The sequence below is a fragment of the Brachyistius frenatus genome, unplaced genomic scaffold, assembly GCF_029030835.1.
Source record: "Brachyistius frenatus isolate BFR_SWC_R1_liver_20210118 unplaced genomic scaffold, ASM2903083v1 Contig_75, whole genome shotgun sequence".
Classification (NCBI taxonomy): Eukaryota; Metazoa; Chordata; class Actinopteri; family Embiotocidae; genus Brachyistius; species Brachyistius frenatus.
Window position 1 is genome coordinate 906,589 of NW_027210674.1, and position 70,920 is coordinate 977,508.

At 43.6% G+C, this 70,920-nt stretch overlaps 4 protein-coding genes across 13 annotated transcripts in view; 3 read left to right on the forward strand and 1 right to left on the reverse strand.

Annotated features, from left to right (window-relative positions):
• Positions 1-2,365: 2,365 nt before the first annotated feature.
• On the forward strand, positions 2,366-13,999 carry nsfl1c (NSFL1 (p97) cofactor (p47)). 3 transcript variants are annotated; one of them, XM_069708380.1, is made up of 10 exons: positions 2,366-2,408; positions 3,060-3,197; positions 4,616-4,716; positions 5,948-6,022; positions 8,401-8,566; positions 8,689-8,784; positions 9,366-9,475; positions 9,587-9,724; positions 11,465-11,653; positions 12,884-13,999. In XM_069708380.1, the coding sequence occupies exons 2-10, from the start codon at positions 3,096-3,098 to the stop codon at positions 13,044-13,046; spliced, it is 1,140 nt and encodes a 379-aa protein (XP_069564481.1). In that variant the 5' UTR covers positions 2,366-2,408; positions 3,060-3,095; the 3' UTR covers positions 13,047-13,999. The 3 variants fall into 3 exon arrangements, with proteins under 3 accessions (XP_069564481.1, XP_069564483.1, XP_069564482.1); XM_069708382.1 differs by lacking the exon at positions 2,366-2,408 and having other exon boundaries at positions 3,069-3,197; positions 11,483-11,653; XM_069708381.1 differs by lacking the exon at positions 2,366-2,408 and having other exon boundaries at positions 3,070-3,197; positions 5,945-6,022; positions 11,483-11,653.
• Positions 14,000-18,616: 4,617 nt separating this feature from the next.
• Positions 18,617-31,315, forward strand: fkbp1ab (FKBP prolyl isomerase 1Ab). The gene is made up of 5 exons (XM_069708415.1): positions 18,617-18,760; positions 18,899-18,946; positions 23,709-23,821; positions 27,611-27,776; positions 29,967-31,315. The coding sequence occupies exons 1-4, from the start codon at positions 18,724-18,726 to the stop codon at positions 27,737-27,739; spliced, it is 327 nt and encodes a 108-aa protein (XP_069564516.1). The 5' UTR covers positions 18,617-18,723; the 3' UTR covers positions 27,740-27,776; positions 29,967-31,315.
• Positions 31,316-33,408: 2,093 nt separating this feature from the next.
• sdcbp2 (syndecan binding protein (syntenin) 2) lies at positions 33,409-48,837 on the forward strand. Of its 2 annotated transcripts, none has more exons than XM_069708383.1 (9): positions 33,409-33,569; positions 37,718-37,769; positions 38,293-38,389; positions 41,243-41,343; positions 42,001-42,165; positions 42,988-43,163; positions 44,471-44,642; positions 46,203-46,294; positions 47,332-48,837. In XM_069708383.1, the coding sequence occupies exons 2-9, from the start codon at positions 37,719-37,721 to the stop codon at positions 47,384-47,386; spliced, it is 909 nt and encodes a 302-aa protein (XP_069564484.1). In that variant the 5' UTR covers positions 33,409-33,569; position 37,718; the 3' UTR covers positions 47,387-48,837. The 2 variants fall into 2 exon arrangements, with proteins under 2 accessions (XP_069564484.1, XP_069564485.1); XM_069708384.1 differs by lacking the exon at positions 33,409-33,569 and adding an exon at positions 33,926-33,948.
• Positions 48,838-55,657: 6,820 nt separating this feature from the next.
• The window catches only part of snphb (syntaphilin b), a 26,638-nt gene continuing 11,375 nt past the window's right edge, over positions 55,658-70,920 (reverse strand). For 2 of the 7 annotated variants that reach the window (XM_069708397.1, XM_069708399.1), the window contains 7 exons: positions 67,668-67,806; positions 64,946-65,098; positions 60,880-61,059; positions 60,222-60,359; positions 58,313-58,462; positions 57,521-58,203; positions 55,658-57,485 (listed from right to left, as the gene is read on the reverse strand). In XM_069708397.1, the coding sequence (XP_069564498.1) occupies positions 56,101-57,485; positions 57,521-58,203; positions 58,313-58,462; positions 60,222-60,359; positions 60,880-61,059; positions 64,946-65,098; positions 67,668-67,717 (2,739 nt within the window). In that variant the 5' untranslated portion in view covers positions 67,718-67,806 and the 3' untranslated portion in view covers positions 55,658-56,100. Of the gene's footprint in view, positions 57,486-57,520; positions 58,204-58,312; positions 58,463-60,221; positions 60,360-60,879; positions 61,060-64,930; positions 66,944-67,667; positions 67,807-70,920 lie in introns of those variants that run through there. The other 5 variants (XM_069708400.1, XM_069708396.1, XM_069708395.1 and 2 more) reach the window with 5 other exon arrangements.

The window sequence follows — 70,920 nt, forward strand, 5'->3', positions numbered from 1 at the left end:
CAAGTTTGTTATTGTTCACAAGAAGCTTATTCAGCTGGTTTGGGTGGAGCTCAGCTATGTGAATAAATGTTGCTAACCAGGAGACCCGTGTGTTAAAGTATTGTGGCTGTATGCAAACATTTTAGCCATCTCAACGAGCAGACTGAAGATCGACCAAAAAAAATTAATCTGAAAACATCTTCAGCAGTTACGTTCACTCACATTCACACGCTTATATTTCATGATCTCCGTTCTCCGTGTTGTCTTTTCTCTCTGTGGGATGTTTTTTTTTTGACAGCTCTCGATTCCTCCGACGTTTAAATCGACCTCCTCCGGCACGTCGCCGCCCACCGTCGACCTCCGACCTGCTGCAACCGTACAAGGAGGTGACGTTACACTTCAACAACAGCAGCCTCAAATCTCAGAGGAAGATAAACACACATGTATGTACACACACACACACACACACACACACACACACACACACACACACACACACACACACACACACACACACACACACACACACACACACACACACACGCCTAGGGACGTCCTGAGGCAACTTTCACTGATGTCAAGCTGTCACATGTTCTGACTGACTCTTACAGACAGATTTCTGTGTTCGGTCCTTTCTGCTAATATCACCAGTCCCTCCCGGCGATACGTTACACTTGTGTGAATCGGAGCTGAAAGTATGAACGACATTAAGTTAAGTCTTTTCAAACAAAACTCACTTCATTAACACAAATAACTCCTCATTCACAATCAGCACGGTTCTCCTCCTCTCACCTCATCACCAAAACAAACTGTTCACTGGAGGAAACCTGAACAAGAGGAGAAACAGGAAGTGATGGGGTTTGTGGGAAATGTGTTCTTCACATTAAAATGATGTGATTAAATGTTTGTGATCAAAGGAAGTGATTCCATATTACTGGATGTTAAATGAGTTTTGTCCACACGTCCAGTTGTCAGAGACGTCTCTTTGTTGGTTTCATCCAGCAGGTCTATGTGTTGAATGAACATGAATTAAACAGCATCTAAAGCTCTTATTTTGACAGCTGATGTCGTCCTTGTTTCTATATTCCAGTCACAGACGGTCTGTTCTGGAAACATACGCAGCTTCTAGGACCTTTTAGGAGCTTTTACCTCCACGGTCCTCTAAGTTCAATAAATAAATTAAAAAAAGATCAGAGCTAAAATATTTCTGTGATGTGCAGCAGGATTATTATCACATGAAGTGATTACATATTTATTCCTTTATCAGGTGGCACTTTTAAAAAAAGAAAAAAATTACTATGTAACTTGTAATTTTTTTCGAATTCCTTCAATTTTACGCAAAAAACTGCAAATGACATCACAATTTTTTAAAGAAAATCTGCCGCAAAATCAAACATTTTTGATCTCAACAATCACAAAAAACTACACCAAATCCTGGAGGGACGGATCATTAATAACAGATTCCAGTGGAGTTGTTCTTATATCAGCCAGCTGATTTTATCGGCTAATATAGTATAATAACATTGGACTGTCACAGATATATTGGGATCAGCGGATAAGTTGGCCAATATGAAAACTTTTCTTCACAAACCAATAATGCAAAAATAAGATGTTTGGAGTCTTTGTATTTTTTCATTTGTTATATTATTAATTATTGTTGTTAACTTCTCAGTAAAGCTGACTGTTTCTTTGCTCTGACATCAGCGTAAACTGTAAAATATCGGGCCTCAAAGTGTCAAAGTTGTTTAATAACCACAGTTGATGGATCATTTAAAAAATGTGATTTTATATTGTGTATACGGTATATTTATAAAGAATATATTGATATTGATATCAGTATCGGCCTCTAAAATGTCCAGTTTCCAGTCTCCAGATACACAATAACTGCAGCACACCTCGTTCTGGTTTTCTTCCTCCGTTTCTGCCGCTGTGAATGTTTGCAGGTCGACACATCTTTTCTCTCTTGCCCTGTTTCTGAGTGCTGTTGCCTCATCACAGACCCCGAAGCTAAAAACATCCGAAGGGGGAACTATATGATCACCGCACACTTGAACCCCCTCTGTGTGTAAAGCGGTGTTTTTCTGCGGCTCCTCGTGTGTCTGAGGAGGGGGAGGAGGGGGAGGGGGATGAGGAGGGGGAGGGGGATGAGGAGGGGGAGGTTTGTGTCTCACGATGTGAGGTGACAACATTGGTTTTCACACATTGCTACAGATTAATTAGCCTTGAAGATCAAACAACCCCATCAACCCTTTTTCCCTCCAGAAACAATTACGATGCTCCCGATCCGTCTGGTACTTATTGCGTGATGCCATCTGACCGTCGGACACCTTATCGGGGGTACAAAGGTGTCTCCCGTGGGGTAACTCTCACCGTCTGCTTATTGTGCTGAAATCAGAGGCGCGTGTTTACCGGGGCAGTTTCAGTCGGAGGTGAGGATGTCCCACTTCAATCAGCATCTGTTTGACGGTGGACTCCTACAAGAACGTCAACGAGAGATCAGGAGCTGAAAAAGTGTGATGAAATGCAGATTAAATATCTGATGGCTGTATTTTGAAGCTTTCACACCGATGTGTCGTATCTTGATGAAATGGGATGAAATCTGATTAATGAGACACGATGAGATGAAAACATGAATAATGTCTAAAGGCAAATACTCTACTAATAAAAGCAGGCGCTAAACCGAGGAATAATGTTTGTGATTAAAAAGCTATGAACTGACGCTTCACCTAACACGGAAATGTCTGAGGCAGGCATGTGCACACTTTGCGTGTTTTCTTTTTGATCGTGGAGTCAATACTTTAAGGCCTTTGTTCCAAAGTGACTGCTCTGCGTCATCTGTGGATACGTCGCCACCTACTGGTCAAAACAATGTCAGCAGCGCAGAAAACTGGTTCTAAAAAAAGACACCGTATGAGCTATTCAAATTAAAAGAGTGATCATATACTTTAAAAACAAAAAGGAGCATGTTTTGAGCCACGCGTCAGCCAACTTGTTTCATTTTAAATGTTTAATTTAAGTCTTGTTGTGGTCCCTCGTTTGAAACCACGTAGGAACCATCCATCTGTTGCTTGTTTCCTCAGGTGGAAGCGGACGAGTCTTCGAAGGAGCAAATCAAAATGGCGAGCCAAGAGGAGTCAGTGAGGGAGTTCGTCGCTGTTACTGATGTGGACGAGGAGAGGGCCCGGTTCTTCCTGGAGTCCGCTGGCTGGAATTTACAGGTACGGTACTTTGGTGCTTTTTCACGGAGTCGCGGCGGACCGTCCGGTGGACGTTTTCAAAGGGAAACGCGGTTCTGTGACCGGTGTCAGACGAGTAGCTCGCCGGCTAACGTGTTAGCCCGTGTTGCCGGTTTAATTTGTGCAAGTCACCCTTTGACAATTGAACCCGGGGCGCTTCTTCCTCTCTCCACCGACACGACTGTAACACAGCCGGGGAGCGGACACCGTCCCGGCTGGTAGAACCGCTGCCGGCTCATGTCGGAGGAGGCTGGCCGGTCCGCCGTGAGTCCAGTGACCCGTGCTAAGCTACCGTTAGCCCGTAACGCTAGATTAACGTTAGAAAGTGAAGCAGCTGTGATGTCGGATGTCCCGGTGAACACCGACGCTGTGTCCGTGGACACGGACATGGAGCCGGGACGCGTACCGGCCACCGCGATTAAAGGAAAAGGGAGCTTTAAATCTGAGAAAAATGAAAGTGAAGAATGGGATATGGTTGGATTTTTATTACACAGTCCTGGCGTCGTCAGTATGACGTCAGAGAAACGGAATATACGTCACTCATCACTGTTGTTTGACGCGAAATCACGCAGGAACCTCAACGTAGATGGAGTGAAGTTATCGAGCTCCTGGCTGAGGTGTTGGTTTCATCCAGCAGGTCTATGTGTTGAATGAACATGAATTAAACAGCATCTAAAGCTCTTATTTTGAAAGGCTGATGTAGTCCTTGTTTCTATATTCCAGTCACAGACGTCTGTTCTGGAAACATACGCAGCTTCTAGGACCTTTTAGGACCTTTTTATCTCCACGGTCCTCTAAGTGTAATAAATACATAAATAAAAGATGAGACCGAGAATATTTCTGTGATGTGCAGCAGGATTATCACAGGAAGTGATTACATATTTATTCCTTTATCAGTGAGTGCTTTAAAAAAGTCAACTTTGACTTAACTTGCAATTTTTTTAGAATTACTGCAATTTTATGCAAAAAAAAACTCACTGAAAACTGCAAATTACGTCATAATTTTTTTTTTTAAAGAAAATCCACCGCAAAATCAAACATATTTGATCTCAACAATCACAAAAAAACTCTGTGAAATCCTGGAGGGACGGATCATTGGTAGCAGAGTCCAGTGGAGTTGTTCTTATATCAGCCAGCTGATTATATCAGACAGCTGATTTTATCAGCCAGCTATTGGACTATCACCGATATATTGGAATCCACGGATAAATTGGCCATCATGAAAACTTTTCTTCACCAAAAAATAATGCAAAAATAAGATTCATTTTAATAAATCCAATAATTATTGATTTCTTAACCTGCACTGTAACTCTTGTTTTCATTTCTGTCTTAGTGCTTTGTTTTAAAACCATGTTTTGTATTGCCGTTACATTTTGTCTGAATGCCTCTCCTTCCCTCAGCTTGCACTCGCCAGTTTCTTCGAGGATGGAGCCGATGACGACATAGTGACGCTTCCTCAACCCGAGGGAGGCTCCTCGGTGTCCCGGTCCGCAGGGCCCAGGTAAAATATGCAGCACCTTGTTCACTGATAAACACTAACTTTTAAAAGTGGGTATTTTCTTCTCAGCACTGAAAATATGGTTGTTTTATTTTATTCACCGTACATTTTGAGAAATTAATACTGTATGAATGAATCAATGTACACATTCATTTGTGTTGTTGATGAGTAACTCCCAACTTTTCTCCTCAAAGTCAAATAACTCAGTTCTCTTCGCCTTCATAAACAGAAATCACATCACTGCTTTTTGGTCATGACCCCACAGACTGGATATAAAAGAGTTCGTAGCTTCAGGTCTGTAAAATGGTTCTGATCCAGAAGTGTCTTCAGCTGCAATACCAGCGAGTGCCACTAGAGGTCGGCTCCAAAAAGCCTCCGGCTCCATAGACTCCCATTCAACTTCTCTCATCAAATCCAAAGTGAATAAAATGTGTCCATCAGTTATCTCGGTGTTGTTAGCTAAAGTCACTCCTTCTTCTTAGTTTTCTGGAGGTCCATCTGAAAATAATCCCTCATTCATTAGAAAAGAAGATTCAAGAAGACCTGGTTTTGGGGGCGTGTCTGTTTGATTGACAGGCCTGTGGTGCAGTCAGGTTACAGCTATCGGTGGGCGGGACGTAGTATCGTCAGGTTTCCGATCAGATCGGTCAGATCCACCGCTGGCTCCTCCCCCAGCTCGTCCAAATATGGTCACTTCCTGCTCCAAACCGCTCTGAACTAGCAAAGATGGTGACAGACAGAATCTGAACTGGAGGATTCATAACGTTCACAAACCAACGATCACATCACTTGGTCACAACTCTGCACTGCAATGTTCACACAGCGGTACTGCTCACTTCATACTCTGGTCAGATGTCACACACACACACACACACACACACACACACACACACACACACACACACACACACACACACACACACACACACACACACACGAGTGTTGGGCGCCCTCCCGACTCACCGTTGTTGTTTTGTGTCCATTCAGCTCAGGTTCTGTAGAAAAAGCACTTTGGCCTACGTGTTACAATGTAAGGGAAAAATCCTGAAATCGTTGTCAATGGCAACCGTTATTGCCGAGCCCGGCTTTGTTCTGATCCAAATCCAGTCATATTTACGAGTGCAAAGTCCAACAGTACCCCATGTAACATATTTATTCTGTTTCTACTGTTTCTTTTACCACCACTATGATTTTGTAACGTATGAAAACGTTTCCTCGTCCTCCTCTGCAGCAGTCAGCCCAGAGTGACCTCCTTCAGAGATCTGATGCACGAGGCAGAGGATGAGAGCGATGAGGAAGAAGGCCAAAGGTAAGTTCAGTTCCCAGCGTCCACTTTTTATTTGTCTTTAGTGAAAATGTCAAAAATATATAAATAAACAGATTTAAAAAAACAAAAGACCATACAAGAGATATTTGTCTGTTTGTTGCTCCATCTGGAGCTTTCAAGGCCCTTTCAGGGATTCGTTGTCATATTTAAAGACACTTCAGAGGGTCGGAGGGAATAAAACTGATAACACTGATAAAAAACGAGGCTGTCTAGTTCATTTTTGTGTTGCAGTCGTCCTTGGAGGACGATCTCACTCTCCTGAATGTGTTCTGACTGTCGTTGGAGGCTGCCGATGTTGTCCGTCTTGTCCTCAGAGTGCCTGGACGGTAGGACGTCACAGCGAGCGGCTGGTTCCAGAATGCACCAAACTATTTTTGGTTCCACCTCGTTCACTGCGAGCCGGTCGCTCGTTCTGCAGCGTCGGCAGATCCTGCTGCCGGGGCGGTGCAGCGGTCCGTGTGGGCTGCTCGTGGCCTTTTAGTGCTTTTACTGAACTGAAGAACACAAACCGTTTCATCCACAGTCAATTGAAGGAGCACACATCATTTACATTCCTTCTAGCTCAGCCTTGCAGTGAACGATGACTTTTGATATTTACTGGGTTTTGAAAGTTTTGCTGTCTCACCTGGTTTTATGGGGGAAACTTGGCTTTTGTCCAGTGTGCTATGAATGTCGGATTGAGGCATCTTTTTCTTTGGTTGTTTTAGTTCCCATATTGTCAGTAACATAATGCAGCTACATGGATTTTGTAGCTCAGGTCATTTTCACGTGTTTCCTTAATGTCTATGACAGTTCGGACACACCTCCTACTCAAAACTGAGGACATCAAAACTATGAAATTACACATTTGGATTTGTGTCGATAGCAACAACAAAAAGTTTAAAATTTTAGATTCTTCTTCCACCGTTGGTTTCAATAACAGCTTTCTGTTATCAACCAGCCTGATGAGGTCGTCACCCGCAGCTTTTCCAGCTGTCCTGAAGGAGTTTCCCTCGTACGCTGACCATCTGTTGGCTGCTTCTCCGTCTCAGCGGGGTTTAGCTGGGTGATTGTGGAGGCCAGATTCATGTGATGCAGCACTTCCATCAGTTTACCTCTTTGTCCAACAGACAAACACAGACGCTAAGCTCAAACCAGATGGGTCGGTGTGTTGCTGTGGTAAACATGCTGGTTCAGCGTCGTCTTGAATTCACCAGTAAAGACCACCTTTCCTTCCTCTCCTGGAGCGCAGTCCTCACGTGGGACACAAGTGTTTGTTTTGCTTGTTTGTCGCAGACATTTTCTAAATGGAGAACTGTTGCTGTCTTTACATAGTTGAGCGGTTCTTGCCATAACATGGATTACTACTGAACATAAATGGGGCTATTCAATGTGTATGTCAACATTATCTCAACACAACACAACTGATGGTCTCAAAAACATGAAGAAGTCAAGAAAGTCCACCGGTTAACTTTTGACGAGGCTCATGTGTTTATTGAGAACCGTTCCAGGTACGACTTCTTTAAGCTGGTTAACATGTCGCCTCTATTGAGTGTTGCTAAAGATGGATTTCTAGTCAACGCAACGGGTTGACTGTAGTTTAGTCTATAATCCACTGTTGGATTTCTCCCTCTGCAGCACTAAATGGATGTGTGATGTCATCAGGCTTTATTCGACTTTATACAACAAGTGGTTCCGACCCAGAGATCTGATTGGTCAACTGAACATTTGGAACGTCCTCAAATCATCATGACATTACACGAAATATCACTCCTCCTTCTCGGTGTAATATATAATTGGAGTTAAGTTTCATATAATATGAAATGACCCATTTGGTGAAGTCGGGTCTCTTTTGGTCCTTTTTGGTCGCTCCGAGCACCCGTACCGTAACACCACGGATAGTCACACACTTAAGGGCCCGACCACTTCCTGGAGTAGTAAATATTGCATACGTTACATAAGAGTCTACTGATGCGACTGATTGTTTTCCAGTTCTTGGTCATACCCCATGTGTTGCCATGGAAACGGAGATCGCACTCACAAAAGGTTTTATAATTTGAGAGTGAAGTGGCCCACAATATGAACACATTTAGATGACTTGTTTTATGTGGGAGGTGGTACCGACTTCACCGCTGGTCCCTTTACACTTTATAATCGTGGTTTCTTGGTGAAAGTTGACCGATGTGAGAGAACCATGGTCAAATCTTTGGTAGAAGAATCGGATCATACTGAGAGACGAGTTTCAGGGATCAAAGGTCCCAACAGCTCACAGATTGGTTAAATGCAGAGGCCAAAGTCTTGTGTGTTTCTTTGTGTTAAAAAACAACAACCAACATACAGGCAATTAGTGTGAAATAAAACCTTTTTTGTCTGCCTGTCAGGTTTTTCGCGGGCGGATCGGAGCGCAGCGGGCAGCAGATCGTTGGGCCTCCCAAGAAGAAGAGCTCCAACGAAGTGGTGGAGGATCTGTTCAAAGGGGCCCGGGAGCACGGCGCTGTGCCTTTGGACCGGAGCGGGAGGGGACCAGGAGAGCCCAGTAGAGCTAAGGTGAAGTGATTCTCCTAAGGTGTATGTGTACGTAAAAAACAAAAGAAAAGAAAGACGAGACGAGACGATCACTCGGGAGGAAGTAGAATTACAAACACAGCGTAATTTATTCATGTTCCCAGGCCTTCGTTGGTGGAGGTTACAGACTCGGGGCAGCTCCTGAGGAGGAGTCCGCCTACGTGGCCGGAGAGAGACGAGGTGGCAACAGCCAGCAGGATGTGAGTACACATCCGGCTTCCTCTTTTTACATTCACATTTCCTGGCAGTAAGTCACCCTTTAGGGTCGATGCCTCAGGCACTGTTACATTTTCAGTGATAAAACAACACCAATTAACAGATTTGATTAAACAAAATTCCAGGAGACCTACGAATCATTAATCCAAATCTGAAAGCCATGAGCTGAGTCTTGTAACGTTTTGTAGGTTTATACCTGCGGTCATGTTCACAAAACATCCCAAAGCTGCAAGCATGTTACTCCTGATTTAGCTCTAAAAGTAGCTGCTGAGCCTCAGAGCAGATGGGGTCAAATCCTGACAACACTAAACCTGTAACATCTCAGACATCTTTTATGTTTTATATAGATCAATCATTCAGTGACGAGATCAACTGCTGCACACTAAAAGAAAAAGTCCTGTTTGAAATCATGCTGCTGCAGTTTGCTACTCAAGACTGTTGGTTTATATGCAGTACATGATGTGGTGTGTGTGTGTGTGTGTGTGTGTGTGTGTGTGTGTGTGTGTGTGTGTGTGTGTGTGTGTGTGTGTGTGTGTGTGTGTGTGTGTGTGTGTGTGTGTGTTAGGTACATGTGGTGCTGAAGCTGTGGAAGACAGGTTTCAGTCTGGATAACGGAGACCTCAGAAACTACAGCGATCCTGGAAACGCCAACTTCCTCGAGGCGATCAGAAGAGGGTGAGAGCGACCGAACTCACTCTATGTTCCACAGATCTATAGAAATATGTATGCAGGCACTGAGCTCTTTCTTAGCGAGTCACCTCCCTGATCGATGTGATCAACCTGCAGGGAGATTCCTCTGGAGCTGAGGCAGCGGTCTCGGGGCGGCCAGGTCAACCTGGACATGGAGGACCACCGGGACGAGGACTTCGCCAAACCCAAGACGGCCTTCAGAGCCTTCGGAGGTGAAGGACAGAAGCTGGGAAGGTGAGGCTGATGAGCAGTTCTGCTTTTCATCTGATAAGATGACGCCTGTATTGTTTCTGTACCGGATCAGAGAGCAGCAGTAAACCGGTCGTACTTGTTCTACGTGGACATGAATGATCTTTAGGTGTCGGCCCATTCCAGATACACGGCTGGTTTCTAATAAGTCATGTGACTGATGTTGGTATTACATGAACTGCATATTTACATCTTATGATCGTAAAATAATGGCATGTTAATAGCGCAAAATTACACATGTAGTGTAAATTATACTTTGTATTGCTGATTCATTTTATGAAAAAAAAAAATATTTGGAATAAATACAATCTTTGTTAAAAAGCAAAGAAAAGTTACAGTAAGTCACAGATATCAATGTTAATCCAGCAAAGTAGAAGATTCATTTTTAAGAGCAGCTCCTGATGAATCACATGCAGGCAGAAATTAAGGATAGAGGTATAAAACACTTTGAATTCTGTTTTATAAAGAAAAGACAAATACAGTAATGTATTAAAATATCTTTTCTTAATATCTTAATTTTAATTAGAATATTAACATATTTAATACAATTTTGATATTTTCCCATGCCTGCTGTAGACATGATATTTTTTGTATGTCATTGTGAGACGTCATTCTTAAAGTGAAAGAATATGTGCAAGTCAAATTCACATTTTTCTGTCGCATGATTTTCTATATGGTTATTGAGCAGCTGGTCACATGATGCACCTGTAAAATAACAAGGAAGTGCAGCGTGTCATAATGGACAAATGCTGATTGGAGTATAAAATGATCTTTTTCAGTTGGTTGATCTATTTTCTGCTACTTTCCATGTAATTTATTTATCTTCAGGAATCAGTGTATTTGCTATTTACTGTTGAGAAGTACTGAAAATAAATGAGGGTTTAATTATGGTCTTTAAATTCTTGAATGTAACTCTATGAAGCCTGAATAAACAGGAATAACCAATCAGAGACGAGGATTTACATCAAACCCAAATAAAACAATTTACAATTTGCCCAGGCACACATTATTCTGATTCAGCCACTGTCCAGAAAAATCTATGAATATCCAAAGTTGGGTTTTTTTTTTCAGATAAATTGAAAGAATTCTCTTTTTTTTTAATAATAAATCATAATAAGTTGAATAAAAGTACATGTATACTTGACAGGTGATGGTGCTGCAACAGGAGCCGTCTCACAACTTATCGATCCACCTTCGTACATCACTTTCAAAACAAAGTAAATCCTCTGAGCTCTCGATACGTGAACGGCTCAGTTTTACTTGTTACCTGACATGAAGCTACAAGTTGGAAGTAACTACACATTTACCAAATATTAGAAGTCTCCTGCTTCAGGTAATTTGAGGAGTTGGCTGCATTATTATTTCTCTAAAGATTGTACAAAGTCGCAGAGCTGAAAACTGGGTTGTTTTTTTGTAGCTCACAGAATCACAGGACAGCAGAAGTTTGACACTGAATCGTTTAAAAAAGGCTATTTTGCATGAAATCTTTCAGTATCTCAATAGAAATAAAGTTAATAGCAGTCAACAATAGACAGTATATTTGATAAATAGATTGAAAATGGGGTTGAAATAGTAAAAGAGAAAACCAAACTGTGGCAGGAAACAGCTGTGCTGCTGCTGAAAGAGGACTGAAGATAAATCAAGTAATGTGTTGGTGTAACATCCCATCAAATGTGTCGCAGCTCACGTATTATTCACCATGGCAACAGTTTAACACAAAAACAGTCTGCCTCCTCCCTCTAGTGCCACTCCAGACCTGGTTTCAGCTCCGGACACCTCCCAGCAGGACGAGGCTGCCAGCCAGGCCCAAGCCACCACGTCCGTGAACCTCGACCCCTCCCAGCCCGTCACCAACATTCAGATCCGGCTGGCCGACGGCGGCAAGCTGGTGCAGAAGTTCAACCACACTCACAGGTGAGGCATCTGTGGAAATGTTGACACACAAAATGCATCACAGATCTGCCTCTGGTGGAAGGTTTAAAACGTTAAAACAAAGATATGGTACGATTGCAGAGGCAGAGAAGTTGAACTAAGTCTTACCACTCAGCTGTTTACTGAACACGAGCTTGTGTTGCTTGTAGCAGCTGCTCGGAGACACTAAACATCAATGAGAGAAAGTGGAAATTACTAAATCCTGATCTCATCAATATCTCCCACTTTGTGTCATGTAGAACTCTCACATCATTTATTGAACAGCAACGTGCATCTAGGGGACCTTAAAACACAAGCTGAGTAATTATTGGCAGCTCCTATTTTTGTGATAATGAATGAAGTGGAAGGTTTGTTTTCCTCGTGCTGTCATCAGACAACAAAAATGACGCTGACGACCAAACGTGATGAGGCTGTCGGCTGAAACTCTGGACCCACAGCCATCGTTGGAACTGATTCGGTGTCATCAGCCTTCAGAGTGGCTGAAGAAATCGTTCCGGCCTGTAACCACGGTGAAGACTGAAGCTGGAACCAACAGCCATGTTAGGAGGAAATCACATAAACTCCTGCAGAGATCACTGAATCAGACTCCAACATTTTACCTGTTGGTCACAGAGTTCAGGGACGGTGTGGAGACATCATTTTATTTATGTCTTCAGTTACAGTCTTCAACAGATCTGCCTCGGTTCATTTTCTATTGTTAGTATAATTATTTCTGATCACCTGACAGACTTCTCAATGTCTTTGTATGAACTCTTCCTCCTCCACATGTTGAGCAGCAGCCTCATGGACGAGGTCATTTGTCACTAATGGAATACAACTCAGAATACACAAACATAACACATTGATTTACTAACCGAATAAAACAATTAACTCAAAGAACATACAGACACCTCTACCATGATCAACCGGGTAAATATCATCATTTAACATCAAAACAGAAATAAAGAGCCCATGAGATGCCCCAGAATGTTTTAGCATCTTTTTAAAACTATATATTATTACTTTGTTGTGTAATATAATCGAAAGAGGAACTCCATTGTTTTATTGCTGGATGTTTCTGTACGTTGATGTCGTCTTGAAACGACCTCCAGCAGCGTGATGACTTAAATACACCGAAACATATTAACCGTATGTTGACCGTATTTAATCCTGTCCCACAAACACGAGGCTGTAACCTCACTTCCTGTCCCGCTGTGTCCTCGTGTCCCTCAGGGTATCCGACCTGCGGCAGTTTGTGGTGGCGGCCCGGCCCGCCATGGCCGCCCGAGAGTTCGTCCTCATGACCACCTTCCCCAACAAGGAGCTGTGTGACGAGAGCCAGACGCTGCAGCAGGCCAACCTCCTCAACGCCGTCATCGTCCAGCGGTTAAATTGAGAGTGAGAGCGTCACCCCCCCCCCCCCCCCGTCGCCCCCACCGCCCCCCCTGCTCTGCCTCCCGGTGGTGTGGCTGAGCAACTGCAGCCCTGTGAAATCTGCTGCCCCTTCTGAGGGAGGAGAAAACACGGACTTATGTATGGACTTCTAATTTCTGATATATTTTTTTTTGATTTTCTAAAGTGAAACGTAACACTCTGCTCCCCCAGCCCCACCCCCCCCCACCCCCTGTCTGTGGTGTGTGACAGACAGTAACGAGGAGAGAAACTTAAAAAAACCCTTCCTGAATGGAGTTCATTTCAGAGCCTGTTGAAAGCCTGTGGATGGTGGTGAGTTACCTGACAGCCACCGTCCAGCTCTCTGAGCAGCAGTTAGATGTTCACTAAACCTTTTGTCTATTTCCCATTAACATCTTTCCTCCTCTATTAACCTGAACCTGGCCCTTCATTGTTTACGATCAGGGCCTCAGCAGATCAGTGCAGCGGCAGTTTTGTACGAGCTTCCATTTCTCTCTGCATGATGCTGGAGTGAGAAGTGCAACGACGAGACAAAACTGAGGATTTGTTGTTGTTTTCTTCTTCTACCAGTAGCCTTACTCTCCTGTCCTCACCTCCAGACCCTCACCTGTCCCTGTGTTCAGAGGAAGATGGACATCTTTTTTTTTTTTAACTGCCTTCTTCCCCCTCCATATGTTTCTTTCCCCCCCTCTACAGATTGTAGGCCTGTCCCAGTTAGGCGTTTTGATATAGTGTGACATAAAATCAGTTGCACGCGGCTTTATTATCAAACCAACGGTCGAGCAGCAGAATACATAGATTGTAAACACTGGGTTGTAGTAGTGGAAGTTGAACTGCGATGATACACTGACATCTTCTATGCATCCTGGGGACACACATAAAATAGGTTTGGACCTCTGGTAAAATAAATCCATTTTATGGTTGATGTATAAACAACCTCCTGTCCTGTGTTTTTATTTATTATTACATTTATTGAACTTTTATTAATATTTTGGTTTGATGAAGGTCCACTTCTGTTGTCGGTGTTTCACTCGGCAGGTCAGCGTATCCATCAGATTATCAGTGACTTTTCAGAAATGTGGATTTCTCTTCCGTGGAAACTGGATTCTTCAAGAAATTTACAGCAGATGGATGACTTCCAACAGCAGATACACGTCGGACCCAGAGACGGTACGTAGAACACTTACTTGTCTTCAGCTGCAATACCAGCGAGTGCCACTAGAGGTCGGCTCCAAAAAGCCTCCGGCTCCATAGACTCCCATTCAACTTCTCTCATCAAATCCAAAGTGAATAAAATGTGTCCATCAGTTATCTCGGTGTTGTTAGCTAAAGTCACTCCTTCTTATTAGTTTTCTGGAGGTCCATCTGAAAATAATCCCTCATTCATTAGAAAAGAAGATTCAAGAAGACCTGGTTTTGGGGGCGTGTCTGTTTGATTGACAAGCCTGTGGTGCAGTCAGGTTACAGCTATCGGTGGGCGGGACGTAGTATCGTCAGGTTTCCGATCAGATCGGTCAGATCCACCGCTGGCTCCTCCCCCAGCTCGTCCAAATATGGTCACTTCCTGCTCCAAACCGCTCCGAACTAACAAGATGGTGAAGGACAGAATCTGAACTGGAGGATTCATAACGTTCACAAACCAACGATGACATCACTGATGGTTGATGACATCACTGATGGATGCTGCTTGTTTAGGTCCTAAGAATTATTGTTTTGTGTTTTGAACGTACTTTTGTTGTTATTTTCGTGGAAACAAACATTCAAATTTAGTTTTGCAAATCTGACCAGAATCTCCTATACAGGTAGAAAATGTCGTTAAAATAGTTCCAAATGTTGACTTCATCAAATGTTATCATCTTTCTATGTTCTCAGTAAAAGTAGGATTTTATCAGCTCGAACAAGAAATCAGACCCAATTTATAAAAAAATATTATGTAAAAAATGTTGGCAGGAAAGTCAAACTATTTTCTACAATAAACCTTAAACTCAAAAGATGTTTTATCTCTAACTTGACTACTAAAAACTGTCACTTGCTACTTTATGTGTGATTATTAGTCGTTTTCGCAGCTTTTTAGGACAATAGCACGCAAATACAAACACTTCATTATTTGTACATAATCCAGAGAAGCCACGTGACTTTCTTTCAGCCCTGAATAAAGTCTGCGGTCTCTGAGAACCACCAGCGAGGAGGCGAGACGGCTTGTTTGATGCCCGAGAGCCAAATCACAGTCTCACTGCTGCCCGTGAAGCTGAGAGTCGGAGACTTGACACCTTTTTATCTTCCTCTCTTTCACTCTTTTGTCTGCCATGATGAAAAGGAGAGAAAGTCTGCGTCGGAAACTCAGAGCTGGAGAAAAAAAGGTGTTTCTCAGAAGACAGCCGGAGGTAACGTGATGAAACGTGAATAGTTTTTATTTAAACCCTTTTGCCAGATGCTTTGTTAATGGGCTTGTTTTTCTGCTGTGGCCATCTTTATCGCCGCAGACAAAATGATCCGTGTTTCATACTTTGTGTTCAGATCTTTTTTGAAGGGTCTCAAAAGTGAGGCACAAAATTCACTGATTGGTGCAAGACCACACCAACATGCAGCGGCAGTGTTACGCCAGTGATTCCCAACCAGGGGGGCTTTAGGGAGCAGTAGCTGGAAGGATTGAATCAACTCATTGGAAAAAAGAAAATGATTCAAATATATCTATATTTCATATATTGTGATTTAAGCATGATATTGTAAGAAAGAAGTCTTTACAGTTATTTAAAATGATTTATAAACAGACAGATTATAGACAAACACAAGTACTGGATCAATGTTAGAATGGATATCAGGGTGAAAAAGCTCAAAGGTAAATACATGGTTATGGACAAATGGGTGAAAAAGTAATAATGGATCGCTGATTAAAAGGGGAAAAGTTACTGGCAAAAGGAGTAGATGAATGGTTTAAATACTTTTATAAAAGTTATGGTAACTTTTTAATTAGCTAAAAGTAATGAATTAAGGTTTAGACAGAATGTACAAAGTCGCTTCAAGTCGTAAATATTCAAAGTAAAGTATTCAGTAAATAGTAGAATAACTTAAATGTAAGAACGAACAGCGGAAATGGTTAATAAAATAATAGATAACTTAAATGATGACTGGTTGATAGATGAAATGTTTAAAAGGTTAAAAAAGAATAAATGATGTTGAAGCTAAAAGTAAATGTTTAAAGTAGCTAATCTTAATTTATAAATGCTGAGCTGAAGGTTCTGGATAAATGTTTGACTTGTTTGCTAAAAAATTGTGGATTCACATTTCTGAAAAATAGCTCATTAACACACTGTTGAAATATCTCAGTCTGTAGAAACTGAACTCAGTGATGTTTCTGCCTCTTTACCGACAGACCTGAATATTTATAATATTATAATTTATATAATATAATATAACTTCTGAGTGAGTACTGTACAAGTCGGATTTAAATGAGTTGAAATGAGCAGCTGCGGCTGGACGCTGAATGAAAACAGACTCGGCACGTGTGAACAACATCAGTGTCCCTGTCGGTCTGCGTCATCAGAGACGGTTGGACTGTGGTCCTCAACTTTTATTGTCTGAGAGCGACTCGCTGTGGAAATAAGAGACCGGAGTCGTCTGCAGTGCCCGTTTCATCTATTTTGTAAATCCAACATTGGTGTCCGAGGCCGTGCGCGTCCACGCGGGCTCTCCACGGCCGGCACGAGCGGCCCCCAAAACCTCTCGAGCCACAGTTTAATGAGTCACGAGCAAAGTTCGGAAATCAAAAGCTGGAGAGTGAATGTCTTCCACTGCTCTTTGAATCACAGCTGAATAGAGCTGCAGGTGATCACAGCGGTCCTCCGGTTTCTCCTTGTTTCTGTGGCTGGACTTGTGATTGTGCTGCCGTCCTCGGTGGTTCAGCACCGCTCAGCTGTGGACAAGAACCTGCAGTGAGCTCCGCTCGTCTCTGCTGCTCTCTGAAGAACTCGTTTTTCTAGTTCCCCAATATTCAGTAAATCTTATTCTAAGATGTGGCGATGAATCAGAGAGTACGAGTTTTTATATTCATCAGAGAATAAGAACCACTCATCATAAACACACCGTGCACAGAGTCACTGCACACACCTCCTAGCAGCTGTCAAGCCGGTCAAGAAAAACACGCCACTTAACGCACCTTCACAATAAAAGCATTTCATTCTCTGCAGGTCCTCCAGAAGTAGTCTGGTGATCGTGGCTGGAAAATGACTTATTTTTGATTATTGATAAGTTAAAAAAGAATGCTGTTATCAGCACATAAAATAAGGAGGAAGAGGGTTATGATGCATTCGTTAGATTACTATAAATGAGGTGTCTCCTCCTTAAACAGCCTTTTTCTGTGCAGGGCACGTCGATAGGAAATGGAGAGGAAACGTACAGTTGTGGTGAGGATGGAAATGGACAAAACACCAACTCTCAGATCGCATTCTTCAATTTATTATGGCCCAAAAAAAACAAAAGGGTTTCAGGCTAATCTGTGAGAGCTGGTCTGGTATTTCGTCTGTCAATCAGAAAAACACATGTAAATATGCCAACGATGAATCCTGGCTGAATTCCATTTAGCTGCTCCAGAGTTGAGAACCGGGACTGTTCACAGATCCTGAACTGTAAGTATGAATGTTAAGTCCTTCCTGAACTCTCAGTCACTGGCTGGTTTAAACTACGATTTATTAATGAGGTTACATCATTATAATTTACCAAATGTCTATTATGACTAGTAATATGATCTCCTGTGTCTTATCATCACAAACTGGCATAAATATAAGGTACTAATCTTGCATAATGACCCAAAAACGGTTTAAAGTCCGTCTCTGCATTGATTAAACCTCTAAAAACTCCTCTCTGTTCATCCATATTTCATATTTAAAAGTTGTTGTTGTTGTTTTGTTAACAAGATTAAAAAGTGGATGTTGATTCTTTAAGGGTCTCTGAGGATAAATCGTGTGTGACTGTAGGTGCTGTTTCATTGTCTGAATACACGGAGGAGCTCAACACAAAGGTTTTCACGCTGGTGACGGTAAGTGGTCAAATATTTTCTTATTGTTGTTAGCTGAATGTTGTTGGAAGTAATTTGTGGTTCTCTTATTTTTGTGAAATGCAAATTAAACTAAACAAGATTTACATCAAAGTACGTTTTTACCACAGTTTCAGGTTGGACTTCAGTATTTCATGACATGCTTAGATCATTTTGCTTCCAATTAAGTTTTTACCTATTTTGCAGGAAGGAATTTACAACTGCAAAAAAAAAAGTTTTAGTCATATTTAGTGATATTGCTAAGTTGTTTTTTTTTTTAAACAGAATGATTGATATTTCAAAACAATTCTCGTGATTTGTTATTATTTTTTTCATTCATTTTTATGTAACTAATTTAATCCGAGTGATTTGTGATTGTGTAGCTCTCCGCTCTGGCCAACAGGTGGCCAACTCCGCCAGCCGTCCACGGTGTTTTACTTTGAAGGTCTCGGGCGGAAGTGCCGCTGTGTAACGGGAGTAACAGCCGCCGGTCTCCGTGAGAGAGAGAGAGAGAGAGAGAGAGAGAGAGAGAGAGAGAGAGAGAGCGGAGACGATCCGGCGGAGCAGCGAGCTGACAGACGGACTGCGGGAGGAGTGTCGCCGTGTGCCCACAACACACACCGCCAACATGGGAGTCGAAATCGAGACGATCAGCCCCGGTGACGGTAAGAACTGCACGCGCAGGGAACCGTGTTTGTGCTGCTCACATGATGTGTTTGCATGTTTCTCATGGAGGCGCAGAACCAGCGCTTTAATTGCGTCGTGTGCCCGTTATGTTAAGCGCCTCTTTGGTGTCTCCACAGGAAGGACTTTCCCCAAAAAAGGACAGACGTGCGTGGTGCATTATGTCGGTGAGTCTCACGTGAGAAAACTTGTAACTCCTGCATGCACACACGCATTCAGCACGGTTAGCGCGTGCCGTGGATCTCCTGAAGGCCGTTTCAAGTGGAGTGACGGCTGCAGGCAACTGTCTCCTCCGCCCGTCTGAAAAATAGCTCCGCATGGTGATCCTCACAAATCCCGCACAAAGTGTCGCCGTCGGTCCTCCAAACCGGAGCGGTGTCGGTAACACCGGAGTCCGGGGAGCACACGCTGAACGCACCGGAGACCTTCTTTTTCCCTCCTCAAACCTCCCCAGCGGTGGTTCATGGTTCCTCAGCGGGGCAAAGAGGCATGACTGTCAGTCACTGCAGGGAAATTTAACCCCTTCACTCCCGGGAAGCGCAAATGTGTTCAGCTATATTTGTCTGGGAAAATGTCCACAGCAGCAGCAGCGGAGGAGGAGGAGGAGGTGCTGGGGGGGGGGGGAGGAGGAGGAGGAGGAGGAGGTGGTGGTGTGTCCCGGGGACACTCTGGATCCACCACTGCGTAAAAATGCTGCGCGCTCCAGTCCGGCCTCGTGAAGATCTCCGTTTGTCTCATCTGGTGAATTAAGAAATGCAACAAAAAAAAAGAAACACAAAACGGAGACAGATTCCGCCGCAGGGTTCAGACAGACAGACAGACAGACAGACAGGCAGGCAGGCAGGCAGGCAGGCAGGCAGACAGACAGACAGACAGACAGACAGGCAGACAGGCAGGCAGACAGGCAGACAGACAGACAGACAGACAGGCAGACAGACAGACAGACAGGCAGGCAGGCAGGCAGATAGGCAGGCAGACAGACAGACAGACAGACAGGCAGGCAGATAGGCAGGCAGACAGACAGACAGACAGACAGGCAGGCAGATAGGCAGGCAGACAGACAGACAGACAGACAGACAGGCAGACAGACAGGCAGACAGACAGACAGGCAGACAGACAGGCAGGCAGGCAGACAGTCAGACAGGCAGGCAGACAGTCAGACAGACAGACAGACAGCGGGGGTTTAAATCCCGTCTCATTTGCGGTCTTTGTTGGAGTTCCTCTGGGGTCGTGGGGGGGTTGGTTGAGCGGATTATAACCGTCTGGGCGGCTGCAGACACTCTGTTATTCCTCTAATGTTTCCTCAGGAGACTCCAGGATGCGACCGACACCGAATTATTTGAACTATTCCAACATGTGAGGGTCACTGAACAGGTCACTTAGCTGCACCTGTAGAGGTTTATAATATCATCTTTTAATTCTTCATGTCTCCACCAGCACACAGTATAGGACCAATATTATTATAAGTACGGCTTATTTTAATTATGAATTAATGAATTGTCCTGGTTAGTCAGTTAATAATTAGATGTCTGAAATGTCATCACATAATGGGACAGAAAATGGTCCTTACAGGGTCTTAAAATGTCTTGTTTTGTCCAACAAAAATGTTTTGGTTAAAAATCCCCCCAAAATGTCTCTATGCCGCTCAACATGGTGAACAGGGAGCAGCAGGAACCTTTATTCTTCTTGAGAAAGCAGTCCAGTTCTGTGACGTTGTGTCACCGTGAATTCGTCCCCCAGAGTTAGACTGAGTTCCACTGGGACCTTCTGACATGTCTGAGGGGTGTTATTGATGTTAGCTGTTTGTGAACTTGAGTTAAAGTGGTTTTTCACACAATTTGCTGTTTGTTAGCTTTTTTTTTTTTTTTTAGCTGGTTGTTAGCATTGTTAGCTGCTTGTGAACTTGAGTTTAGCTATTTTTAAGCAAAACTAGTTGTTTGTTAGCAGGTTGTCAAACTTTCAACATGAGTTCTTCTGGGACCTTCTGAGGCGTCTTGAGAGGGAGCGCTCAGACATGAAGAACCCTTCAGACATGAAGGAACCCTTCAGACATGAAGAACCCTTCAGACATGAAGAACCCTTCAGACATGAAGAACCCTTCAGACATGAAGAACCCCTCAGACATGAAGAACCCTTCAGACATGAAGAACCCTTCAGACATGAAGGAACCCTTCAGACATGAAGAACCCCTCAGACATGAAGAACCCCTCAGACATGAAGAACCCTTCAGACATGAAGAACCCCTCAGACATGAAGAACCCTTCAGACACGAAGGAACCCTCAGACATGAAGAACCCTTCAGACATGAAGAACCCTTCAGACACAAAGGAACCCTCAGACACGAAGGAACCCTCAGACATGAAGAACCCTTCAGACATGAAGGAACCCTCAGACATGAAGAACCCTTCAGAGATGAAGGAACCCTCAGACATGAAGAACCCTTCAGACATGAAGAACCCTTCAGAGATGAAGAACCCTTCAGACACGAAGGAACCCTCAGACATGAAGAACCCTTCAGACACGAAGGAACCCTCAGACACGAAGGAACCCTCAGACATGAAGAACCCTTCAGACATGAAGGAACCCTCAGACATGAAGAACCCTTCAGACATGAAGAACCCCTCAGACATGAAGAACCCTTCAGACATGAAGAACCCCTCAGACATGAAGAACCCTTCAGACACGAAGAACCCTTCAGGCACGAAGAACCCTTCAGACACGAAGAACCCTTCAGACACGAAGAACCCTTCAGACATGAAGAACCCTTCAGACATGAAGGAACCCTCAGACATGAAGAACCCTTCAGACATGAAGGAACCCTCAGACATGAAGAACCCTTCAGACATGAAGAACCCTTCAGACACGAAGGAACCCTCAGACATGAAGAACCCTTCAGACACGAAGGAACCCTCAGACACGAAGGAACCCTCAGACATGAAGAACCCTTCAGACATGAAGGAACCCCTCAGACATGAAGAACCCTTCAGACATGAAGAACCCCTCAGACATGAAGAACCCTTCAGACATGAAGAACCCCTCAGACATGAAGAACCCTTCAGACACGAAGAACCCTTCAGACACGAAGAACCCTTCAGACACGAAGAACCCTTCAGACACGAAGAACCCTTCAGACATGAAGAACCCTTCAGACACGAAGAACCCTTCAGACACGAAGGAACCCTCAGACACGAAGAACCCTTCAGACATGAAGAACCCTTCAGACATGAAGAAGGGTTCCTATCTTCAGCTGTCGTTGCTGTAGATCCCGTCCTCATTGTGATGGTTTTGTGACCCGGTGTGTGGATCCAGATCTTTTTTTTTCATAGAACAATCTCACATAAATGATTCTGTTAAAACAATGTGGTAAAAGAAGTGAATTAAAATGAATAATAACATCTATATTCTGTCTTCTGTACAAACAGCTGTGATAGTGTGTGATAACATCCAAACACACTGTCAGCAAAGCCTTCGTTAAAAAGCACCATTATTACATCATTACACCTTATTGCACATTTATTCACACCAATATAGTTTTTTATTTGGAGTTCATGTCATTTTAAATTTGATTACAAAAGCCCCGAATGTTTCCTTCTGCTCACGCCGTGTGCTCCGGTGACATCGCGTCAGAAAAGGATGTCGATGCTTCTTGAATGCCTTTTGGACCGTTGTGGTTGGTTGCAGTCATTTAAAGGATCAGGAGGTGGACATGCGGCCTCAGAAAGCTGCAGTCGAGAGACAGCAGGCTTTGTAGTGCATTAAAAAAACAAAACACAACAGTTTAATTCCAGCACAAACCCCCCGACATGAAGCACCGGCAGCCCAACGAGTCTCCGGAGGGGCTTTGGCCTCGCGGCCTGCTACGCTGTATATTTGTCTGCACCTGTTCTCGGTTTGGCTAAGCTGCTCTCCGTCTCGTTGCCCGGTGAGACGGACATAACTCCGTCTGTAACACAAGCCTCTTTACTTCAACATTACATAACTCCTAGTAAGACCAGATTTGGGCCTCGCCATGTTGCACAGACGTTTATTTTAGATTTATTTTTTAGCTGTGAGGCTCTATTGCTTTTTTTTTTTTTTTTTTAACTTTTTTAATATCACACAATCAACAGGATTTCCTCCCCCGGCCATTCTCCCTTCCTGTCAGCCAACAAAGCAGCCTTGAAATGCACCATGAAGCAGAATCCTCCATCACACAGGCAGCCCCTTCTTTTTAAACGCAGACATCTGTGAAGATCATAAACTGGGATTTTCCAGAGTTCTTTAGGGAGCCGGCTCCGTCTGCAGGAAGCGGCCTGATGGGGAAATGTTGTGTTCTGGTGAAACAGGAAAAAGCAGCGTGTGGATGCTCTGATTGGACCTTTCAGCCCTCACAGATAATTCTATTAGGCTGCTGTCTGGATGTCCAGAGGAGGACAGGACACCCGCTCTGCTGCCTGGATTACAGCCTGCATCTCGCCAACTGCCCCGCTGATGTGCCCAACAACATGCGCACGCACACACACACACACACACACACACACACACACACACACACACACACACACACACACACACACACACACACACACACACACACACACACACACACACACACACACACACATATCCTGCCTCGCTGGTGCTAATAACAGTGATAGCGCCGGCGTAAATAGTCTCCTGCAGACTGATGCTTGTGTTTTTCCCGACTGTCGGACTGAAACCCTGCAGACAGCTGCAGCTGCTATTTCTGAGATCCTCGGCGTCGGTTCACTCGGTGTCCACACAGCAGGGACGGAGGATGTCACGCAAGAAGATGCCATTTGTTTCTCGTGGTTTTATGAAACGCAGCTTCGACCCGCTGAGCGTATCTGACCTGTGCACGTTTCACCAGTTTGTGCACGTTCAGAGGTAACGGCTGGATTTTTCGTCTCTCCGTCTCCTCGTTCGCAGGCTCCCTAACGGACGGACGCAAGTTCGACTCGTCTCGCGACAGGGACAAGCCTTTCCGGTTCAAGATCGGCAAGCAGGAGGTGATCCGAGGCTGGGAGGAGGGTGTCGTGCAGGTAGGCCACAAAACCACAAAACCACATTAGAGGGCTTAAAAAAAATCAATTTGTTTTGTTGGCCTTAAGACAGCAGTTATACAAGTTTTATGTATGAAGTTGCACACTTCAATAAACAAGCAGTGTGACTGCTGCAGGACTGTGGAGTCTCCATCTGCACCATCAGACCTTCAGGGAACACTTTTGTTACTGTTAATCACAGCGGCTTAAAACCTCGTCGACTCATCACTAAAAACTTTAATAAATCCCATATTTTTCAAGCTTCTTATTGGACGTAAAAGTGAAGCCAATGCAGAAGTGCCTTAAATTGCAATACTACTGAGGGCCACTAGGGGCTGGCTCCAAATAAACCTCTGGCTCCAATTCAAAAAGCATCAACTTCTCTCATGAAATACAAATTCGATACGTTTTCATTCATGAAGGTTTCCTCGGCTGAAGTGACTCCTGATCCGTGTTCTGGTGGTTCCTCTGAAAATACTTCCACAAATAATCAGGTCTAATCCGGGAGTGCACTCGATCTCTCATCGCGAAACACAGTGAAGTTAGAAAAGGAGCGTCGGGTAATTTAACGTAATCCCTGGTTCTCTGGTACCAGAGTGAGGACTGCATTTTGCTGCCAATCATGTTGTTAGGCGGTAGATATACGTGCTTTAAACGCAAGATGCGACATGCGCATGACCAGTGAGGGCGGTGTCGGGGCAACATGAAGACGTGACATCGGCAGGGACCCGAAAAGCTAAAAGGAAACAAGTCTGAAACCGTTACGTCTGTGGACGGCGGAAAATCCTGAGAAATCAAAATGTGGGCGGAGCCAACGACGTGTCTCGTCGCCCTATCATACCCCAGAATCACCAAAGTAGTGTCGCCATGTTTACTGTTTACATCAGGCAGATCAGGATGTTCTGATGGGGTCATTGGTTCACTGGTGCGCCCTCTGCTGGAGTCCTCCAGTAACACGCTGAGTACACAGTAAGTATAGGAACCAATACCACGCAAACAGCCGTCAACGTGAACACGTGGTTCAACAGCGAGTATATCTGCAACCCATCTGCTGATATATTTGAATCTATTGACATTTATTGACCGTCAGTCCTGCAGCATTTCGACTTGCCTGTCTGGATGTCCTGTAGATTCATGGTCGCACCTTTAAGTCCTCTTTACACTCTGAGGAATCTTTAAAATCCCAACAAGGTATCTCTTAAAAAAGCAGTGAAGAGTTGAAGCACTGAGGATTAGATTCAGAAATACTTAGGTAGGTAGGTAGGTATATACTTTATTAATCCCCGAGGGGAAAATTTTTTGCCACAGCAGCATACATACAGGAGCAATAATAGAAACAATAGAATAAAATAGTAATAGAATAGAATAATATAATAGAAAAGCAATAAAATAAAATAAAATATAAATATAAAATATAAAATGCACAGTACATACAGTATATATACAGTACATTAAATATCTATATATATTATATACAACAAACCAATAAACACAGTCAACATATATATATATATATATATATATATATATATAGTATATACAGTATATATATAATATACATATAATATACAAGCAACCAAGAAACACAGTCAACAGTGTTATTGTACTGTGATGGATTTTGCCAGAGGTGAGTTATTGTAAAGTCTTATGGCAGTGGGCAGGAATGATCTCCTGTATCTGGAATGATCTCCTGTATCAGGAATGATCTCCTGTATCAGGAATGATCTCCTGTATCTGGAATGATCTCCTGTATCTAGAATGATCTCCTGTATCAGGAATGATCTCCTGTATCAGGAATGATCTCCTGTATCTAGAATGATCTCCTGTATCTGGAATGATCTCCTGTATCAGGAATGATCTCCTGTATCAGGAACGATCTCCTGTATCTGGAATGATCTCCTGTATCTGGAATGATCTCCTGTATCAGGAATGATCTCCTGTATCAGGAACGATCTCCTGTATCAGGAACGATCTCCCGTATCTGGAATGATCTCCCGTATCTGGAATGATCTCCTGTATCAGGAATGATCTCCTGTATCAGGAATGATCTCCTGTATCTGGAACGATCTCCTGTATCTAGAATGATCTCCCGTATCTGGAATGATCTCCCGTATCAGGAATGATCTCCCGTATCAGGAATGATCTCCCGTATCTGGAATGATCTCCCGTATCAGGAATGATCTCCCGTATCAGGAATGATCTCCCGTATCTGGGATGATCTCCCGTATCAGGGATGATCTCCCGTATCTGGAATGATCTCCCGTATCTGGAATGATCTCCCGTATCAGGGATGATCTCCCGTATCTGGGATGATCTCCCGTATCTGGAATGATCTCCCGTATCTGGAATGATCTCCCGTATCTGGAATGATCTCCTGTATCAGGAATGATCTCCCGTATCTGGAATGATCTCCCGTATCAGGAATGATCTCCCGTATCAGGAATGATCTCCCGTATCTGGAATGATCTCCTGTATCTGGGATGATCTCCTGTATCAGGAATGATCTCCTGTATCTGGAATGATCTACTGTATCAGGAAAGATCTCCTGTATCTGGAATGATCTCCTGTATCAGGAATGATCTCCTGTATCTGGAATGATCTCCTGTATCTGGAATGATCTCCTGTATCTGGAATGATCTCTGTATGTGGAATGATCTCCTGTATCTGGAATGATCTCCTGTATCAGGAATGATCTCCTGTATCTAGAATGATCTCTTGTATCAGGAATGATCTCCTGTATCTGGAATGATCTCCTGTATCTGGAATGATCTCCTGTATCTGGAATGATCTCCTGTATCAGGAATGATCTCCTGTATCTAGGTTCCGGGTTCGAATCCGGTCCTGGGCCTTTCTGTGCGGAGTTTGCATGTTCTCCCTGTGCTTGCGTGGGTTCTCTCCGGGTTCTCCGGCTTCCTCCCATCATCCAAAAACATGCACCTCAGGTCAGGTTACCTGGCGCCGCGCTAGTGGCAGCCTGCTGCAGCATCTCCCCACTGAGAGCCCCCCTGCTGTAGTGAAGACATTTCCCCTCGGGGATTAATAAAGTGTATAAAAAAAAAAAAAAAAAAAAAATCTAGAATGATCTCTTGTATCAGGAATGATCTCCTGTATCTGGAATGATCTCCTGTATCTGGAATGATCTCCTGTATCAGGAATGATCTCCTGTATCTGGAATGATCTCCTGTATCTGGAATGATCTCCTGTATCAGGAATGATCTCCTGTATCTAGAATGATCTCTTGTATCAGGAATGATCTCCTGTATCTGGAATGATCTCCTGTATCTGGAATGATCTCCTGTATCAGGAATGATCTCCTGTATCTGGAATGATCTCCTGTATCAGGAATGATCTCCTGTATCTGGAATGATCTCCTGTATCTGGAATGATCTCCTGTATCTGGAATGATCTCCTGTATCTGGAATGATCTCCTGTATCTGGAATGATCTCCTGTATCTGGAATGATCTCCTGTATCTGTCCTTGTGACAGCAGAGCTGGAGGAATCTTTTAGAGAAAGTCCTCCTCTGTCCCTGCAGCAGGTGGTGGAGAGGGTGGACAGGATTATCCAAGATGGACAATAGTTTGTTCAGCGTCCTCCTCTCCACCACCTTTTCCAGACTATCTAGTTTGTAGCCGATTTGGCATGATTAGTAAGCAGCATGTCTTCACTGCGACGGTCCCGAGGCTTATTATCTGACTTCCACTGCAGAGACACTGTTATGATCCAATTAAGTGTCTTCCTCCTCCTGCTGTCTCCTCTGTCGGTGTCCTCCTCCTCCTCCTCATTTCAGATGAGCGTCGGTCAGAGGGCCAAGCTGACCTGCACGCCTGACTTCGCCTACGGAAACAAAGGCCATCCGGGCATCATCCCGCCCAACGCCACCCTCATCTTCGACGTCGAGCTGCTGGGTTTGGAATGAAACGCTCCCGAAGGTCTCATGTTTTCTTTTGTGTTGCGTAAGTAATCCGCGATGAATCTCAATCATCTGATTTCTGTTGGTGGACGCGGTCCTCGAAGGCCCGTGCAGACATCACGACCACAGTACAGGTGGTGATGGAGGCTCGCGCACGTCGGTGAGCGCCTGCTATCGTGGTGTCGTGGAACTGGTCCAAAGAGCGTCGCAGTCCGGCCGCGACGTCCTCCAAGGAAAACAAAACCACCCCTAAAAAAATCAATGAAAGGCATCTGCTTATGTTTGTTACTAACAGCTGATTGGCTGTCGTGCGTTACGTTTTAAAACCGTAAAGTCTCAAAGCTACGGCTGCAGCTTCTCAAACGGCCTCATCTCGTCTGAACTGGGATTCATCGTAAAGATTCCTACGATAATCGTACCGTCCATATTTAAGGTGTTTTCATCGGTGACCTGACGCTCATCAGACAGCCAGCAGGATGGAGGATAATCTAACAGCTACTGCTCCATTTTTGTGGATTTGTTTCTGTCTGTGATGGTTTCATAACTTCAGAGTCACCAAACATACAGGTGTTTTCTATTATGTGATGAATCTGCTGCCGTAACGTTGAATTCCCTCGTCCTGCTTTGTGAGCTGAGCTGTCTGTCGGTTAGAAAGCTCATCGACGAGTTCATTATTATTATTATTATTATTATTATTATTATTATTATTATTATTATTATTGTCTTCAAACAGGGACCTTGGTAGTGCATTTACAAGTGAGCTACTTTGAATACCTGCCCTCATTAATGAGCTGCGTTAGTTATTTATATCCACAGGAACGGAATTAAATAGAATATATGAATATCGTGAATGTGATGGTGTGAATTCAGCTGCACATTTAGACGCTCTATGTCTCCAATGTTAGCACCGCACTGTACACCAACATTCACACTGGTCTTTGTCGAACTTTTATTCTGTATATGTTTCTATTAGTTAAAGATGTCGCTTGATCAAAATCAGCACCTGAGCATCAGGTGTTTTTGTGAAAACTGGTCCGGGCACATCTGCGGAAAATCCTCAACCGAGACCCTCGAAATGCTTCAGAAAATCACCGGGAGGGTTTCCTGTGACGTCGGTGGGGTCGTGTCACCGTCAATTCGTCCCCCGGAGTCAGACTGTCAACACCGAGTTCTACCGGGACCTTCTGAGGGGAAACCATTCACTGCAGACCACCTGAACTGTGTCGCCGTGGCAACAGGCTTCTCCAACATGGCGACACGCACGCCCATAGCACGTTGAAAAGCACGTTTCTCAATCTCAGATCGAGTTTCCGGTCTATGGTGAAATACCAAACGTTCACCTACCGAGTGGTCACAAAAATACCTGAATCTCAGGGTCTGATGTCGATCAAGCAACAAAACTGAACGCCTCCTCGTGAAGGTTGCAGCTTCCTGCTTCACTGCCCTTCCTTTTCATCGTCAGTCACAGTTCCTGTATAACCTGTATATATATATTTATATTCATTTATTTTGATACACGGACATTCACACTTAGTCCTATAATTCATATTTATGTTAGTACACTTATATTCTATCCTATAACATGTATACTGTATTTATATTAGTAAACCAAGATCAAAGCGTTTGTTTTATAACCATACATGTATATTAGTTTACTAGATTTCACATCATTAACCTACATGTACGTATTTATATTTCTGACATTCACACTGTTTAATTTACGTGTATATTTATTTATTTGTTTGTTTACTGACATTCACACAGTTATAGTCTTATAAGTTATATTCATGTTAGTACACTAATGTTCACACAGGCTATCCTATAACATCTATACTACGTATATATAATATTTATACGGTATATATTTATATAATATTTATACTGTATACATTTGTAAATCAACATTTACACTGTTTGTTCTATTGCCATACATCTATTTTAGTTTACTCAAATTCACAGAATTTATTCAATAATTTATATATCCATATAGTATATTTATATTGGTGCAAACTATTCAAACTGTTTATAGCCTGTATGTATATTTACAGTTGTTGACTTAACACTGTTTACTTGCACTTTACGCCTGATTACAGTTCTGGTTTGCATTTTGCTGTTGAATCCCATAAATACTAAAAACAGTTGAGTTTAATTGAACTCTGAGAGGAAACTACATCTTTATTTTAAAGTTCTGTTGTTCAGGTTATTGAATATTTTCCTCTCTCGTCTCTTACAGGTATCTTCCTACACGGGCGACCTGGAGAGAAGTTGGGAGAGTCTGAGGCTCGACTTTATAGTTCCACAACTTATTTCATCAAACTATGACAGTTTGTCTTATTTTGTTTCTGTGACTGAGTTCATCCTATTTTTACATCCTATTCTTCCTCCTTGAAACGACGGGCCACAACCTTACAAACCTCCACCTTCCTCATCTTCAATTGGTCCCATTTTCTTTTCTTTGTTTTTGTTTTTTTAAGTGTTGGTTGTGCATGGTTACGCTGAGAAGTACAAAAACACCAATGAAGCCCTGGTAGCGACATTCATCTCTTGAGTCGATGCGTACTGGTATTATAATGTTTGAGTTATATTAAAAAAACAAAGGAAAATGAAAAGCACAGATTTTCTGTTGGAGAGATGAAGCTTAGATTGGAACTTTAACGGCTACCTACAAACGTCCAGGAGGCCTTAACGGTGCAACGCAGGAGTGTGCCACAGAAAACGGGCATTTCTGCATAGAACCACTGTTTTCTTTCTAATCTGCTCAGTGAAGTGTGAGAGGGTTAATTGGCGTGAAGGAGAACCAGTCACAGTTGTAGATAGTTAAAAATGTGTGCCTACGTATTCTCACCTGACACATGGTTACTTCCTGTCTGCATGTTCGAGGCCCCGATGGAAACTTTAGTACGTACGTGTCAAAAAGCTTTGCATCCGGTTTGCTTTGTTTCTTTTTTCTTATTGCCTTCTCATCTCGCCGAGTCTTTAAACCACATTTAAAGCCATACAAAAGGTTGAACGGTGGAAAGACGGGATCTGCATCAACGCGCATCAATTGGAGTTTATTTTTGTTCTTAGAAATAACAAATTTTAAAATAAAAAAAAAAAAAAAGGGAAAATGCTTGAAATTTACAGCCGGGGGCCGAGCAATCGACCAGGTTGGGACCTCCCCCTGACCTTATTTTGTGTAACAACCTCAATCATGTATTTTTCAGATGCCAACTTTCTATCTCTGAGAACCGACGATGCTAGTGTAGATGACGATCGACTTTCTTTGTGTTGTTGTTGTTGTTGTTTTTTTTGCCACCGTCAGTAAAGGACCACACCGCCTGACTGACGTCTGCGCCGTGGTCCACAGAAAACGCTGATTCACGGGCATCCTAGTGGGGTTTTTTGTATCGCAAATAAATAGTTTTAAATGGAGTTCACCTGACCTGGCTGTCTGATGTTGACCGTCGATGTTTCGTATTGGCCGAGCTGCAGCTGGCGTGGCAGCAGTCCACTTCTGTACTGTGTAGTTCTGTGCTGATGCGTCACTGTATGCAGGCTAAACCAATGATGACATATTTAAAATAAAAGAAGTGCTCTCTACCTGCCTCTGGACGTTTCTGTTTCTCACTATTACACTGCATATCTGATTTATTAAAAATGTCTATTCTCTTTTATTCTTTCACATTAATGAAAGGATGATGGGATTCTTTTTGAAACACTTCTCATGTTCCTAAAAGTAATTATTGTACATTTTGTCGGCCCCTGTTTAAGTTTAAACTAGATTTTGACACGGGGTCTCTGTTGATTTAAGAAATCTAAAATCTAATATGACGTAGGACTCATCTGATGTCACGCAGCACATAGAACCATAAATAAGATGCTTTTTCTGCTGCAGCTATCAGTCGGCAGGTTCAATTTGCAATGTACAACTGTGTCCTTGTAATTGACTCTATTAAAGGTTCATTATAAAATGCTGTGAGGTTAACAAACAGTAAAGAGAAACTTCTGTTCTCTTCTATTTCAGCGTTATAAAGCCACATTGGAAAGTTTTTACTTTTCATCATTTTCAAAATGAGAAAATTGGACATGAAATGTGCGTCCTCCACTGAAGAGATCCGCAAACTCATCTACAAACCCGAGTACGAGTGAAATTAAAATGTGCCTTCATCTTGTTTTTCCTCCGTTTTAAAACTTTGTGATTCCATGAGATCAAAGTTATTTCATGCTGCAGGAGTTCATGTTTTAGGAATGACCTGCTCTGTAGGGTGCATACAATTACCATACATGTCAATATCATAAAGCAAACTGTTAAAGGGGGAGCAGATATATGAAATACTGGTTTAGATAAATAACTGGTCTAGATAGATAGATCTATCTAGATATATGTATATGTATATGTTCACTGTATATCTTGGTTCAGCGATAGCGTCACTATATTTTTTAATGACTTTCTTTTTTCTTCAGTTGTTGAAGTGTAATATTTAGGCTAATTAAAACAAACCTGAATGAAGATTTTCAAGGGACGATGATAATTACATTTAAATGAAAGAAATATAAGATATTTTGCATCTTATTTTAGTCCGTTTACATGTTTATTTTGTAGCTTTACTTGTTTCTTTGTGTTTGTTTTATGTCTGAAATGAGTTGTTTTATATTTTTGTGGTTGTCATGTCAAGTCAAATCAGTTTAATTTCAGGTGTAAAATCACCACACAACAATGTCCCAGAACAATAACAACACACATCCAAGCCAAATAACAAGAACCACATTAAAAACATCAATGTTTGGGAGGTTGTTCTGCATCTTTTTCTCATTATTTTGCATCTAACTTTGGACATTTTGCATCTTTTTCTGGGATATTGTGCAGGTGATGGACAGGAGCCCGTTGACCCCGTTGACCCCTGAACACTCCTAATAGTCATCCATATATTAGGAATATTATCAGAATTCATTGATTTATTTGCGATATTGGTGTTGTTGAGGATGAATATCATTTTGTCCTTCGTCATCCGATATACAGCACAGCGACCTGAGCAGTCCATTTAATGAAAAATAAATATCCGGGTTTATATACTGTAAGTGCCTGAAAACATGATGTGGGATTGGCTTTTTAATAGATTTGTAAATTTGTGGATCTCCTGCTCACTGCACACATACCCTGGCTGTTCCTGTGCTCTCTTGTAAGTCCAGAGGGGCCGGGCGGCACAGGGCGCACAAAGCTAGGATTGTTAGAGACAAAATAAACACAAATAGCTCCTTAGGGGGCATAAATTCAGGGAAAACAGTTCCCGTTTTTGTCAGGCAGCCAGCAAAGTGCTCTAAAAAACAGCTTCTGGGAAAAAGGTTTGTGTTCGTATCTTTAGAGGTTTGTAGAAATGTGGTTTACAGAACTTTACTCTGGTGAATAAAGCCCCCCTGAACACACCAGAGTATAACAGGCCCGACACCTGGTGTTACTGATAGCAAATTTTATTCGGCATATACAAAACAAGTATTTATCTGGAAGAGTACTTTATAAACTGAGCTGCAGTGTTGTTGAAGGACGAATCAGTCGCAGAAATGTAAAGAAACAAAACAAAGCTGTTCGTACAGTTCACGTGTTTCAGGGCGGAAACGGCGAGTCGAAGTTCACGTGACCGATGGTGGGTGGGCGTGGCTTACAGCGTCATCACTGATTGACGTGGTTCGCACGGACCAGGAAGCCAGGCAGTGACGTCACTTTCCAGAAGTCCCCTTCAGGTTTCAGCTCGGAGAAGCAGCAGCTACGAAGAGACGGAAACAAACAGCAGCGCGCCGCCGTCTGAAAACAACGTCCGAGTGTCCGAACCGACATCCCAACCAGAACCAAGCCGAGGTGAGTCCGTCTTCACGTCGGTGTTCACCGGAGCTCTCCCGACCGGAACTCGAGCTAGCGCCGTTACGGCTAGCTGTCCGCCTCCCTGCTGTTTGTGTCGGAACAAAGACGGTCCGGTCCGCCCGGTTCTTCAGTCACGGACCTCACGGCGTCCTTTAACGTGAAGTCACCACGAACCGGCCGGTTCTGTGAGCGTACCTGTCCTATTAACGGGACAACGGCCGGTTCGTGTTTTTAACGGGAGCCGACGGCGATCCGCGTCGTTCCGCGGCTGAATATGATGGAGACGTGTTTCCTCACCGATACTGGACAACATACCATAATAACCCTCACCATAGTAACAACATCATCACCCTCATCTATTAGAACTGGACCAACGGCACCAATCAAATGCGCTTCCGGTGTTTATTTAGCGGATAACGTGCACATTTGGACACGGCGCGGTCCGGAGCGGTGCGGTGCGGTGCGGTGCGGTGCGGTGCGGTGCGGTGCGGTGCGGTGCGGAGCGGCGCGGTGCGGTCCGGAGCGGCGCGGCGCGGCGCGGCGCGGCGACTCGGTTCCCACGGTTCCCTCGGTTCCCTCCCTCGGTTCCTTCCCTCGGTTCCCTCCGTGTTGGTTTCCAGCCATTTCAGGACGAAGCTGCCAAGAAAAAGCGAGCACATTGTTGGGCCGAACCGACCCGCTCAGGCCGAACCGACCCGTCCAGGCCGAACCGACCCGCTCAGGCCGAACCGACCCGTCCAGGCCGCTGGACTGAGCTCCTTCGGTGTTTTCCCAGTTTCCTTCAAAGCCTTTCGGGTTTGTTTTCTTCTCGCTGGACACTTTTCAGACGACACAGTAGTTCAGTGCTTTTTATTCAAGTATGATGTTGCTTCGTTTATTTACATTAAAAAAACATCAACATTATCCCGTTTTACATGACGTCACTGAAACATCCCTCTCCCGTGGTTTCATTTGAACAAACCTTTAGTCTGAGATGTTGCCAAAGAGAAAGAGAAAAGATGTGTAAAGTTAGGAAGCACTGCACTCTACGAACTGTAAATAAAGGAATTAAACCTGGAGAAAAAAGCTGCTTAAACATTAAACATGTATTAATCTTATTATCAAATCAGCCACTGAGAGGATTTTTAGTGCAGAACAGGTTTTACTTTTGGTCCATTTAGTTAAACACTTTGAATTGTAATTATATTTAGATACTTAAATCATCCCAGCAGCTCAAAAAAAATCAACTGATAATAAAATTTGTAAAAGGCCGCTAAGCTATTGTCCGTTATCTTTGTATCCCGTTGAGGTACTTTTGTTTGCATAAAGGATCTTAATGCTTCCTGCTGAGTAAGCAAACAACATTTGTCTAGTAAATGAGTGAATTTGCAGCTGGGTGGGAGATTTGAGATGATGTCCGTCGTCCACTTTGTTGGAGCTGCAGAAATGTCTGGAGGATTACGGTTATGTCACCGCAAAGAGCTGCTCAAACACTCGTTTTCTCCGGGACTTATTGAGCCGTGCCTCTCGAAGGAAGGAGGAACATAAAGCTGTCTGAAAAGTAAACAGGGGAAGGTATTAAAACGCTGCTCTGTGTCCACCAACACAATGACGCACTGTGTCGGGAGCCGGAGAAGAAGAGGATCGAGTGTCCGGCTGGAGGAGATGTGGCAGTAATGTGATTGTGGTCAAGTGATTTGCTTGTTTTAGGGACTCGGTGCACTTTTTAACTTACTGGTGTTAAAATGAGTGTGAGCTCACGTCCTGCCGCTGGGAGCCCACGGTACCGGAGGACTCACATTTTTGCCATCGGCTTATTTTTAACTCCGTGTGGTCAGTTTTTGTGGAAATTATGTGTAATGCAGTTCATCAAAATGGAGGAGAGGACGTTGGTTCTTTTAGAAAGTTGTCTTATGATGTGGATAATTCGGTTTTCGGATATTGATAATCTGTTTGGAGTTCAGTCATAACACCAGCTGTTTTTTATCATTATTATTGCACTGTCATCCACCTCACTTCTTTTTCCTGTTTCCTGTTGGGGAAGAGGTGTGTCCGCATGTCTCGTGATCGTGACACACAGTTGTCACAGCGTGGCAAAGAAAATCATATAAAAGTAGAAAGGCTGGACAGACTGAAGTGAAATTGGTTAACTTTATAAGATCTTTTTTCTTTGCCTTTATTTTTAGAAACTATAGATCTGATGGTGTCTGTGCACTGACATGACCAGTTTGCATTTGCCTTCATTTATAATTAAAAAAACCCAACTTTCCTTAAGTGTTTGGTATCCTTCTTTTCAGCACAACTTCAGCTATACAATGGTTTTGTTTAGATGTTGATAGCATATAGTCAGACTAGACTCCCAAACAAGAAAAGGCAAATCTACTATTTTAAAAAAACAACAAAAGAAACCCACAAAAAACCTGTTCACGAGAGGGGTTAGGTTTCTGTTCAGTCTGTATGTTTAGTTCGTCTGTATTTACCTCCACAAGCTGCGTTTCCATGAAACTGATCTATCAACACTTGTATTTACTTGGTAAACTGCAAAATCAATATACAGCAAAACCAAGCAGAGGTATTTACAGAGAAAAGTGTGCTTTGTTCAGTCTGTCCTCGTCTCTCTCGTGAGTGCGGTTGTGGATACGAGGCCTTTAAATTCCTGTCGTAATGCGTTTGGCCTCCTGTTTGTTGGTATTCGTGCTTAATGTTCCTCTGGAGAGGAAAACCCAGAGAAGGTCTTAAAAACAGCCCAAAACGTCTGCCTTCTGATTGGCCTTCATGTCATCAGGTAAACTCAAGGTTACACCTGTTTTTATGATGGAAAATGGCTAAAAATGTCCACTAAAGTTTCCTTTAGATCAACGCTGTGATGTACGCAGACGTCGTTTCGCGTAAAGACGTCCTTGCTCTTCCTGAGTGTTTGAACACGACGTCCATCTCCCCTGAAAGATTCAGGTCCGCACTAATGCAGCTTTTAAACAGCTCACCTCTGATGAATTATTGATGACAACATAGATAATGCTCTTTGAAATGTGGATTAATGTCCATCTCAAATCAAACTGAGGACCCTGCTATGCTCTGCATCCATTGTAATATTATTATGGGATGTTCTTGTGTCCCAGCTCGCAGCAGTTTCTGTGAAAGCGAAGGGGCGATGTGGATGTTGAGTAGCGGACGTGTCAATCAGCTGTTGTCCCTCTGCAGCGTGTCCAAGTCTTTCCTGCTGCCCTGTTTGTATAACATCAGTCAGCTGATGAGCTGTTATCTCTCATTTCCTCTTCCAGCTTCACGCTGCTGCTGGTTTATGTTCACACAGTGACTTCTGTCTTCTGCTGTGTTTATAATCAACCATATGGGAGTTTTGGTTGTTGTGATCATGATCAGCTGACATGTTGCTCATCTCCTGGAGATTCGCTGTATTTTCTCAGGCACCATATATTTCCACTATCGAGGCAGAAGGTCGCCTCGTCTTATATTGCTGTTTATTAATCCACAGTAATATGATGTATAAAGTGTGACACGGTGATAAAATTAGTGGTGAAATGTATTTTTCATGATGCATGTCTGCAGTAGGTTTGATAGTTTCCATTATCGATCGACCAGCAGATTATTTCCTCCATCGATCGTTGAGTCCTTTAAAAGTCAAATTGTGGAAAATGTCCACAATAAGTTTTGGTCTGAAAACTAATAACATTTAATTTACTGTCAAATAAGACAAAGAATTTAAACATCGGAGGAGCTGCGACCTGAGAAGTGTTCGATGGTTTTGGTTGAAAGATGATCAGTCATCAGAAGACCTGTTCGAGGTTCATCATATGTTTAGTTTCATTTCTAAAATTTATATCATGATTATGGCAATATTCCAACTTGTGAACATAATGATGTCATAACATAATATAATGGTATACGGCGAAACTTCAGTAGTGTGGAAGTGGTTCAGATACAAATCATCATCAACAACAAACAGTAAAATTATAATAGAAAGTGTAATTAGACACTTTTTGATGGTGTTATTTCAACACATCTCGTCCACATCCCCGTCACTTCATTCAAGGCTGCTATGAAATGGAGCTTCATGGAGCTGGAAGGAAGACGTGAAGGTTAATATGAGGAGGTCCCGGTCCCTTGAAGTCCCTGCCACTCACAGCTGTTTGTCTTCTCTCCTCCAGCATGTCCCTGTATCCGTCACTCGAGGACCTCAAGGTCGACAAGGTCATCAAGGTAAGTTGAGTTGAAGTGGATCTATTTTAGTTATTAACGGTATCTATGCTAATGAGCTTCGGACGATAGTTTGCAAGAAGAAAATATGATTATAGTGTTTGACAGATGTTGCAAATACAGTGAAATATGTGGGGAAATTATTATACAGTTAACTTTCCAAATGTCAGAAGTTTATTTCCAGTTAGTTCAAACTGAATGTGTTTTTGTTTGATTGAACTGAGCGTTTAGAGGCGTTTAGTTGACCCGAAGTTTAACGTGTCCTTTATGTCCCCAATTTAATTAAAGAACACTAAAATCTCTGAGTAACTTCGTCATGTCTGCATTACATATTCATGTGATGGAAGATATCATTTGCTGGTGTTGAAGTATGCTGCTGTCACTTCATCTGATGAATAGAAGAAGATTCCTTCACCCAGTTTTATCAACTACTTCTCTTTGGTGCCCATAACAACCTTTTAATCCGGCGCTCCCATCCCATCATTCATGCTCTTCCAGTTGACTGGTGCATGTGATTCCTTTCCAGGCTCAGGTCCAGTTCTCCCAGACGACCAGCACCATGCCCGCCATCGCCGAGGGAACCTACCAGCCGCAGCCCGACGCCGCCATCATGGCGGCCGCCGGTGAGTCTCCAGGGTTTCATCTTTCACACCTTCACCTGCGTCGTTGTTTCTTCATCCTGCGGTCGTTCTCTGGTTTGTCATGCTGGGTGTGTGTTGGCTCTCTGTGGGGGGCCGTGGTCCTCTGGAGCCTTCAGAGCAGAGCGCTCTCCCCCTTCCTCCCGTCCTTCCCCTTCCCCCCGTTGTCCTCCTTCCTCCTCCCGTTCTCCCCCGTCCTCCCTTCCTCCCGTTCTCCTTCCTCCTCCCGTTCTCCTTCCTCCTCCCGTTCTCCCCCTTCCTCCCGTTGTCCCCCTTCCTCCTCCCGTCCTCCCCCTCATTCAGCCTCTCCTCTGTTTGGATGTAAAGTCCTTTGGGCTTTTGGTCTTTTGTTTTTTACCTCAGCAGAGCTGGCTGTGAGTCGCCATGGAGACCGGCTCTGGCAGGCAGTTGTACTGGGACAGGGCACGATGGGGGGGAGGAAGGAGGGACGCAGGGCTGGAGGAGAGGAGGGAGGTGAAGGGGAGGCGGTCTGATTGAAACGGGACCGCGGCCGAGCTACATACGCTGATTCTGTCGATCACAGTCGCTGGATCTGAATCTCCCGACGGTTTCCTGACGAGTTCTCAGAGCTCTGGAACGATGTCAGCAGGGATTTGACTCTTAAAGCATCTTAAAGCATCAATAAGTCCGTCGGAGCCGGACACATCACCTCCTAGAACCCTAAATTGCTCCCGATGGTGAACCGTCGGTGTGTGAATGTTCTCCTGATGGCAGCACCTTGCATGGTGATCTGTCTCTTTAGTGGGTGAATGGGAAAACATGTGAAAGCGCTGTGAGACCGAAAGGTGATAAAGTGCTGTAGAAGTAGAGAACATTCACCATCCAACATTTAAAACACTCCGTTTCCTCTTCAGGATCATTCCCAAACCAACCAGTGTTTTTCTGCCCATGTGCACTCGGCATGTGTGGGAGAGGTGAATATAATAGAAACATAAATGAAGAGTTTCCCGACATAATGAAAGCTCTTTTTTTTCTGGACCTTCCGTCGGAGAACACTTTGTTCTGCCATGTTGTGTTTTGTTTGTCGGAGTCTCCAGACATGATCAGTCTTGCAGGTGTTGAGGTGGGAGATTTCTGCCTGTCTGGGTGGAGTGTGAATGTGGCTCAAAGATTGCTCAGTCCTTGTTTTTGAAAGAAAGAGAATCACTGAATAATGTGTTGGCTGATATCGAAGCTTCTCCTGTTCGGTCTGACCATCGAATTCGTCTCTTGAAGGGTTCAAGTTTTACGTTATTAAATAGGACGTCGTCTTCATCGATCACTTGGAGTCCAGGCTCCGCTTCAAACTGCAGATTGTACTTCCTTGTTTTTCACAGAACCCAAAACTACCCGACTGGGTGGCAGCCTATGAAGGAGAGGATTTGCAAAGCATTCTGGGTGTTGTAGGATTTTCCTCCTGTTGAGGGGAATGTCTTTAGTTCTGCACCTATTTTCCACAAACAAGTACAAATCTTAACGTGATGATGTTGCTAGATGGAAAGTTTGGAGCTGCAATGACTTATTTTAATCATCCATTACACAAATGATTATTGGTCAGATGAATGAATTCATTATTTAGTCTGTAACGTAAAAAAATCTTTAAAAATGTCTGTCACCAACCTAAACCCCAAATATTATTTTACATATTGTTTACAGTATTTTTGTTGACAAAAATATTGAATCTGTTAACTGATAAACAAAACAACTCCTGATTATTATTTTGTTGTTGTTTATTGACTAATGAGCCTTTCAACTAATCGTTTCTGCTCCAGGAAAGTTAGATGATCCCCAAATTACTGCACTTCCTGCCAGTGCGTCTTATGATGGCTGAGAGGTTTGAGTCTGGCCTGCTGCTGTAACAGCTCACAGACTTTCCAAACACATACAAACACTGTGTCTGTGCCGTATTAACAAATAACTGCCCGCTAATCTGCCAGGAAGGTTTTACTGCACGGAAACACAGAGCGCTGATTGTCAACAGTCTTCAGATGGAGGGCTTTAATGGAGCTGCTGGGATGGACGGCATGAATACAATATAAAGTGTTGGAGAGTAAAAAGGTCAGCTGAGTGCAGAGGTGTGGCTCCGCCCCCCGTGTTCGTCCACCTGTGAGTGGAGGACGGAGACTGAATGTCTTCAGTGTTGTAATTCAGGGAGAGGTGCTGATAAAACACTGTATTATACAACAAGTAGCTCCGCCCACAGACATCTGATTGGTCAACTGAACACTTGGAACAAATCATCATGACATCACACCCTGCTGATCACTAGAAATATCACTCCACCTCCTCAATGGGAATAATTAGAATAGAGTTTCATATAATATGAATATATTGTAGTTTCTACACTTCCAATCCTAGCGGCGACTAGCTGGACCGGTTTGGTTTGAACACACGACACGGTGCTAAACTCTTACTGTAGAATAGACCGTACTCTACTGTATTTATTCAGTCTGTTGCTAGGTGGTTGCTAAGGGTCGGACTACTTCCTGGAGTAGTAAACACTGCATGTTACATAAGAGTCTACTGACACGACTGATTCTTTTCCCGTTCGTAGTCATACCTTGTTTTATATGTTTTATATTTTGAGAGTGAAAACATTTAGATTACATATTTTATTTAGTTGGTAACTTGTATAATCACAATATTTCACTGGAGGGTGTTTTAACGTGATTACTGGGACGACAGTCTGGAAGCATCTCTGTGTAATATTGCTGAATGTATTCATGTATTTATTATTAAACCTGAATGTGAATTCCTCTCCTCCTCCACCTCCTCCTACCTGCTCCTCTCACCTCCATCTGCTCCACTAACCTCAATTCTGCCCCCCCTCCCCCCCAGGCCTGTACCCAAACCTGCAGGAGCTGGGAGATTATATGGGTCTGGCCCTCAACAGCGATGAAGTCCAGAAGAACCTGACGCTGCTGCCTGTCGCCGACAACGTAAGCTTCTGTTTGTGTGTTGTTATTATTATTATTATTATTATTATTATTATTATTATTATTATTATCATCATCTTCATTCTATCACTACTTTATTTGTGGATTCATTCTTTGACACTGAAAAACACCAACGTTCAAAGGTTGAAAATAGTTTTTAGCAGCTGGAAGTGTTCCTGGATGAGTCAGCGCGGCCTGGAGGAGTGAGTGGGAGGGTGAGCTCTTCACTCCCCTCCAACAGTGTGTGTGCGTGTTCAGTGTGCGTGTTCAGTGTGTGTGTGTGTGTGTGTGTGTATCCTGCACAACACATGCAGACATTTTAACCATCTGTGCTCCCTGCTGCTACCTTCACCTCGACTGTTATTTCTTTCTGATGTTTTTCCATATTTTGTATTATTCATTGAAAAGCATACTAATGATGAAGTTTTTAAAGAAGTGCCCGAAGCCGTCGTGCTCTCTGTCGCTGGTGGAGGCGGAGATGAAACCCAATCCTCCCACATTCCTCTATTTGATGCATTTTATTTTGTATTTTTTTTATTTGCGGCTGAATTTTAATGTAGCGCTCCTCTTTAATCCGATCTTCCTCTCACCTCCTCCTTCTCCTCCTCCTCCTCCTCCTCAGCCCACCTCGTTCACTCTCCCTGCTTTCTGCCCCCTCAGCAGGTGGCGGTGCAGTCCGGCTCGGGTGTCGGCGGGATGGTGCGGCCCGTGACGGGGATGGACGTCGGCATCAGGAGGGCGGAGATCCGCCCGGGGCTGCGGGAGATCATCCTCTGTAAGGACCAGGACGGGAAGGTCGGGCTGCGGCTCCGGGCCATCGACAACGTGAGTCAGCTCAGACCGTCTGTCACCGGTGACACCGATCTCACATCCTTCTGAGACAGTTCAGATCTGGGTTCAGGTCTGCAGCACCAGTGGATGTACCACTGCTGATTCAGGAGAGCTGCTCCACAACAATCCACTAGATGTTAGTCAGCCAGGAAAGTCTTCCTCTGACAAGATTTTACTTGCTACGTAACCACAGGAAGACTGAAAAAAAACAACAACTCGTAGAAACATTTGTTTCCGGCCGAGTCTTCCCCTTCAGGAAGGAGGCCTTGTGGGTAACCTGTGTTTGACGTATGTTCAGTGGGTCCAGGTTGTTGGAAGAAGTACAATAATCAGCATGTAGCTGCAGCCACTGTGAAGTGTGAAGTTTCTTTAATTATCCATAAAGTTTCTGGATGGGACCAAGTTTCAGGATGCTGTTATTCAAATGTTGAGCCTCGTGTTCGCTGCCCCAGAAAAGGAAATAAAGACAAATGCATTTTGGTTTGTACCACGTTACGTCGGCGTCTCTGCATCTCCTCGTCTCTGCATGTCCTCGTCTCTGCAGAGTCGCTGCACACAGAAAAAGCCAATAATCTGTTTGCTACCTCAACACAGAGGCTACCAGGCTCATCGATTTATACTGTGTAGAAGTAAATTCACTAAATCAGTCTTAAACATGTTCTGCCTGCTCTCAGCATCTCTTCTTGTTTTTATGAGGACATTTCATCTGCTCTTCCCTGTCCGTGTGTCCTCTCCACTCTCAGCGTGTTTTCCGTCTCCTCCTCCGTTCCTCTGACTCGGTCTAAATGTTGGATATGTTTCCTCTTCCTGTCTCAGGGAGTGTTTCTGCAGCTGGTTCAGGCCAACTCTCCCGCCGCCCTCGCCGGGCTGCGCTTCGGGGACCAGGTCCTTCAGATCAACGGGCAGAACTGCGGCGGGTGGAGCGTGGACAAAGCCCACAAGGCTCTGAAGGCTGCGGCCGAGACCCGCATCGAGCTGGTGGTCCGGGACAGGTGAGCAGCACAGCCGGAGGATTCTCTGGTTTCTGTTCTGTCGGGGTTGAGCTGAAAACTTTAGGTCTTATTTTTTATTGCAGACTAAAAGATGCTTCGTAGACGAGTTTTTAGAGCGAAATACTGAGTTGCATTTGTGAGCCTCCATATTGGAATATGAATATGAATATGATGTGTATTAGAAACACACATCCAGTTAACGTGTTATCTTTTCATCTGCTGTATCTCTGACTGGACGACTCGGCCTCCATCGGTCCAACGTGCAGGAGGCTGAGTTGGATTTCTCTTCTCCACTGAGCTGTGAGGTTTCATGGTGGATGGACAGAGGCAGCGACTTGAACTCATGCCTCACATGATGCAAAGAGATTTCACATATTAAAAACTTATATTATATATATATATATGTATTTAACTAATATATATTTAACTAATCAGTCTTAAACATGTTCCAAATGCTCTCAGTTAACTCAGTTATATATATATTATAATAATTATTATAAGAACATATATTCTTATTATATATATATATTATAATAATTATTATAAGAATATATATTATAACAATAATATATGAATAAATATATATGAATATATTATTATAATAATTATTACAATATATCTATATATATATATATGTTCATATATATATGAATAGCGATAATATACACACATATATACATATACATATATGAATATATATAGTAATAATAATTATAATAATATATTCATATATTATTATAATAATTATTATAATAATTATTATTATCATAACATTTATTCTTATAATAATTATTATAATATATATATATATATATATATATATATATATATATATATAGATAGATAGATGACTGATCTCTGGTGTCGGTGTATATATATATGTATGTGTGTATATGTATGTATATATATATGTGTGTGTGTGTGTATATATATATATGTGTGTGTATATTATTGCTAAGGCAGATTTCTTGGAACCTTTCATCCTTTTCTTAAACTCTTCCCCTCAAAACCAAACTTGACATCAGGCTCCAAACCAGTCAGAATTAAAACTACTGTACTGGTGATGTTGGTCAGATGTTGTCTGATGTCTCTCCTTAGTTTGGCTCCCCCTGCTGGTTGTTTTGCTCTTTGCAGCTCAGCTCTTTGCTCAGTTTAGTTTTCCTGAACGTTATCAAATAGAGTTTCTTATTATCTTGTGATTTCCTGTTTGCGTTTTGTGTTCCCCAACATGCCGTGTGCTCCTATGACCTCTACGTCCGTCCCACTCAGACGGGTAGATTGACCGTCTGTCCTGTGTGTGTCTGCAGACCTTTCCAGCGCACCGTCACCATGCACAAAGACAGCTCCGGCCACGTGGGCTTCATCTACAAGTCCGGTAGAATCACCTCGCTGGTCAAAGACGGCTCCGCCGTCCGCAACGGGCTGCTGACCGAACATTACATCTGCGAGATCAACGGGCAGAACGTGATCGGCCTGAAGGTCAGACGCTCCACACATCTTTCATCCGGTCGTTGGGTCACGTGTTGTTGTCACGTTGAAGATGACTGATCTCTGGTGTCGGTGCAGAGGAGAACACGGACTAGAAGTTAGACTGGACTCACAACATTTGTGATTCTGTGGTGGCTGATGTTAAGTTTGCAGCTCCTGAGGTGTCAGACAGTAGTAGGAGGTGGGACGTGCAGCAGCTCGGAGTAAGTGCAGCACTCAGCACGGTTCAGTTGTCAGAGTAGTTTGCTGTGTGTGCTGCAGTAGGAGTGTAGTCTGTCCTCCCTGTGATGCAGCCTCCCTTTGCTTTTCTTAGTTTTTACACTTTTTCTCCATCAGTTTGATGCACCTCCGGAAACTCAAAGCTCATAACCTTAAATGCATTCACTCCCTTTTAATGCAGCTGTTTACCTTCCACAGTCAGCACATTCATTCACCGTGTGGAAACATAGAAGAATAAATGATGGAGGTCACAGACGGCTCGTCGGTTGATGTTTGCTAAACAGAAATAGGTGAAAAGAAGGGCACGTGTGATGTGTGATTAAAGCTGGTGGAAATCTTTGAATGGTCAAACCCAGAAAACGAAGCTCAGTCGGACTGTTTCACATCTGATCTGATCTGAAACCTGTTTTGAGGTAAAAACAGCTTGAAAACATGACCGAGCGTTACAGAGTTAAGAAGCAGACTACAGAGAGCGAGATAATTCAGGCTGGATGATAGTTGTCCTGTTTTCCTGAAATTTAAAAACTATTAAGACTGGAACTGTTTTTACATTTAATAAGAAATGAGCTGAATCTTAAATTAGCCTGTTAAATTTGTCTTGCTAAAAGTTAACTAGCCCAGTTCAGCAGAGGAGCAGTAACAGCTGTCTCTGAAGGGATTTAATGAGTTGTTACACATAAGAACCAAATGTTTAACATCTGTATTTCATGCTTTATTTATGAAACTAGTTTATTAGTTTAAAGAGAAGAAAGCTGAACAACATTTTGTTTTGTTTGGAGAAACTGCGTCATCTCTGCATTCATTCACTGTACAAACAATCTTTTATTTAAAGTCTACAACAATAATTATTCTATGAATCAACCCCAAGTTTTACACCTTAGCTTGTACATGTGTTAGATGTTATTAAGGAGCTTCCAACTCAAACTCCTGTCTGTCTGAACTCCTCCTCTGTTTGTGTAGTTACTGCTCTCTGTCTGTGGGGGGCAGCGTGGTGCTGCTCTTCAGAGTAGACGGAGGTTTTAAAGCATGTGACCAGTGCAGGGGTCACGGAGGTCACTCAGAGGTCATGACCTGGGAGGAGTTTCAGTAGATGTGATGTGACTGAAGCAGGTTTAAACTGATGATCTGATGAAAAGAAGCTTGTTTTTTCTTTCCACTGTCGAAGAACCTGTTTATTAGATAAAAGAAACACTTTGAATGATGGAAACACATGAAAACACAGATTTAGTTTCTCATTAAAGAAGTATGGAGAAAAACTGTAAAGTTGAACGTGTTTCTGATGTAAAAACATGAATGACATGAAGTTTTTACACGTTAATGTCCGTGTTTCAGGACTCTCAGATCAAGGACATCCTGAGCGTCTCTCCGACCGCCATGACCATCACCATCATGCCCAAGGTCATCTACGAGCACATGATTAAGAGGTGGGACTTCACACGCTTTCTACTACAGCTGGGCGACATGGCCTATAAGTACCATCACCATATCTTCAGGCTGCATTGTGTGTGTGTGTGTGTGTGTGTGTGTGTGTGTGTGTGTGTGTGTGTGTGTGTGTGTGTGTGTGTGTGTGTGTGTGTGTGTGTGTATATATATATATAGATCTATATATCTATATTTATATAGATATATATCTTTATATCTCCATATGCTAAATTTCCTCGTCTTTATATTATAACTTCTTTTGGCTGAAATAATTTAAATAGCTTCTTTGTTGCCCTCGTCTCCGTCACCAGCCGTCCAATCACAGTGAAGGAGGTGCGGTTAACCACAGATACCAGTCGCTAATTGGTGCAAACACTAATACGGGCCGAGTTCCCAGACTGTTACTCACAGCGAAGAAAACTGAAGCTGTGAGTAACAGTCGGTGCAGCCGGGCTGCTGACATGCAAACGATTGGTAAGGTGGACTGTAGTGAAGAAGAACGTTTGTTCTGTCGGTCGGAGCAGCCGAGTGTCCGAGTGTCCGAGTGTCCGAGAGTCCGAGTGTCAGAGTCCGAGTGTCCCGAGTGTCCCGAGTGTCCGAGAGTCCGAGTGTCCCGAGTGTCAGAGTGTCCCGAGTGTCAGAGTCCGAGTGTCCCGAGTGTCAGAGTCCGAGTGTCCCGAGTGTCAGTGTCCCGAGTGTCCGAGAATCAGAGAATCAGAGAGTCCGAGAGTCCGGCTGCCTGTCAGCTGTCTTTCGTCCGCTCGCTCAGAGGTTCCAGCTGATCTCACGTCGTGGTGTGAAGCCTCAACAAAACCATCGAGCCGGCGTCTTCATTTATACTCGATGTTGGTGATCTTCAGTGGTTTCTTAGATCCACCGGAGGAGAAGCTGCATGGACTCTACTGGATATAACATCCACCTCTACTTTCAGCATATTCACGCTATCTAGTGCCGAGCCGGTGTCATAGACGATCGGTTCATCAGCGTTCTGATCAGCGATCGCATCTCCAACATGATGTCTCTGATTGTTGTCCTCCAGGATGTCCTCCGGCCTCCTGCGGTCAGCCATGGACCACTCCATCCCCGAGGTGTGAGCACCAGCCAGACGCCGCTCTTTTCCTTTACTCATAACTTCATTATCGCTGTCCTCATATCGAACCTCCTCCTGCATCACAATCATCTTCTTCATCGCCGCCCTTCCTCATCTTTAACATCAACTGAAGATGCCTTTTCTTTTTCTATTCTTCAGTGTATTCTTGACCTTTTCTACATTTTCCTCAGCTCTGTTGACATTAGTACTTTTTACATGTTAACATTGTAGTCTGATATTACATGTTTATTTTTTTTCTTGTTTTGTATTTGAGATCATGGACAGTGCAACATGTTTTTGTTTTTTTAAATCATGAGTCCAGAGCTTCCTCCTCAGTGTGGAGACGAGTCAATGACGGTTCACCTTTTCAAAATGCTGTAAAGGGCCTCCATCAGCGGCCGACCATGCAGATGTACAGCTGTGCTCCCCGTCCCTGCACGTTGGCCCGACGTGGAAATAATCCCCGTTCGTCCTGATTCCAGTGTTTGCTCGTTTTTACTCGGCCAGTTGAACTAATGAGTTCTAGTAAATGTTTTTAGTTGATATTTTAGTTAAAATTATTTTGCTGTTGTGATATTGTTTTTGTTTTTTTTCTAAAAATTTAAGCTCTAGATTCTAACAAGCAGGTTAAAGTAATAATAAAAAAAAACGCAGCAGTTTCCAGCTTCTCCAGTAGATGGCGACGTGTCACTGCAGCACATGTCCAGCCTCTGAGGCGTTGAGTTTGCAGGTGCTGGGGACACTGTGCACGTCGCAGGGGGAAGTGGAGGGAAAGGGGCGGAGGCCACCGTCTGCAAACACTCAGAGCTCTGAGACGGAGAAAGACACGAGAGACGAGAAGCTGCCGCGATCAGTCGTCGGGGGGTTGTAGAGCGTCCTTTGGTCTCGTGCTTCAAACGATGGTTTCCGAGGGAACAGCTGGTATTTGTCCGGAGGGGTCCGTGCTGAGCGGACCCACTAAGTGCACTTTCCATTACCTTCTAGGAGGTCGTCGTTCCTGTAACCATTTCAGCAGTCAGCATTTTTTATTGTTGTGTTTGTGGTGCCTCATGTTAATGAGAGAAATCGTGAAAACAAAGTAAACGTAAGAAACTGCTTAAATTTGATGCTGAAAAATCAACCTCTCAAATTGAAGGCGTTTAAATTCCTCATCGTGGGTTTAGTGAACCTGCCGTCCTCTAGGTGTTGTTGGAGGCCTTCCCTCTGTAATATCCCCCCGACTGATGAGCACAGTCACACTGAGCAGAGCTCACAGTTGTGAATTTCTACTTGCTATATAAAATTTCTCCTTTTAATGCTGTTCATGTTCGGATGCATGTATTCCTTTAATTTTCTAGGTATGCAATCTGATAAACATCGCTGTCATTCTGTAAAAAATGCTCGAAAAATCTAAAAGTTTATATACGAATGTAACCAAGATGATATTGTAAAACAAATAAAGTCTCTCTGTTCACACGTTGCGTTTGTCTTCATCCTCTGGGCGCCACATTTATGAGTAAGTAGTAAGTAGATATGTTCCCAGGTGGCTGCTGTTGCACTTGAGCGCTCTGAGGTGGGCGGAGCCGAGAGGAGCTCTGAGGTGGGCGGAGCCGAGAGGAGCTCTGAGGTGGGCGGAGCTTTGCGGTGGGCGGAGCTGAGGAGCTCTGAGGTTCACTGGTACATTTGGTGAAGACCCTGAAACTTAAGCCGGATGCGCACAGCAAATTTTGTGTCACACATTTGGGGAACAGAGAGCATTCATAGGGAGCAAAAAAAAAAAAAAAAAAATTCCCACATTTTAGAAAAAAAAGGGCGTCACGGTGGTGCAGTGGTTAGCACCGTCACCTCACAGCAAAAAGGTTCTGGGTTGGAATCCGGTCCTGGGCCTTTCTGTGCGGAGTTTGCATGTTCTCCTTGTGCTTGCGTGGGTTCTCTCCAGGTTCTCCGGCTTCCTCCCATCATCCAAAAACATGCACCTCAGGTCAGGTTACGCTAGTGGCAGCCTGCTGCAGCAGCTCCCCCCTGAGAGCCCCCCTGCTGTAGCGAAGAAATTTCCCCTCGGGGATTAATAGAGTACTATAAAATTAAAAAAAAAAAAAAAAATCCTTTGAGATGATGTCATATTATGGTATGTCCTCCAAAACATGTTGTATGTCCTCGAAAAAGTCCAAAAATGTCAAACTATCGTGTCGTCTAAAGCGGGTCGTCAACGTTGTCAGGCCAAGGACCCCCAAACTGATAGAGAGGTGGAGCCCCTACTATATATATTGTATAAAATTGTGTTTTATATTAAACTGGAGGAGTGCAGGAGGCAATATGTTGGATTCATGTTCAAATGTATTTAAAGACATTTAAATTTGTGGAAAAAAAAATTGTGAAAAAAAACCAAACATTTTTTATTCAACCAAAAATTTCACGGACCCCCTGTTGAAGACCTCCGTACTATACTATGACTTCTTTAATATGTTGGTGAAGTACTATACTATGACTTCTTTAATATGTTGGTGAAGTACTATACTATGACTTCTTTAATATGTTGGTGAAGTACTATACTATGACTTTTAATATGTTGGTGAAGTACTATACTATGACTTCTTTAATATGTTGGTGAAGTACTATACTATGACTTCTTTAATATGTTGGTGAAGTACTATACTATGACTGTATTTTCACGTGTCCCCCGTCCAAATAGTACAAGTGATGTCCTACCATGTTTTTAAACTTATCTTTTTATTTTTTTTAATTTAATTTCAGCCTGAAAATACAACATATTTTCTACTGTATATTGGAGGGGACAGATTGGTATTCTCTCAGTATTGGGGGGTGGGGTGGGATGGGGGGGGACACGAGCCCCCCCAGCCCAGCCCATGATTCAAGAAACACATCCAGAGATACAAAATGCAGACAAAGACACAGATGGAGACAACAGGAAGGTTTCCTTCATGCTGTTTAATATTGGGGCTTCAGGTCTGTCTTTATACAGTGTGGTGGGAGGTGGAGCCCTCGTGATACGTTACTGTACACACTAATATTGCCATTAAAATATCATTTACATGATGTTATCTGTAGATATCAATGATGTCAGCTAGTTCCTATACAAGGCATTGAATGTTGTCAGTGGTAGGATGTCAAAGGACTCTGTCTATATGAATTATCATTACATAGGCAGGGGAACACAGACAGACAGACAGACAGACAAGGAATAAAGCGTCGAATGACAATACACATTCAGATATTGTCCAAAAAAAAGCCAAACTCCCTCCACCTGCATGTTTCCACAACAAATATTCAGCACCACGTGTGTCTCAGACAGACGTAGTGTTTAATCAATCAGACAGACCGAACACCGACTCAACCTCACCGCAGCAGGAGGCTCAGGTGTGTCCTGGGACAGAAAGAGACGGTGAGGTACAGCGACAGCGTTCAGCACCGACAGAGACGGCGTGGGACGCTCTCCTCGGCATTTGGATCAACAAAGTTCTGCATGGTAAAAACTGGCCGGAGAAAAGTTGGATCAAACTTTGAATGACGAGTCCGAAGCCTTTAATGGGACACGGAGGCATTTGGGAAAGGACTGGACTTTTAGAGTCCACAACCAGGACACTGCAGGCCATGATGTTTGAATGTTACCCATCAAACAGGGAAACGTGGGAGGCAGACGGCCCCGGGGATCAACCGTAGGATTGTGTTCACCGAACCCGATGAGGATGAAGAAGAAGTCTCTCTAAACGTCGTTGGACACACCGGCGTACATCAAACACACCAACGCAGAACACACAACCAACCGTCAAAGTCCCACAGAAATAATAACTTTAAAATAAATGGTGTTTGCAGTGCGATGTGATTGTAAAGATGTTGAATCAGGACTAATGGAAACACCAGCTGCCATCCTGGACGAACAAGACGATAACTTGTGTCTATAAAATCCATATGACCTCAAGATAATAACTGGTGCGCAATTTAGATCAAATAACTTGTGGTGTCAGATCCATAAAACATGTTAATAATATGTATGCAAAAGAGAATAAATGATTGTACAAGATGTTTTCTTGTATGAAGAAGGCAAAAAGATATCACTCGTGCACACGATATTAAAGGTTCAGTGTTTATATTATATTCAGGGGGATCTATCGGCAGATGTAGAACATAATATTCATAATTATGTTTTCTTTAGTGTATCTGACGCTGAGAATCGTTGTGTTTTGTATGACCTCTGATGTCCATCACATGACTTTCATATCCTGATCTATGACCAGCGTCATGTGACATGCGCCTCTTCGCTGCCCTCTAGTGGACCGAGAGGGTAAAATGGCACCGGGCTGCTCCATCTTCCTGTTTCTACAGCAGAAGGAACAAACCAAAGAACTGGCTCATTCGTCTGTAATCTCATCACTAGCTGCCACTGAATCTTACACACTGCTCCTTTAAATGACAACTTGTACGACCGACTCGAGTTCTGGACGTTTCAACATGCGCAAGATGAGTAAAAACAAACAACAACAAAAAAACATTCGGGACTTCAGAGGCTTCGTAATTCAAACAGAATTCAACATTTCAGTGACACGTCTTCACAATCGGTGCCCTACAAAAAAAAAAAAAAAAAAGATCAAACACGAACATACCAGACCACATAATGCTGCACAGGTGTAGACTGCTGTGCTGAGGTAACTGAAGGGGGTTGAGATGATTGCAGTTTCCCACAATAGGCCTGAACCTCCACGCGTACCCTGTCCTCCTTCACCCTGTTTGATGACAGCAGGCTGTCCAATCAGAGTCCAGTGCAGATATACAGTATTAACCATTCACATGACCTTCACCAGTAGACACACTGTTACGCAACACATGAAGGTTGAGAGGAGGAGGCCGCCTCCCACATTCTCACACCTGCTTCCTCACACGATTACAGTTTATGGCTTCTGGTCAAACAGGACGCTGTTTTTGTTTTTGGCCTAAATCCAACTTCAGCAGATCCGTTCACACAGTCAGGAGATGAGGAGACGTTACGGACGAGCGAGCGGAGACGGTCCTGTGCGTCTCGAAGGCATTCGTTCCATCTTTTCATGGATGTTGAAGCATTAATAACAGACCGGGGTTAGTTTTCACGATTGTCACTGACATCTGTCAATCACACAAAGCATAAACACAGCTCCTCTTCTGCCGACAGCATTTTGGAAATGTCAGTTGTTTTGGAAAGTTTGTGGTCAAATGTAAAGAGAGGAAATACTGCTGGACAGTATTGACGGACAGAATGACGTCGATGAGTGTCGCGGTCTCATTAAGGGTCGGCCGGCCTGAAACGTGATCAGCAGCACATCGAACTGAACCGACACAGAACCACGAGGCAGAACTCAGACGGCACATCACACTTCGGATACACATACAATCTCCACTTCAAGTAGTTGCTTCAAATTCATAAAGTGAACAATAGTGCAAAATATTGATCAACCAAAGAGAAAAAGAAAAAGAAAAAGATTCACGCTGCGTGTTTCCAATCAGCGGGAGTCAAACTGCTCTCAGTGGTTGTTGGATGTTGTTGGATGTTGTTGGATGTTGTTGGATTCCACGTTGGACTCAGGAGGCTCCAGACAGAGACATCTTTAGATTTTACGGACAGATTACGAGGCGGTTCTTTCTGTTTCTTTGTGGTCATTTCACATTTTTTCTCTTTGCAGTTATTTTGCATCTCTTTTCGGGTCTTTGTCGTCTTTTTGCGTCTCTTTGTCCTCGTTTTGAGTCTTTTTTGAGTCTATTTACGTCTCCTTGTTTTTGATTTGAGAATCATTTGATTGATTTTTATCCACCGTGCTATCGCTGCTGAAGGTCTCTGCGACCTTTCAGTAATCCTTCCATGACTTGCTAAACACATTCACACAAAGAAAGTGCTCTGATCCTAAATGCAACTCCAACCCAGATATCTAATTAAAGTAGGTCTGGAGTGTCGACGAACACCTACTGCAGAATGATCTGTAAAACAAATAGAGTTGATTTATTTGCAGTGACTGACTAACTCTTGTACAGTGGACGTGAAACACACACTACCAGAGTGACAGTTAAGAACTACACCACAAGAGCATTAAGTTTAGCAGAAATATACAGCACAGATCACAGACTGAGCACAACCCACTTCCTTCAGATGTACATCGAAGTGTCAAACTGAGTCGGTGAGTATCTACAACGTGTTTGATCATCGTGTGACTTCTCTATTAGATTTGATCGGTCGAAGAGATTATTTTATGTGTTATGTGAAATGGAAGTAACGCTAATCCAGTTCAGTTATTTTCAGTAATTCAAGGACCGACCGCATGACTGAGTCTGGAAAGTATTCCAGCCTGAATTATAAATATCTACGTTGTTCTTATTACTTTCATCAACACAAAGCAACTCAAAAGATATTATTAAGGAAACTGCACAAATAAAATGCCTGAAAAAAAAAAAAAACACCTATTCAGGAACTTCACACGACATGAAACACCAACTTCTCGTGTTTACACTTCAATTTCATACAGATTAAACAAAATAAAAATCTTTTACCTTTGGATTTCACCTTGTCACAGGCTAGCTTGTTATGCTAAGCTAAGCTAATTGTTTGCTGGCTGTAACTTGATATCCAGCGTACGGATGAGGGAGGGCCATCGATCAGCCAATTAAATTGTATTGCACGGAACAGCTCGGCATTGTGGGAAAAACAATACTGAACTGTTCCTTTAATCGTAAGAAAAATAATGAAAGAGTGGAACATATGTGGGTCTGCACAGTCCAACCCAGAGGGATCTGTGCACGGAGAAGACAAAAGAAAAACATCAACAGGTTTGATTTCGGTCCTAAAATAAGTGGCTTTCTGTTCAAGTGAATGAACCTGAATTCTGGATGAGTTTTATACGATTTCTGGGGATTTAATCGTGATATTCTCGGGGTAGAAACACAACCAGCACAGCGAGACAGGAGGAACATCCATCTCCCCTCATCTTCTGTGAGAAGCAACACATCCCTCATTATTAAATCGATTTTGCCCGGCGGTCCTGGAGATGAAAAGAGCACATCCTACTGCAAAGTCGGCAGAAAAAGAAGTAGGAGCAGAAGTTATTAGCTGGTTCTCCATCCAAACGTAGAGCAAATTTTAACCATGTTTCAGGAAAAGTATCACAACAAAAGATGCAAATCAATAGTTGCTTTCATTATCACTGTTCTGCAAATATTAAAAGATTTTTCACAAAGATGAACAGCTGCTGCCGCTAATTCTCCGGTCACGTTCCAGTAAACAACTACAGAAGAAAAGGATGCAACAAAAAGACATCACCGAGTCTGGTTCCATTGCAACTAATTGCATTTCGCTTTTACTGATACACAATTAAACATACAGGTGGATGGAAACGCACCTAATTCACCTCCTGAGGAATCCAGAAGTCAGAACTAGCAACAGACTAACGCAGCCACAACTCGGGTATCTAAGAGCATCTTCCAGTGGTGCTCCAGGAATTCCTCTTTTTTTGCAGTGAAGCTCAGTTTTATTTATTTACGGCCACAACATGCAAGAAAACTACCCAAAACAAAGGGGTTCGTTTTGGGAAATGCACATTGAGAACATATTACTACCTTTCTTGTCAAGACTTACTGACAATAAATAGTTCCAGTCCACGAGTCCCTGTGAAACCTCCAAACTAAACCGACGACACATAATTTGTTCATTTGTGAAACTGTGGGGAGGATTTTTCAGGGGCCTCCGATCTTGATGCTGAGCTAAGCTGAACCTAAAGCTCCATCCATGGAACTAATTATACTGCAACACAGCTAAAGGAAACAGACAAGGCATCATCCAACACACAGATAGTGGAGCGATAAGCCTCCGCATTTATTTAATCTGCTGTGACGATTCTGGAAGAAATTAAAAATCAGACCGCAATTTGACCAAAATAATCCTTCTATTATAAAGCGACGTGCAGTGTTTTAACATCATCTACAAGCTCATTTATTAAAGGAGTCCGATTTCTCGGATCGTAGATCATCTCTAACTCAGAGTCTCTGAACACAAAGCGGTGTCAGGTTTAATCTGTACGTCTACCCGGCAGAAACAGAGACAGCAGAGGAACGAGCAGTAACTCCGTCCTCCTGCAGCTGGATGTGGGAGGAGTCTGAAGCTGGAGGAAGCCTCGCTGTGTTCCTGTGTTTCTACTCTTGGAACATTCCTGAGTTCTGAGTCTGTGTTGTTGTTTCTCCACAGCAGATAAGATCCGTGAAAAGTCATCGGAAACTAACCAATTCTTAATCATGGTGGATTTTTTCCTCAGTCATTGGTCAACGAGAGCACACACACACACACACACACACACACACACACACACACACACACACACACACACACACACACACACACACACACACACACACACACACACACACCGTATATCACGGATACATCCAGCAACACGATCGTTTCAACATGTCAGAATCTAATCTTTAACATTCTCTCTGCATTTAAGAACAAAATAAACAATCGGCGTCAAACATCGAAGCGTAGATCATTCGATTCAATCAGCTCATTCAGGTCAGTAAGTAGCAGACAGCAAGAAGCTGCGGGTGGGAGACGGTGAGGAGAGGGACCAACCAGAACAGAGTTTACCAGTGAGATTCGTCCTCAACGCACATCTCCTGCGCATTAAGCTAATAACCTTGATGAGGACTCTTGCTCTGCTCACACCACGAGACCCAAACAGGAGAGGTTGAATAGACCAGACTCTCCTCTTATATCTGTGACCCCCCCATGTCCCCCCCGCCCGCGGGGTAATGCCTCAACCCACCTCCCCTGCGCAGCGAGTGCAGCGCCACAGTGCAGCAGCCCCTCAGCAGCGACCCTATGTGGTACATGGGCTGTCCATCGCGGACCGGACCGCGGCACAGCCACGCCACCGTCGGCACCACAGGGATGGCGACCGCCAGCAGATCCACCATGAAGTGGCGACTCCAGTAGGTTTTCTGAATCGGCCCGGAGCCCGACGGATCTCCGTCCTCTGCCGCGGCGCCCCCTGTGGCATCTCGTTCTATAGTTCCATCCTCATCGTTGTCGTCCTCCTCGTGCACCTCCACCACTGTGACGCCAGCTATTTCCTCGTGAGAAGTAGATCTCCTGGGTTGGGACGTGCGAGGCTGCTCTACACGTGGTGATAATCCCCGACGACTTGGACTCAGCTCGCCGGTCTCTGCTTGGGTCGATCCTGCTGATAGACCGATTTCCTGCTGCCTGTCCTCCATGCTGAGGTTTTCAGGAATTGTCCCACAACGTCTGACTTCTCCACAGCATCCTCCGGACTGAAGCTCCCCCTGCATCCCTGCTGATATCTCTGCTGAATCATACAGTTTTCCCTGCGCTGCCTCCTCCTCCTCCACCTCCTCCTCCGCCTGACCTTCCACTTCCGTCCCTCCCACCGAGTCCATCTGTGTCTGCTGCCCTCCCTCTGCCAGTCTGACCTCAGGTGTTTCCACATGCTCCTCTGTTGCAGAAGCTTCCTTCTCTCTCTTCTCTTTCTCCTGCTTCTCCTCTTCCTCCTTCTCCCCATAAAGGGGACTCTCCATGGAACAGGCCACAGTGGCGGACCGTGGCAAAGGAGGAAGTAGCGGTGTACTGGAGACCGGGATTGGCTCTGTGGCTGTGCTCATGACCGTCGCTGTGGTTACTGAAGTTGTGGTGGTGATGGAGTCCAGCTCCTCCTCCCCCTCATCAGACATCCAAGTGGAGGTCGGGCTGCAGGCCTGGGAGCGAAAAGTGCGTTGCTCTGCGATGGTATCCAGATCGGAGGGGTAGCCCGCCGTGGCGGGGATGGGACAGCTCTCGGTCTGAATACCCGTCTCCCTCAGCGGGTGCAGATACAGGTGGTGGTGGGAGAGGCAGGGGTGGCTCATGCAGCCGACGCCGCCCAGACCGCATCGGAAGGGCGCCAACCGCTCGCCCGGGCACAGCTTCTCACAGGTGGAGGAGTGCGGCATCGTGTGTGGCACGGAGTGGGACAGATTGTGAGGGAAAGACCGAGGTAAGGTGTGGGAGAAGGTGTGAGGCAACGAGTTGGGCAGAGAACAGGGCAGAGAACGGGGCAGAGAGTTGGGCAAGGAGTTGGGCAGGAGTTGGGCAAGGAGTTGGGCAAGGAGTTGGGCAAGGAGTGGGGCAGAGAGTTGGGCAGAGAGTTGGGCAGAGTGTGGGAGAAGGTCTGCGAGTAGGAGTTGAGTAAAGAGGCTGTTTCCTCAGAGAGGAAGGCGGCCTCCAGCAGGAGGTCGGCCTGGCTGGGGACGCTGCTCTCCCCACAGCACACAAAGCCGCTGTCCTGGGTGCCGTCGCCGGACAGACAAGGGAAGTCCGTCGCGTTGCCGTTGCGGTCGGCTATCGCCTGATCACTCAGTTTGGTGTAGGTTGAGCTCCGAGTCAGAGAGCGAGCTGGAGAACCGCCGCAAGAGCAAGACCCCCTCCCTCCTACTGTGAATTTAGATACTCCCGCGGGACTTTCCCCAGAAACTGACGCCGGCGCCGAACCCCCGACACGGATCCGACAGCCCGGTATGCCTTCCCCCTCCTTGGCTAATCCAGCCTGGGCCAACTCCATGCTGAGCAAAAGGTTCTCGAGTTTGTGGTTCTGAGTGTTGATGTCCTGGAAGTACTTCTGGACCCCGGCGTCCCCGCTGAGATCCCCGGCATCACTGAGCCTGGCGCGGACCGTGTCCACGGCCTCTTTGAGCTGCTGGATCTCTTGACGCGCCTCTTTCAGGGCCAGCTGGGCCTCCACACGGTGACACTCCTCCTCGACCCAGTCCTCCTGCATCCTGTAGAGCTGGCCTCGCAGCTCGTCTATCTCGGTGTCCCTAAGACGGTCGAATTGGAGAAAAGGAAGGAAGGGTGAGAACCTGGAAGAGGAAAAACCTTTCTGGGTCATATTGCTAATCTCTCTCCCGGTCTCCACCAGCAGCTTACCTGTCTTGCAGTGTGTTGATGGTTTCTTTTAGTCGGGCCCGCAGATGTCGGATACAGACCTCCTTCTGCTGCAGGGGTGTGAGGTACTGCTCCGGTGGAGGCGGCCGAATACCGTGGTTGTCTGTACACGCCATGTACTTCTGGTGACGTCTAGCAAACACGAGATACGGGCAATTATAGGGGAATAATGGTGTTTTCCTTTTGAGTGAGTCCTTTTGGTATCTAATCAAACAAAACTTCTACCTGTCCAATCTTTACACCAGCTTTAATTGATTTTCTTGGCCACTTAAGGGCAGCGAAGCAAGCTGTAAACATCCAACATGTTAGCAAAGAGTGGCTAATTTACTTCCTGCAAGCATTGAGCAAAATTTGTATTCATCTTGTGTTGATGCTCCCCTGAGAAATGTGCATCCAATTATCAATCTCCAGTTACTAATCTACAGTATTTTGGCCTTCAACAACTCCCGAGGGACATTTTTAGCAGCTAAATGCACCTTGTTCACTCGATGGTGATTAAATTTAGTTTTAAACAACTCGGAGTTCACTGAGAGTTTTTCTCGAGTCTTCATCAACGCACAGCGCAGAGCGTTTATCACAGTGATTTACAGAATGTGTATGAAACCGTCTATAATCTACAATATGCTGATAATTAGTCATTCAATGGGAGCTAGACATGTGTATGGCCCCGCCTCCAAAGGATGCTGAACATCCAACCCTGAGGTTTCAAAATAAAAGTAAGTAACACAAATAAAAATAAAAACGACAAAAACATCTTCAAAAACACCATCATGAACCGACCACAGACTATTAAACATTTTAAACTACTAATTAAGTGACAACAATTAAACCAATCAAAAGCAGCACAGCATTTGTTAATTGCCTCGGATGTAAACCTCCAGTAAGACTCTTCATGACAAAGTTAATGTCAGTTCCTCTGGGTCCTAAACTAATTAAAAACTTTATTTCACAGCCACAATCCGGTCCCTCCTTATTCTCTGAAGAGTAATCATTTGGTTTATTTTAGAAAATATGCTCCAGCTGTGGATCATTTTGTAAAATAAACCAGTGCTTAAAAGCAACAGGCTCTATCCTGCTGGTGTTTGGTGGTGTCAGGATGTGTCAAACTCAAAGTGTTTCACGACTTGCAACGTCAAATGAAAACAATCAACATGTTTTACTGAGAGAAACTCATCTTCTTATGGGGGGTAGCAAATGAATATTTGCAACATCAGCAGAGATGAACTGGATAAATCAACAGATATATTATTTTACACATAATAGCACATACGGCATGTAATTAAAATATAATGCCAAGTGCTATTAATATTATAAATAGCCAATGGAATTTACTGATATAGGCTAAGTGATGTAATGTTCATGTTTTGTGGATGCTGCCGTATTGAGTGACGTAATAGGATCTGGATGCATGATATTCCTACTCGGAGCTTTGACTTCGTTCCATCACACTTTTTCCCTCACACACATCACGGAAAGTCTGCATCTTACGCTGATCTGTACGTTTTTAAAACTGCATCACTCAACCTGTCTGTTAGCCTCTTTTTTGTTGTTTTCATATATTTCGTTACTAACGCAGACTTCAGTCTTCAGTCTTGTTGACGTATTGTCAGATAAGAAGCTGGAGGACGTTTGGTTCAGGGAGCGCATTAACATCTGCAGCCTTTGTGCTTGAAGCAGAAATCTATCTGCTGACGTGTAGTTTCATACTTTTCAAGTAGTTTACAGGTTGTTGTTTTTTTTAGAGCTTTCTCACTGCAGGCAGGTCTTTCCTGCTGCTGTTGTCTCCCACATCTCTTTTTCAGCAATTAAGATGAAGAAGCATTTACACAGCGAGGCAAATGAAGTTCAAAGTCAAAGTACAGAACGGGCCGTGTAGTTTGTGACGTCTCACCCTTTGGTGGGGCTGCAATCGCTGCCTTTACACGAGCCCGAGTTGCTGCCACTGCTGAGGGAGGCGTTGCCATAGGGATCTCTATTGCTGGGCGCGGCCGGTGTCCGCCTGGTCCAAGGTAAGAGGAGACGTGTTAATCTGTTCCCGGTAACACCATGAAAACACACGAGAGACGGCTGTTGAGCAAAACCATCACGAAGCCACACATCAAAACAGACACGAATGGAGCAGACTTCAATTCAGGTCCACCAGCATGCCGATACAACAGATTTACAGACACGTCACAAACACACAGGTTTAAAGTCACTGCTGACAGACAGCAGGTCTGCCTGAGAAACACGGAGACACACGGCTCTGGGAAGTGACTGTGGGATGTACTCTGTGAGGATGAAAATCAAACTGAAAATCAAAACAAATTAGACATTTGGAGACATAAGCATTCCTCAGGAGAAAGTAAGAGAGTTCACCAAAGAGCAGGTAAAAGAAACAGAAAAGAGAGACAACAGGGAGGTAGTAAGAGGTGAGACTAAACACGATGGTGTGGATGATTTCCACAGCGTGACATCATGAAACATTCACAGCAGCCCAGAGGCTGTCGTCATTCCCATGCTTTAGAGGATGAACACTGACTGGGAGGAAAGAGGGACTCGGGACAGACCGGGAGCGAGGGGTGGAGGGAGAGTTTGTCGAGCGGCTGTGGCGGTCCGGAGACTTGGTGGAAGCGTATCCTTTAGTCGGGGACTTGGTCGATGCATAGCTTTTAGTCGGGCGCATTGAGACCATATAGCCTGTCTCCATGGGAACGTAGTCTAGCTCTATGAACCTGCAGTAGTCAAACCTGACCAGGCGGAGACAAGAGGGTGTTAAATCACAGAGGACAGCGCGGTGGACAAACGACACAATGCGCATGCTACGGGTGTATTCACACGGTACTGCTGAGATGAGAGGAAGCCGTCTGTCTCAGGATAATTCTGAGAGCGAGCTACAGGCGGCACTCAAACTCTGAAGTGGCCCCGGAGAGGTGGCTCTAAAAGCCCTGCTGCTCTCTTGGCTTTCCATTATGAACATCTATGTGAGGCAATCTGCTGCTATGAGGCCTTTACTGGCAAAGAACATAAACACTGTGCATCCTCAAACACACTTTACAGGAGATAAAATGTTCTGGGACTCTTCTGAGAAACTTTTATTCATAACAGCCTCGTCAGCGTTTAATTCCCAACAGGATTTCACTGAAAACGTCTCCTTTGAAAATTAGGCCAGGAAATAATAAATCAAAAATTCAACCCGTTACGTCAAGACACATCTGATACAGCCTGAATAATTGTTTCCCCACACCCTGCCAGGAGAAGTGTCTGTCTCTCTTTCTGCTGAATAACCGCTGAGGAGAAACTAAACTAAAAATCACTATAACTTAGTTGCTCTGTTCCCTCCTCAGCCTACTCTATACAGTTACATCCTGCACTATGAGGACAGCTTATAAATAACAATTCATAATAACATTATGGGACATACATGAGAACATCTCTACGACTCTTTTGGTGGGAGGTGATTAGCTTAGCTTAGCATAATCACTGAAAGCAGGGGGAAACTGCTAGCCTGGCTCCCTCTGAATATTTTGCATATGGGCACATACAACTGTATGCAAAAGTTTGGGCATGCCCGAGCAAAATACATGTTATTCATTTTTTAAGTAAAATAAAGTACTTAACAACAAAATTCAAAATGACTTTTTTTCAACTTTTTTTTTTTTTTTTACATGTTAAGATTATTACTTTCTATTTCATGGGGATACATCAGGATTTAGTCTCTATAGCTATTCTATGGTTGGTTAGGGAGAATTGATTTCTAAGGAGACAGGCAAGCTGTTTCCATGTATTTCCAGTCTTTATGCTAAGCTACGCTAACCACCTCCTGACTGTAGCTTCATACTCAATAGTCAAAACAAAATGACAAGAATACTTTCCTCAATCATGTCAGACAATGCAATTGTAAAAATCCCCATAGAGACCATATGAACCACATATATCATTTTCACCTTTAGCATTGCTATTATCCTGCTAAAGAAAACAAAGTTGAGTTCAGGTGCATCAGTAGTAAGCAGGAAAAGGAAGGGTGATCTGTGATGGGCAACTTCTGTCAAGAACTTCCTTTTTGCAATAAAAATGTTAAAATAAAATGTTGAAATAAGTTGTTTCTTTAAAAGGACATGTTTGTTGCCCAATCACTGGCCTCCACGGAGGGAGGCGGGGACAAGCAGAACCAATCAGAGCAGCCATGAGGGATTTGCACACAGGACACGATAACTCCATGCCGAAGCGTTGCTTAAATCCAAAACTTCCAACGTGTCTTTGTATTTCAACTTAAACCTCCTGGAGACGTCCAAGACAAACCAAAAGAACCAAAAGAAAATGATCCAATCAAGAGTGGAAACAAAATGTTCCATATGATGATGAAAGTGAGATTAAGTATGTTTCCATCAACCGGCCTTCGTGCACATTTTCTGTTTTTGCAGTGGAAAAGTTGCAGTATTGATAAAAGCAAAGTACCAAGGACAGACATCGAATAAATTGTGACGAACATACCACTGAGTCGGTTATGTTGGTTTGAGATCGAGGACCTTTGTTGTCATGGTAACAACAATAATCAATTAAGCCTTATTATATCACTGTCGATCAATGTAGTGTAATGTAATCTTTTTGTACACTGTATTTTGGTGTGACGATTTTATAGTGCACTATAGTAAATGCAATTTACAGTTGAGATTTAAAACAGTTCTACAAAAATGGCGGATCCACTAAAGCCTTTAGTGGACTATAAGAGAAGAATGGACAATTTGAGCAGACCCATAAAAATAACATTAACTTTCGGTTTAAAAATGGGGAATAAACAGTTGCCCTTCATTGTCATCATCACAATATAAAAAAAACCCATAATATTCCTCCTTTGGTCTCGTCATAATTACTACAGCAACGAGAGATGTCTTTATCACCGTGCCGAGTCAACGTGTCCTGTGTGATACAATAAGGGAGGAGGCCAGATATTGACGACTCAATCGTTCTTTGAAGATCAATATATGACAACAGCCAAGGCGTTAAAAGACCAGAAACAAGCAGCTGAAGCAGTGAGCCTGGAGAGGGACAGAACAACAGCGTACGACAGTTCATCCCATCCATGGAAACTGGTGTCCAGACTGTGGCTGTCTGGTGGAGGTGAGCTTTTCCCAGCAGTCAGTTGTTAGTTAGTGCGAGTGGGTGGAGTGCAGAAAATATTCCTTTACAAGCCAAGAGGCTGGAATTGATTTTTGGTGAACCGTGACTCAGATTGAGATAAACCAGAGAGCACACAGTGAAGCGTTGCCGGTGACTCACAGGCTGCTGCTGAGTGAGCGGTTGTGGTGAACCAGTGATCACTGGTGATCACAGTATGCTTCCACAGTGCAGCGGGAGTGCCATTTTCACCGTGAATGTAGCCGCTAAACACAACTTCATGCTCTGAAAAATTACGTGGTAGCTGGTACCAAGTGGTGTCCTCCAATTCTAATGTACGAATTTATCTCAAAATACTTGGAGAAAGCGCCAAGAAATGAATAACAGCACACACACAGGTCAATGCTGTTTGCTGTTGCCACCCTGTTCTTGCAAAACGGAGAATTAAAAGTTCAATTATGAATTTTTGTGGAACTGTATTTTAACCGTTACACAGGAGGCATCAATTGACTCCTCGCTGACCAATCTCAGCCCAGCAATCATAACTGAGTGCAGCGGGCCTGTCGAGCTTTGGATTTCTTCTACTCTTTCTTTAGAGTTTGGCGGTTGGTGTCGTTTGTTGAGTCGAAACCAAAAACATATAATAGCAAAAGAAATGGATTTAACTGTGCGATTCTCTACTCTAACAGAAGCTGAAATCTGGCTAACTAGCTTTAGTATCTTTATTGCTTGTAAACAAAATCTACTTTGGGGAAAGTCCAATTTGTCTGAAAGCACTAAAATGTCCAACTTAAAAAAGTTGGCTAAAAAGTATGGAGATGATGAGCAAATATCTCACGTCAGCCAAATCCCACACATATATATTATATTCTTAACTCTCACTTGTCCACCAAGTTAGTTTATCGTTCAGGAACCCCAACGTTCGACCCTTTTCTTTGTCTCGTTACATATAACTGAAAATTTACTGTTACCAGACAAAAGTTTTTGTACAATAACAATCTGAGGATGCGTTTTTCTTTATCGTACTTCTATAGGAGGACTCGCTACGCTGAAAAAAAAGAACAACGCTTCTTCTTTATTTCCAAGTCTTCTTTGTGACATTTACATTAGAATAATTCCACGTATACTGGCGTTAATCTTCCAGCTACAGTGCTCACTTCAGCCAATACAAATGACAGTCGGCAGCGTGAATGAGAAGCTGTTTGTCTACTACTGTCTGGTAGCAAAAGTCCACTATATACAAGAGTGCTATGCATTTCTAGAGATGAATCCGCCACTGTTATCATTTTAAATTTGTAGCGGTAGTTTAAAGCTTGACGGACGAAGCAAGAACAGGGCTTCAGCAGATGGTCAATTCAGCGTAGAGGAAACCACCTCTACGTAACACGGGGAGCATAAAAGTTGCCTGTGCTGTTGTTGGTCCGTCAGTTTCCAGTTTTAGTGGCTACAGTGCATGCCAGAGCGACAGCTACAGCTACGGAGCATGCTGGCTGAGACTGTAACTGAAGTGTGTCTCACGCAGGTGGCACAGGAATGGCCACCGGCGCCGTGGCCGCCGCCGCCGGAGCAGCCGTCCCCGACCCCGACGCCGGCTTGGGCACCGGCACGGGCGAGGACGCCAGAATTTGCTGCAAGCGGCGTTTGGGCTGCAGCACCTTCAGAGGGTTGAATCTGAGGAGAAGAGACGAGAGGACACCACAGCTACAGAATGATTCATCTGTAGCGACACGTTTCCGTGCCAGTAAAACCACCTCAAGCACTTTAAACAGACATCTTGGCTCCATCTTAAGAGAGCATTTACCAGCCTGTGACGCATAAATGAACCCCGGCTCACAACATCTGGGCGAGAACAGAGACTGAAACACATTTTGGCCAGATAAAATTACTGCTCATCGGCCAAATGCAGTCACATGGCATTAAATACATTAAAAATGATGCAACCAATGCATTCTTTACACGGTACAACATTATTGCAGCATGTGAAAACTCTGACGTTTGAGCCCGAATGACTTAAAGGATGAGCAACAATGGTCCCAACAGACAACTACTGTTATATCCTTTAACCAGTAAACCAGCCACTGGAGGAGAAAACATGCAGTCGGCTACTCAATAAATTGGGTTCATTAAAGGGACATTATGGTGCGACTTCTTTAGTCATAGATTTTAGTGTATTTTACCCTTCTTCTTTTAGCTTATTTTTTTCCCCCCTAAAACCATAGTAGTTGAAAGCAAATGTGCTGAAATGAATAGCTGTATTCATTATTAATAAATGATGCACTAATGATTTATACATCAGTTATAAGCCATGTTGTGTCAATCTTTCTGGATGTTTAGTCATCATGTGTGCAGGAGGTGTTAAAATCATTTACAACAAGTACCACAGGTTTCACACTCTAACTAACAGTTAATGAACCATCTGTGATGGAGCTCCTTTTCTCTCTATGAATTAGAGGAGGATAAACATCTCCTGGCCACCTCACCTGCCAATTAATGGTGTGGATTCAAATGTTCTTTCATGATTTCAATGTGATTAGCGTCGTAGAAATGATCAGAAATAATAAAGCCATTATTACAACTTGTAAACCGCTTGTAAAGTTTCCTGGATTAGAAAGTGGTAGTGAGATGAATACTTGGTAGAAGCTGGTTGAACTGGAGGAGAGCTGTGCTGTAAGAGAGTGTTGGGTTCTTAGAAGAATTAAGCTCCACACACACACACACACACACACACACACACACACACACACACACACACACACACACACACACACACACACACACACACACACACACACACACACACACACACACATACACAACACGCAACAGAAAAATGACAAGTAGCCGATGAAATGACACTGTAAAACATGTATAATGCATCAATACCCAGCGGGGTCTGTGATGCAGGAGGAAACATCTGGGTCTGTATCATCAAGCATCTTAGAGCCACTCCTGGGAACACTGGAGAGTTATTGATAACTCTTCCTACACTGAGAGGTCTTTTCTGCAGTGTAGAAAGCTTCGAGCTGCATCTTCTCTGAGGTCAGAGTGGGATGTTGCTGCTTCAAGACAGTTTCAGCCACAAACTATTCGCAACCATCAGTCTCTACAGGAGTTTTTTTTGAGATTGTTGTGATTTCTCCAAAGCGTTGATGTAATTTGCAGAAATTAAAGTGAGTTTGCTTTGTAAAATTGCATCCAGAAGAGAAAAATGAATTATTTTAAGCACTGCATAATAAAGGAATAAACATGATATCACTTCCTGTGATAATAATCCTGCTTGCACAACACAGAAATATTTCAGTTCTAATCTTTTTATAATTTATTTATTGACCTGAGAGAACCAAGGGGATACAAGTTATTAAAATAAATCCTAAAAGCTGCGTATCCTTCCTGGAATACAGAAACAAGGACGACATCAGCTGTCAAAATAAGAGCTTTAGATGCTGTTTAATTCATGTTCATTCAACACATAGACCTGCTGGATGAAACCAACAAAGAGACGTCTCTGACAACTGGACGTGTGGACAAAACTCATTTAACATCCAGTAATATGGAATCACTTCCTTTGATCACAAACATTTAATCATCATTTTAATGTGAAGAACACATTTCCCACAAACCCCGTCACTTCCTGTTGTTCCTCTTGTTCAGGCTTCCTCCGGTGAACAGTTTGTTTTGGTGATGAAAACAGGAGCAGAACCTTTCTAATTGTAAATAAGGAATTACTTTTGTTCATAGAGCAAGTTTTAATTGAAACTTTATGCTGTTAATACTTTCAGCACAGATTCTGCCAACGACAAATCGGTAAAATCGTGGGAATTTGAAAAACTGTATGCTTCCGCAAATATTGCAAAGATTGCTTGAATTTACGTTATTTCCAAGATTGCGATTTCCTGGAGGGACTGAATTAAAAATGACGTATTGTAGTTTTAACACAGTTGCAGTTTGAATAATCAAACATCAATACAGTTTGAAATGCAGAAAATAGCAAACATTTTGTTCAACCCAAGTTATGTGGTCAAAAATATGAAATTCTCTAGATCAGAAGTAATAACCAAACTATTTGCATTGCAGTCTGTATGTAAACACTGGAACTCGTGGTTGAACAAACTAATACGTAATAAGAGCAACCTGTCCCTTACAGTCTTGTTAACAGAGGCTATCTTACATTGCACAGTATTCCCCTCATTATCACAAGTGAACAATAACATAAAAAAAAACGTCGTCATGAGCTACCCACCGGCGAGAGCCCGACGTAGACCTCCGATTGGCTGGCGCAGGAGCAGACATGGAGCCAAACGACCTTTTGTGTGATCGTACGTTTCCTCCGTCTTTGCGTTCTGTCTTTGTTCTTCAGCTCAACACCGAGAGCCTGAAGCCTGCAGCGACACACAGACATGAGCAGTGAGTGACCACAGACACAAGAACCGGCAGCGGACACACACACACACACACACACACACACACACACACACACACACACACACACACACACACACACACACACACACACACACACACACACACACACACACACACAGGCTGAGTTTTGCTGCGTGGCTCTGTGAGCAGCTCTGGAGGCCTCAGCATGCGGCTCGCTGCTGCTGCTGACTCAAGCTGACACTGAGCTGGCACAGACTTCAGGGTTCAGCAGCCAATCACCTCCCAGCCATGAGGGAAAACTAACCAATCACCACTCATGTGTTTCATCTCAGCCCAATTACTGGTGGCAGAAGGGAGAGAAAGGAAAGTGACATTTGCAAGCACATCTCTGAGGACAGAAATGTGTGTGCTCATGTTCAGTAAGTGTGTGTGACCTTATGTGCTACCATGAGTCTCTCTGGGAGCATTCAGACACAGATGTGAGGACAGAGCGTCTCCGAAACATTTCATCAGTGATTTAGCAACACTCAACTCTTCATAGCGTTGCTGAAAAACACAAGTGATGCTTAAATGTTGCAGTTGTAGTGTATTTGAAACCAAAAATACATGCAGAGTCCTGCCAGCATCAATAGATGATAGTGAGATACAGTAGAAAGGAGGACTCTTCTCATCCAGAATACATCACACACAACTTGGAGGGCCCCTGAATGCCCGCTTTGGGTGTGTGTGTGTGTGTGTGTGTGTGTGTGTGTGTGTGTGTGTGTGTGTGTGTGTGTGTGTGTGTGTGTGTGTGTGTGTGTGTGTGTGTGTGTGTGTGTGTGTGTGTGTGTGAAAGCAAGGCACCTGCTGTGTTGTCTTTCTGCCAACCATGACTGAGTCAAAAAGCCTCCGTCATGTCCTCCTTCTCACTACAGTCAGTGAACACGAGCAGGTGGATTAATGGAAACAAAGCTCTTTATTCAGTCTCTCTGAAGCATCACTTCAATAACAGGTTGTTCATTCAAAAACTATTAATCCACCGCAGACTTTAGACTTACTCGGAGGAGCCGCCAGGTATATTTGGTGATCCACTTCAGAATTATTCATTTATTTATTTTTTAACCAGTCCAAGAGACTGACAATATCAATGCGTCAGTGCTGCAGAGGTTTAAGCTCCACCCACACTGAGACACACAGAGATCAGAGGACAGAAACACAGCAGAGACTGTCACACTGAGCTGGAAACAAACGGCTGCTCATAAATCAGGTAAATAACATAAATACAATATTTTTGGCTGGACCACAACAGAGGGGGGCGGAGCTATAGGCGAGCGTCTGTCACTGAGTTAGTGGGGAGTCATAGTTACACCGCAGTTCGGCTGAATGCAGCGACTTTTCAAATGAAAAGAAAGTAAAGACTAAATGCATGTGAACTACAAATGGAAGGAATGTCATACATTCATACGTGGACAAACAGAAAATTAGGACAAGTAAGTAATAAACACCGTTTTGTTTTTCTATGACAGATGTGAGCTTCATAAATCAAAAAATAAAGAAATGCATACAGAAAAAAACTGCACATGCTGCTGAATTTAAGCTGTTGTGATACAAAATGTGTTTGAAGAGTACCAGTTTATCATCGTTCCCATAACAGAAACTTATGGAGCTGGTTTGGGTGGAGCTCAGCTATGTGAATAAATGTTACTGAACATGAGGAGCTCTCAGACACTTTCATTTTGTCAAAGTAGCTCTCGGAGGAAAAAAGGTTGGAGACTGTGTGACTTTATCCACATCTGAGCTCTACTTTAAATCCTCCTGCATTGTTCTTTTGCATGTTTTTACCATTTTTTTCATATTCTGAAGAATGGATGGAAAATGGGACTGTTTGTGTTTGTGTCTGCAACGTAGACATGTTTAGCTATACTTTATATTCTATGTCTAATTCAATGCACTGATTTTAAAGGCAAATTCCACTAATCATTTTGAATACTGCAGAATAAACAAAGTTGTGAAAATAACATGAAGTCGTTTGCAAAGTTAAGTTTGAGCTTTGAGGCTTTTTAACAAGTATTTTTACAAACTGAGAATGTGGAGTAATTAAGTTACATCATGGGAAGGTTTTTATTGTGAAATACCCTTCATCAGCCACCGACCCCAAGGAGCTAACACAACACAACCAATCTTAATACAGACTATTGATTATCATGTATTTATGGCTGGTTAAACTAACCTGCAACACTGGCCAGGAGCTGCAGCATCAACATGCATAAGCTTTCAATATTTTTAAAGTTTTCATATTTCAGAATGCAAAGAATGAAAAAAACACTTCATCTAGCTCGAGGAGGGTCAAAGAAAGGACTTCACATCTTGAGACTGCAAGTCTGTGAGCCAATGGGAGGAGAGTAGGGTCCCTAAACGTGAGGTGTGTCACTTAATTCAGGGTCTCATGATTAGAGATACGTCAGTTCCCCACGTCACGCTGACCCATATCGAGGACTATAAAGTCTAATATCATGACCATTTTTTTCCCATTATGGTTGAGTATGTAAGACACATTAGATCTCTGCTTTATCTTGTTATCTGATGAGAGGATACATATCATACAGGATGAGGAAGAAGCAGAAGAGCAGAAAGAGATCTTCAGGTATAAGAACTGTTTTGCGAAGAGAAAAACGAACGAACCAGCTGTAATGCAAGATGCTAGTAAGATGTGGAAGCACCGGGTCATCTGCCAACACAGAAACGAGCTTAATGTTTCTATCACTTATTCAGTAGACGTCAGTTGAGTAGGCAGTCCTTCAATGTAGCCCAGCACATCAACGTACGTACAAGAATGTGGCCATGTGTCCCAGACAAGCAGCAACCAGCAGTGAGGTTATCAACCATCAGTGATGTCATCAACCATCAGTGATGTCATCATTGGTTTGTGAACGTTATGAATCCTCCAGTTCAGATTCTGTCCGTCACCATCTTGCCAGTTCGGAGCAGTTTGGAGCAGGAAGTGACCATATTTGGACGAGCTGGGGGAGGAGCCAGCGGTGGATCTGACCGATCTGATTGGAAACCTGACGATACTACGTCCCGCCCACCGATAGCTGTAACCTGACTGCACCACAGGCCTGTCAATCAAA

What these genes read in the sequence shown, in the direction of transcription:
- nsfl1c (XM_069708380.1), top strand. Translation starts at nt 3,096, where the DNA reads ATGGCGAGCCAAGAGGAGTCAGTGAGGGAGTTCGTCGCTGTTACTGAT. An exon ending in CCGCTGGCTGGAATTTACAG is followed by an intron (nt 3,198 to 4,615) that starts GTACGGTACTTT and finishes TCCTTCCCTCAG; the next exon opens with CTTGCACTCGCCAGTTTCTT. An exon ending in GATGAGGAAGAAGGCCAAAG is followed by an intron (nt 6,023 to 8,400) that starts GTAAGTTCAGTT and finishes TCTGCCTGTCAG; the next exon opens with GTTTTTCGCGGGCGGATCGG.
- fkbp1ab (XM_069708415.1), top strand. Translation starts at nt 18,724, where the DNA reads ATGGGAGTCGAAATCGAGACGATCAGCCCCGGTGACG. An exon ending in GTGCGTGGTGCATTATGTCG is followed by an intron (nt 18,947 to 23,708) that starts GTGAGTCTCACG and finishes CCTCGTTCGCAG; the next exon opens with GCTCCCTAACGGACGGACGC. An exon ending in GGGAGGAGGGTGTCGTGCAG is followed by an intron (nt 23,822 to 27,610) that starts GTAGGCCACAAA and finishes TCCTCATTTCAG; the next exon opens with ATGAGCGTCGGTCAGAGGGC.
- sdcbp2 (XM_069708383.1), top strand. Translation starts at nt 37,719, where the DNA reads ATGTCCCTGTATCCGTCACTCGAGGACCTCAAGGTCGACAAGGTCATC. An exon ending in CGCCATCATGGCGGCCGCCG is followed by an intron (nt 38,390 to 41,242) that starts GTGAGTCTCCAG and finishes CCTCCCCCCCAG; the next exon opens with GCCTGTACCCAAACCTGCAG. An exon ending in AGAACGTGATCGGCCTGAAG is followed by an intron (nt 44,643 to 46,202) that starts GTCAGACGCTCC and finishes TCCGTGTTTCAG; the next exon opens with GACTCTCAGATCAAGGACAT.